The sequence below is a fragment of the Ipomoea nil genome, unplaced genomic scaffold (genome assembly GCF_001879475.1).
Source record: "Ipomoea nil cultivar Tokyo-kokei standard unplaced genomic scaffold, Asagao_1.1 scaffold3147, whole genome shotgun sequence".
NCBI lineage: Eukaryota > Viridiplantae > Streptophyta > Magnoliopsida > Solanales > Convolvulaceae > Ipomoea > Ipomoea nil.
The window spans coordinates 931,949-1,000,324 of NW_017619575.1; the positions used below are offsets into that span (position 1 = coordinate 931,949).

General features: G+C 35.0%; 14 protein-coding genes across 18 annotated transcripts in view; 10 read left to right on the forward strand and 4 right to left on the reverse strand.

The window, feature by feature from the left end:
• Nucleotides 1-7,663: 7,663 nt before the first annotated feature.
• Nucleotides 7,664-13,946, forward strand: LOC109167244 (E3 ubiquitin-protein ligase UPL5-like). Its single transcript, XM_019316241.1, has 3 exons — nucleotides 7,664-9,678; nucleotides 11,200-11,789; nucleotides 13,329-13,946. The coding sequence occupies exons 1-3, from the start codon at nucleotides 7,848-7,850 to the stop codon at nucleotides 13,590-13,592; spliced, it is 2,685 nt and encodes an 894-aa protein (XP_019171786.1). The 5' UTR covers nucleotides 7,664-7,847; the 3' UTR covers nucleotides 13,593-13,946.
• A 1,718-nt stretch (nucleotides 13,947-15,664) lies between these two features.
• Nucleotides 15,665-18,388, reverse strand: LOC109167238 (ER membrane protein complex subunit 3-like). Its single transcript, XM_019316233.1, has 8 exons — nucleotides 18,153-18,388; nucleotides 17,977-18,070; nucleotides 17,384-17,503; nucleotides 17,254-17,302; nucleotides 17,039-17,138; nucleotides 16,882-16,943; nucleotides 16,670-16,728; nucleotides 15,665-16,070 (listed from the first exon to the last, which is right to left on the reverse strand). Exons 1-8 carry the CDS (start codon nucleotides 18,302-18,304, stop codon nucleotides 15,966-15,968), a joined length of 741 nt encoding a protein of 246 aa, XP_019171778.1. The 5' UTR covers nucleotides 18,305-18,388; the 3' UTR covers nucleotides 15,665-15,965.
• An 8-nt stretch (nucleotides 18,389-18,396) lies between these two features.
• LOC109167236 lies at nucleotides 18,397-40,051 on the forward strand. The gene is made up of 3 exons (XM_019316231.1): nucleotides 18,397-18,414; nucleotides 38,783-39,250; nucleotides 39,459-40,051. The coding sequence occupies exons 2-3, from the start codon at nucleotides 38,824-38,826 to the stop codon at nucleotides 39,965-39,967; spliced, it is 936 nt and encodes a 311-aa protein (XP_019171776.1). The 5' UTR covers nucleotides 18,397-18,414; nucleotides 38,783-38,823; the 3' UTR covers nucleotides 39,968-40,051.
• LOC109167237 (rho GDP-dissociation inhibitor 1-like) lies at nucleotides 22,593-25,392 on the forward strand. The gene is made up of 5 exons (XM_019316232.1): nucleotides 22,593-23,323; nucleotides 23,427-23,493; nucleotides 24,286-24,504; nucleotides 24,623-24,747; nucleotides 25,053-25,392. Exons 1-5 carry the CDS (start codon nucleotides 23,063-23,065, stop codon nucleotides 25,128-25,130), a joined length of 750 nt encoding a protein of 249 aa, XP_019171777.1. The 5' UTR covers nucleotides 22,593-23,062; the 3' UTR covers nucleotides 25,131-25,392.
• Nucleotides 26,090-27,306, forward strand: LOC109167234 (acyl-CoA--sterol O-acyltransferase 1-like). Its single transcript, XM_019316228.1, has one exon. The coding sequence runs from the start codon at nucleotides 26,249-26,251 to the stop codon at nucleotides 27,302-27,304; it is 1,056 nt and encodes a 351-aa protein (XP_019171773.1). The 5' UTR covers nucleotides 26,090-26,248; the 3' UTR covers nucleotides 27,305-27,306.
• Nucleotides 27,876-29,399, reverse strand: LOC109167235 (early nodulin-like protein 2). 2 transcript variants are annotated; one of them, XM_019316230.1, is made up of 3 exons: nucleotides 29,182-29,399; nucleotides 28,492-28,839; nucleotides 27,876-28,458 (listed from the first exon to the last, which is right to left on the reverse strand). In XM_019316230.1, exons 1-3 carry the CDS (start codon nucleotides 29,378-29,380, stop codon nucleotides 28,079-28,081), a joined length of 927 nt encoding a protein of 308 aa, XP_019171775.1. In that variant the 5' UTR covers nucleotides 29,381-29,399; the 3' UTR covers nucleotides 27,876-28,078. The 2 variants fall into 2 exon arrangements, with proteins under 2 accessions (XP_019171775.1, XP_019171774.1); XM_019316229.1 differs by having other exon boundaries at nucleotides 27,876-28,839; nucleotides 29,182-29,398.
• Nucleotides 30,894-33,606, forward strand: LOC109167239. The gene is made up of 2 exons (XM_019316234.1): nucleotides 30,894-31,640; nucleotides 33,427-33,606. Exon 1 carries the CDS (start codon nucleotides 31,109-31,111, stop codon nucleotides 31,616-31,618), a length of 510 nt encoding a protein of 169 aa, XP_019171779.1. The 5' UTR covers nucleotides 30,894-31,108; the 3' UTR covers nucleotides 31,619-31,640; nucleotides 33,427-33,606.
• Nucleotides 40,052-41,823: 1,772 nt separating the features above from the next.
• LOC109167248 (60S ribosomal protein L6-like) lies at nucleotides 41,824-43,096 on the reverse strand. Its single transcript, XM_019316252.1, has 2 exons — nucleotides 42,485-43,096; nucleotides 41,824-42,401 (listed from the first exon to the last, which is right to left on the reverse strand). The coding sequence occupies exons 1-2, from the start codon at nucleotides 43,010-43,012 to the stop codon at nucleotides 42,246-42,248; spliced, it is 684 nt and encodes a 227-aa protein (XP_019171797.1). The 5' UTR covers nucleotides 43,013-43,096; the 3' UTR covers nucleotides 41,824-42,245.
• A 149-nt stretch (nucleotides 43,097-43,245) lies between these two features.
• LOC109167249 lies at nucleotides 43,246-46,813 on the forward strand. The gene is made up of 3 exons (XM_019316254.1): nucleotides 43,246-43,736; nucleotides 45,655-45,804; nucleotides 46,350-46,813. The coding sequence occupies exons 1-3, from the start codon at nucleotides 43,377-43,379 to the stop codon at nucleotides 46,416-46,418; spliced, it is 579 nt and encodes a 192-aa protein (XP_019171799.1). The 5' UTR covers nucleotides 43,246-43,376; the 3' UTR covers nucleotides 46,419-46,813.
• A 948-nt stretch (nucleotides 46,814-47,761) lies between these two features.
• On the forward strand, nucleotides 47,762-52,212 carry LOC109167250 (mediator of RNA polymerase II transcription subunit 11-like). Its single transcript, XM_019316255.1, has 5 exons — nucleotides 47,762-48,014; nucleotides 48,300-48,359; nucleotides 48,451-48,567; nucleotides 49,040-49,240; nucleotides 51,794-52,212. Exons 2-4 carry the CDS (start codon nucleotides 48,303-48,305, stop codon nucleotides 49,214-49,216), a joined length of 351 nt encoding a protein of 116 aa, XP_019171800.1. The 5' UTR covers nucleotides 47,762-48,014; nucleotides 48,300-48,302; the 3' UTR covers nucleotides 49,217-49,240; nucleotides 51,794-52,212.
• On the forward strand, nucleotides 49,914-50,903 carry LOC109167247. The gene is made up of 2 exons (XM_019316251.1): nucleotides 49,914-49,998; nucleotides 50,080-50,903. Exons 1-2 carry the CDS (start codon nucleotides 49,959-49,961, stop codon nucleotides 50,778-50,780), a joined length of 741 nt encoding a protein of 246 aa, XP_019171796.1. The 5' UTR covers nucleotides 49,914-49,958; the 3' UTR covers nucleotides 50,781-50,903.
• A 1,311-nt stretch (nucleotides 52,213-53,523) lies between the features above and the next one.
• LOC109167056 lies at nucleotides 53,524-54,144 on the forward strand. Its single transcript, XM_019315960.1, has one exon. The coding sequence runs from the start codon at nucleotides 53,524-53,526 to the stop codon at nucleotides 54,142-54,144; it is 621 nt and encodes a 206-aa protein (XP_019171505.1).
• Nucleotides 54,145-64,840: 10,696 nt separating this feature from the next.
• On the forward strand, nucleotides 64,841-67,569 carry LOC109167028 (uncharacterized membrane protein At1g16860). Of its 3 annotated transcripts, none has more exons than XM_019315927.1 (5): nucleotides 64,841-65,228; nucleotides 65,259-65,720; nucleotides 66,573-66,728; nucleotides 67,019-67,230; nucleotides 67,315-67,569. In XM_019315927.1, exons 1-5 carry the CDS (start codon nucleotides 64,959-64,961, stop codon nucleotides 67,505-67,507), a joined length of 1,293 nt encoding a protein of 430 aa, XP_019171472.1. In that variant the 5' UTR covers nucleotides 64,841-64,958; the 3' UTR covers nucleotides 67,508-67,569. The 3 variants fall into 3 exon arrangements, with proteins under 3 accessions (XP_019171472.1, XP_019171473.1, XP_019171471.1); XM_019315928.1 differs by having other exon boundaries at nucleotides 64,841-65,224; nucleotides 65,255-65,720; XM_019315926.1 differs by having other exon boundaries at nucleotides 64,841-65,720.
• A 607-nt stretch (nucleotides 67,570-68,176) lies between these two features.
• LOC109167133 (RPM1-interacting protein 4-like) overlaps nucleotides 68,177-68,376 on the reverse strand; it is a 1,812-nt gene continuing 1,612 nt past the window's right edge. For both annotated transcript variants that reach the window (XM_019316067.1, XM_019316068.1), the window contains exon 4: nucleotides 68,177-68,348. In XM_019316067.1, coding sequence (XP_019171612.1) covers nucleotides 68,328-68,348 — 21 coding nt within the window. In that variant the 3' untranslated portion in view covers nucleotides 68,177-68,327. The remainder of the gene's footprint in view (nucleotides 68,349-68,376) is intronic.

Below are 68,376 nucleotides of genomic sequence, written 5' to 3' on the forward strand. Positions count from 1 at the left end.
ATTATTTTGATATAATGTCAAAATATAGAGCGAAGGTTTTCATCCGGAAGTTGCGCGCTGTTAGCCGGTGGGCTGCCCGTGCTATCCCTGCAAAGTGGTGCCCAGAGATGAGAGTGTTGGCGCGGCGTTGCAGAAACTTCGTCCCTTTCTGCTCAGCCTATTATTATCATTTCCTTTGCAGTTTCCAAGAATGGTTGTGGGGAATGGGGATATGATATCCCTTGAAGACTGGTTTTTGGATTACGGAATTTGGGTCAATCGGATATCGCGTGATGGCTATATGTTTTAGTCACAAGTCAAAGGGGAGTCGTTATGCTGTGGACTCGTGCCCAGCGTGCATCATGGGCACCGGTATCGGTGCCGTCAGACACCGTTATCTTTCCTTTTTTTTTTTAAAAAAAAAAAAAAAATTTCAAACCGCTTCGTTATAGGAGCATATATTTATAGTTTTGTGTTCATAATTTCATAACTGTACATTCATAATTCCGTAACTGTACATTCATAATTCAATAACTGTAAATTCATAATTTTCGAAACTCTATGCTCATAATTGTAAGTTCATAATGTTAGAGTTCTATGTTCATAATTTCATAACTGTACATTCATAATTCCATAACTGTACATTCATAATTCCATACCGAACATTCATAATTTTCGAAGCTCTATGTTCATAATTGTAAGTTCATAATTCCATAACTGTACATTCATAATTCTATAACTATACATTCATAATGTCATAACTGTATATTCATAATTTCATAACGAATATGCCGTTAACGGCGTTAACGGCCTTTCGAACAAAATTTTTTTTTTTTTAGTTAAAACAGCGTCGTTTTCAGTGAAAACGACGCCGTTTTAGCGCCGTGCGCACCTTGCAAGGTGCGCATGTGCGCATAGCATAATTTGCCGTCAAAGGGTGTATACTTTAATTTGTAGGTTAAACTCAAGCATGAATAACCAACTTGGTGGACCAAATTTATTAAAATTGTATAGTTAAGATACTTAAATTGTTTATTTTTAAACAAGATTTCAATAGTCATTGGATTAAAAGTATAATTTTTTCTTATTAATTGTATTAAGAATATTCAGTAATGAATTGAAATATAATATGCTAACCATTTCGTGCGAAGAAGATAAAGAAAATCAATCTATTGAGACATTAATTGATTGAAATTTGGATTTACTAACTATGTAGCCATGCGCAAATTATTTTGTGGACCTGGGTCCAGTCTAAATATTCACAATTTACCTTTTAAAAGTTCATAATTTGTATACTACGAATACACAATGTTAACGTATATGTAATTGATTAATTTATTTTGTATTCACGAGTTCTTTTCAAATACTACAGTCACACGATATTAACAAATTATGATTTGATGACTATGTATTGTATTCACAAATTCACTTTATACAACTGTTATGTGTTTTGACTTAGAAACACAATTTATATTCTAGCAGTTCAGGTTGTTATACTGTGGACCATGGTCCATAATGCTATGTAGACCATGATTGTCAAATGAAACTGTAGTATAATTAAAATGATATTTTAGTGTTGCTAAAATAAAACTAGTGTGTGTGATAAATGAAACTAAAAACAGAGCTCTTTCAACTACGTATTTGTCAAATGAAATTGTAGTATAATTAAAGTGATACTTTAATGTCGTTAAAATGAAACTAGTGTTTGTGGAAAATGAAACTAAAATTCAGAACCATACAATAACATATATTATCAAATGAACGTGAAATGTAATTAAAATAATACTTTAGCATTATTATAATTAAACTCGTGTGTGTGGAAAATAAAACTACAAAATAGAGCTCATATAATAATATATATTGTCAAATGAAACTATAGTCGAATTAAAATGAATGATACTTTGGTATTACTATAATAAAACTAGTGTGCGTGGAAATTTTTTTGAATGCTACTAGCTCTATTACATTGTAGTAGATGTTCATATACTTTCTCAACCTATTGAAACACAAAAAGCCAATAACGCCTCCACTGAGGCTCAAACTCATAACGCCTCCACTGAGGCTCGAACTCATAATCTTCCAAATGGAAATCCAACCCAGGTACCATTAGACCACATAATCCTAATAGTATATGTAAAAAATGAAATTGAAAAACATAACAATATTATCAAATGAAACTAAAGTGTAATTAGAATGATACTTACTTCATGGACCATACTACTACATAGACCATGGTCCACACAAAAATGATTGCATGACTACTACCATGACGGCAGGCTAAGAAGAATAACCAATCACCTTCTTTTATACATCGGGTGGTAAATTATTATATGGACCCAGGTTCAAATTTACACAATTTACATACTAAATGTTCATAATTACCTTTAAAAAATTCACAATTTGTGATAACCCTGTATTGTATTTACAAATTCTCAAAACTTAGAAACACAATTTATATTCTAGATGTTCACAATTTCAATACTAAAAATACACTCCGTACAATTTAGAATAAGGGTCCACTGTGCAAGGTAGACCCTGGTCCATACTATAACAACTGACATTGGATTATTTGGGCCATCATGCTAACTGTTTGGGCCTTATGCCTTATTCATATGGGCCTTCGTTGGGCCTTTCTACCCATCATTTAACCTGTAAATCGTTCTTTAATTTTTCTTTTTCGTTACTTTGCATTATAACTAGAGTAAATACCCAAAATGGTCCCTCGACTGTAGTTAAATTCACAAATTGGTCATCAACTTTTAATTTCAACCAATTAAGTCCTTAACTTTGTAATTTTGACACGATTTGATCCTCCATCTATTTGACCGTTTGTTGACCGTGATCGACAATCTCCAGAAGAATCTTCAGCTCTCGTCGGAGCACGTGGTGGCCTCCCGGATAATGTTGCACTGGTTCGGAAACACGTCTTCTTCTTCGCTCTGGTACGAACTCAACTATATTGAATCCTAAGGGAGGATGAAGAAAGGCGACCGGATTTGGTAGATTGCTTTCTGCAGTGGATTCAAATGTAACAGTGCGGTCTGAAAATGCAACCAGAACCTTAAAAAATCGACGATGAACCATGAAATTACGTATATATCCTCAAAAATCACAGTCAACAAACGGTCAAATAGACAGAGGACCAAATTGTGTTAAAATTACAAAGTTAAGGACTTAATTGGTTGAAATTGAAAGTCAAAGACCAATTTGTGAATTTAGATATAGTTGAGGGACCATTTTGGGTATTTACTCTTATAACTAAATAAAAGTTATATTGCCTTGCTTTCAAAAAAAAAAAGAAGACAATTTACAAAAAATTATGTAAGTTATGTGTCCTAATAATAATAAATTACAAATAAAATTTATCTTTATAGTGATTTACGTAAATTATATATATATATATATATATATATATATATATATATATATATATATATATATATATTATAACATTTACAAAAAATTATATAAGTTATGTGTCCAAAACTCAAAACTCATTTATATTGTGAAATCACTTACAAAAATGAAACGTTAACATAAAAATTGTCTGAGTATTAAGATAATTAGATATGTTCCGAAAGGAATGGTAGAATGAATGAAAAATGATTATCGTAACAATTATACATATTAAAGCAATCTAGTTAAATAACATATATTTTTATTATTACACATATTGAAGTTATGTAGTTAACAAATGTAAAAATTTGTGTGAGGCACTTTCAGGTGAATATGAAAATGTAATAATTATACTGAAAAATGTAATATTTATATTTACATTATTCTTTACTAGTATTTTTATTTGTGCGATGTACATAATGGATTTGTTATAATATATTAAGAATATTTGGATCGATATACAATTATTTAAATTATAATATAAAATATATAGTGTAATTGAAGATATGGTTTGTGTCGTTTATGTTTGTTGATGTTATCATTGCTTGAATTCAAGCAAATAATTGCTCAATTAATAGCTAATGTCTAGATGTACGCATGCAGTGCTATAACTTTAGAGATTTTTATAAATTGGACAAATGTGCTCGTTCTCTAGCAACTTAGTTATAGTAATCAATTGCTATCATAATTCATTTGTATATAGGATATATTTTTTGTCTAGATATATAACAATTATATCATTTTGGGTAAAAAAAAAATACATAATATCATCGATTGTATTTACACATTATTGAAAACCTCTTTGTAAACAACATTGGTAGTCGCAACACAATCTTGTCCATGATCGTCTAGAGCTAACACCTTCAGACCATCAGAATGGGTGACTCGGGAGAAAGCCACGTACAATTGTCTGTGATTAAATACCAATTTTTTTAGCAATAACCCAACGTGAGTTAGTGTTTGACCTTAGCTTTTGTTGATAGTCATGGCATATGCAAGCATCAACATGAATTGTTTACACTGGAACTTGAAGGACAATCTCATATCATAAGGAGTGAGAGGCATTCTGGGGATAAGAACTTTGGTTCCTTGATGTGTCCCATTAACTATTCTTGTTTCGACAATGTGATCTGTCAATCTTGTGATGATGAGCCGCGTCTCTTACAAAGACCAAGAGAGTAGTCTATGTTCCGCAATAACATAACAGGTGCACCGACCTTTAATGTAAATGAATGATTATTAACACCCTACAATCTCAAACTATTTAAGAATTCAGGAGTGTGTACTTCTGATAAATTTTCACCGCCTAATTTGGCCTTACACAAAGAGTCACAACTTAAATATGTTCGACCTTCTGCAGTATTCATATCGCACATGTACTGATTAATTTGATCAATGACATCTAAAGTCGGTGAGAGGATCGCTCGGCCTTCTAAGTGCGACTCATTAAGCATGTCATATCTCACGCTTGGGAATGTGCTTTCCACTATAGTTGCTACGAGATCGGGTCCACACTTCAACATAAATCGTGCTGGAATATCGATCTTAGACAAATCGTCTTTTACAACCCTTGTAATCCCATATCTGATGTCTGCAATCCATTTTGAAAACCAATCAACTGTAGGTTTATCAGTGACCTTCCTTTGAAAATTGTAGTCAATATATACTATTAATTTTGTAATACAAATGGGATTCTAATATATTACTTACCATACATTAATCTATACTAATATGAATGGAGTAAATACCAATTTTGGTCCCACGAGTATTAGTTAAATGACGATTTTGGTCGACATGTTTAATTCTTACTAATTTCATCCACGACTATTGTTTTAGTACCAATTTTCATCCACAACTAAAATCTATAAATTTTAAGGGCACTTTCGTCCTTTTCAACTAATTAATATTTCAATTTGAGCATAAATAAATGGATTTAAGTCCTAAAATCGATCACAATTCGCAGATCTCATCCTACCTTAATTTGAGGAGGAGAATTGCGAATTTGGATATATATGATACAGAGTATTTGACAATGAACGCGATGACGGAAACGCTCTCTGGCCAACGGTCGAATGAAGATCTCGATTATAGACCCCTAAACATTTTGTGAAAAGTCAATTAGCCCCACAAACTTTTAAAAATGTCAATTGAACACATGAACACACGATTTTTAATCAATTGACCCCATTAGCCGGTAACTTCTCTGGTAAAAACCGGTAATTGCCCTCGTAGCGCGCCACATAAGTGTTGGAGTGGGTACTTGGCTGTCACATAAGTCTAAATAAAAAAAAAAATTAAATTAAAGAAATTAAAATTAAAATTACCATTCAGCCCAGCGTCTTCTTCCTCTGTGTCTTCTTCATCCTGGTTTCTTCTTCTTCTTCTTCTTCTTCTTTGTACTCCATATGGGTCATCATAATCATATGAAATTCTAGACCACCATCCCACCTATGTTCAGATAAATACTTTTCAACTTTAGAAACTTTTTCAACTTTCTTACAATTTTTTGGTTCTATTTAAGGTTGCTGGATTTGGTTAATGATGGTATGCAACTTGAAACCTTGTACTTAAGGTTGACTTGAATGTACTTAATTAATAAACTATGAGCATTATATATATTATTGTTCTGGGTTTCGATGGTACGCCTGCTACGCTCGCTGCTACTGTACTGTTGTGTTTCGAAAATAACTAACAATGTCAAAATAATCAAATTTTCCTATCTATTTTCAAGAAGGGAGCTTCTGATTTTTAGTTTGTGTTTTTGTATATTTCTGAGTGTTAAGTAGTATTTAGGGTTCTTAAAAGGGTTGATGGGAGAGTGGAAACCAAAGAATAATATGCGTGTGTGAATTCCTTTCTACGGATAGGTTATTATTATCATATGGAGTACAAAGAAGAAGACGCATAATCATAATTTTAATTTTTATTTCTTTAATTTTTTTTTTAATTTATGCTTATGTGGCAGCCAAGTACCCACTCCAACGCTTATGTGGCACGCCATGAAGGCAATTATCGACTTTTACCGGAAAAGTTATCGGTTAATGGGGTCAATTGACTAAAAAATAGTGTGTTCATGTGTTCAATTGACATTTTTAAAAGTTCGTGGGGCTAATTGACTTTTCGCGAAATGTTTAGGGGTCTATTTGACCATTTTCTCTATATTATATTAGGAAATATATTACACTATTTTACAATATTAGGCAAATATTAATAGTATAGGACTGTTATATTGTTGTATTGTATTACAATACGAATTTTAATGTAGAATTGTAGTACAAATAGGAAAGTAGGAAACAATATATTATATTAAGGCCCTGTTTGGTAAAAAATTGGCCTATAGGCCCCAATTTTGGCTTATTTGACCACTATTAATTATTTGATTTAGTTAAAACATCAATATAAATGTTTGGTTAATTAGTTTTTTGCAACTCCAAAAGGCTAAAATTCAAAATGATACTCCAAGCAACTTTTTCAATTAGCTTTTTGAAAAAAGAAATTATACTAAACAGATATCAGCTAACAGCTAATTTACCAAACACTTTTCTACAATCAGCTAATGTTATCAACTATTTATACCCTCTAATTAACACAATCAGCTAACAACTAACAGCTATCAGCTAACAACCATTTTACCAAATAGGGCCTAAGACTATTTTACAATATTATAATAGGAATTTGAATGTAGAATTATAGTACGAATAGGAAAATAGAAAATAATATATTATATTAAAAAAATGTATTACACTATTTTTTATAATATTAGACAAATATTAACCGTATAGGACTGTTATATTGTTGTATTGTATTACGAATACTAATTTTAATGTAGAATTGTAGTACAAATAGGAAAGTAGGAAACAATATATTGCTATTTTACAATATTAGAATAGGAATTTGGATGTAGAATTATAGGAAAATAAGAAACAATATATTCTATTATGAATTGTATTACACTATTTTAAGCTTAAAAATTTATTTAAAAAAAAAATTATTTTGGACGAAAAGTTAAGAGTGGAGATTTTGTTTTTATATATAGTATAGATATAGATGTAGATAGATTAGTATTATATTTTTTTAATATAAAGATTACATTTTCATGATTTGACCCGAATAAGAGTTAGTAAGCCGATTCACAGGAGAATCACTTGTTAACAAAATAATTTTTTTTTAAAAAATATATTTTTAAGCCTAAAAATCATGGAAGTAGTTATCAACATCGGCGGGAACCATAAGGCTAATGTTGTCCTTTCACCTAGTAGCGTAAGATAGCTGCTTGAACCCACTTCCTATGACCTTTTCAGACCATCCCCTCGTTTCACATTTTTCTGCTCTCACCTCTCACTGATACTCTATAAAGAAGACGAAGAAGGTAGAAGATAGAGCTAGGGTTTTGGCAATTTGACCGTCTGCGCGGTGAGAGCTTCAACTCCATGGACTCTGGTGTACCTTAAACCTCCTCTCTTACGCCTCCAATGACGTCTTACCTCGACGCCGTCAACCATCGCAACGCAACCGCCGTCTCCGCCCCCAACACCAAGCGTAAGCTCGACGATTATGCGGACGACCTTTCATCTGAGTATCTAGTCTCTTGCCCCGTCAGGATGCGAAAAGACCAGCCTCTCCCTTCCTCCCCCACCGATTTCCACCTCCGCTCCACATCCGGAGCCTCCGACTGCCGATCATCGTCGTCCTCTGATGCTGCTTGCTCGACATCGTCGTCCCCCGGGTCCGCTCCGTATGCGGAGTCAACTAGGGTTTTCGGTCGGCTTCAGTTCTTTGTCCGTTTGCTGTCTGGCGGAAATACTTTGGTTATACACGCCGACTTTGACGACACAGTGAAATCCATCCACGAGAAAATCCAAGACAGCACCGGAATTCCGGTGACCGAGCAGCGGCTAATCTACCGAGGGAAGCAGCTCCAGTGGGAGCAGACTTTGGCCGAGTGCGACATTCAGAATGACGCAGGGTTGCAACTTGTCGCCCGGATGAGGAGCACGGGGTACCCTCAAGCTTGGCAGTTGATCAACGACATGGTTTCAGAGATTTTTGTGCTTTGCAAGACCGAGTATCCTCAGCCGACGCAGAGAATCAGAAAGATACTCAAGGAATTTCTTGGAAATACTCCACAAACAGATGTTTTTAAAGCCTCTGAATACCTGCAAATCTTCCTCTTATCCCGTGCTCCGACGGCTCTTGTTATGCTTTATGCCTCTCCTGTGAAGGCTAATAGAGATTGTGCTTCTGATTCTATTCGACTGTTTATTGTTTCGAGTAAGACTATCTTGTCTAAGCCCATATACTTACAATTTGCACCTATAATTATAGAGTTCTGTATGTTGTTGAATAGGGCTGCTGGGACTAAAGATCCTGTGTATTGCCTTTGCCGGAGTAGCTTAGGGTCTATAGTGGAGTCTGTTGGAATTGGATGTGGGGTGGGTAGTGATAAGTTGTTGGTACGAATGCAAGACATTTTTCCATTTGTTAGAGAGTTGGCTACTAAAATATCAGAAGATTTAGGGACAAGTATGGATAGATTGATGGGCCCATCAGAAACTGATGTGCGGGACTTTATTGCATTTATGCTCCCAGTGAAGAAGGTAATAGTAGATGGAGTTGCATCTGATGGCAAGATCACTCTGCCATTGCGGGAGGAACGCAACAGTGGTAGGGGGAAGTATAGCCTATGCTACAGGGATGAGATTAAATTGCTGCATTCGATATTCCTTGATTTGCTTGAGAAAATGGAGCAATGTTTAAAGAAAATGGAGGTGCGATTGGAATCCAGAGAGAAAGGAGAGACAACACCTGTTGTGCCTGGGTGCTGCCAGTATCTTGCTATTTTGAAAGAGTTGAATAGCATTGCTGAACGTTTCAAAGGTGCACAGAAGATATTTTGGGAGATGATGAGGCTGAGAAAGGCTTCTTTCAGCTATCTCGTTGTTAGATTTGCAAAAAGGAATGATGATCATCACTGGATTATGAAGCACAAGGAAGTGACTACTTTTGAGGCAAGGAGGCATTTGGCTATGCTGATACTTCCAGAGGTGAAAGATGAGTATGAAGATCTGCATGAGATGCTTATTGATAGGTCCCAGTTGTTATCAGAATCATTTGAGTACATTGCACATGCGGAACCTGAAACTTTGCGTGGTGGTTTATTTATGGAATTTAAGAATGAAGAAGCTACAGGGCCAGGTGTTTTGAGGGAGTGGTTTTTCTTTGTATGCCAAGCAATCTTCAACCCTCAAAATGCACTTTATATGTGTTGCACCAATGATCGCAGGAGATTCTTTCCAAATCCAGGTATGCTACATGTGTAATGTGTCCCTTTAACCTTTTGTATGAGTAATTATCTTTTTTTTTTTTTTTGCGATTATTTTACGGTTTTCAACATTGAAATTGTGTGACAGTCTTGCTGATGTCTAAGGTTAAAACACTTGGGAATGCATGTGACTGGTCTCACTAAGCCCTATTCATGAAAATTCATTTAGTTTTAGATTCATAAACTGGGATTTTGAGGATTGTTAGGTCCTTGTTTAGATTTCTAGTTTTCTCTAAGTTCCATACTTATACCCTCTTCTTTTCCTGATGGATAGCAGTTCTTATAAAAGAGGAAGAGTTGCCCCTGAGTGGTTAATTTCCCATAGAACAATACAACCAAACATAGTTCTTCTGTTTCAAACTTTAAATCTGATGCACTTAGAGAACCCTCCTCAGCCCTTGTGGGTATGTGATAAACAGACTTCATTAGAAGAGTTCACTAATTCAGAACTCAAATGTGCCATACTTTGCAACAATTACTGCCCCTCGGTTGTCTAGACTTCTCTCTACTGAATCCCCCTAACCATTTCCCTAGAAGGTTAGTACTTAGTATTTATTTTTGCAACTCTTCATTCCAAACTCAACTTGTTTTAATGGTCTGAAACATTTTTCCTGTTGAGAAGATGAAATTAAAATCCTCACCTTTGTTTCAGAAAATCATTACTTAACATTTTCCAACCCTTTTCTTAACTAATCCAAGGCAATGCAAATGAGGAGAGAAGATAGGCTGAAATGGGGCTAAGCCCACTGTTGGTCAAAATTATGTACCTATTTGATTGGCATTGTAGTTTTAATACTCTCTCTATCTCATTTTGTTTATCTTTTTTTTTTTTTCTTCGTAAGGTCAAAACAATTTTTCTCTTACTTTTTTTAGGACACATTTCTTTAAAATTTTGATATTTTGATTACGGACTCCAGTTGTACTTTTGATATAGTTTATTACGGAGTAATATGTGACTTATTTTCAAATACTGAATTTTATCAATATAAAAACTTCAGCTGAATATTGGTAAATTAACCCAACAGCATACATGACACATTAAATTGATGGGAGGAAGTACTCCCCCCCACACCCCCTTCTTTTTAGCTGGTTACTGTGCAATGTGTATTCCTCACAAGTCACAACGGTAGGTTCATTCATCTATATAAATCTTTGACTTTAGTTATTGAAAAGATTCCTCCCTGAGACCATATCCTTGATGGATTGAGGCAAAGCCCTTTGGATACTTGCCAAGGCCAGTACAATATCCTCATAGTTTAGTCCAATGACATTAAATAGAAGATTATTAGCTGTTTCCTTAGCCTGGGACAAAAGGTAGCATTTCATACTAATCACATGCCTCTTCCTCACCTTCCTCTTTTCTTTTAATAAAGTGGGATAAAACTGTTAGAATTTGCAGCTAGATATGTACTCTATGTTGGTGTGTATTTTTATCCCATTAGTAATGACTCTTAGATCAGTGACCTTGTGAATAATACTTCCTTACATCTCATTGTATGCAGCATCCAAGGTCAACCAACTGCACCTAGAGTACTTTAATTTTTCTGGCAGGGTGATTGCCTTAGCCTTGATGCATAAGATACAAATTGGCATTGTCTTTGACCGTGTGTTCTTTTTACAATTGGCTGGAAAAGAAATTTCCTTGGAAGATATTCGAGATGCAGACCCTTTCTTATACAATAGCTGCAAACAAATTCTCGAGATGGACCCAGAGATAGTTGATCAAGATGTGCTAGGTCTTACATTTATCCGAGAAGCTGAAGAGTTGGAGTCCAGGGAGATTATTGAGCTTTGTCCTAATGGTAGAAGTACCATTGTAACTAGCAAGAATAGAAAGCAGTATGTCGATCTTCTTATTCGGCATTGTTTTGTCACATCTATTGCTGAACAGGTTACCCATTTTGCACAAGGTTTTACTGATATCATAGGTAGCTCAGAGCTTCAAAAGTCATTTTTCCAGGGCTTAGATCTTGAAGATCTTGACTGGATTCTTCATGGGAGTGAAACCCCAATATCTGTTGAAGACTGGAAAGCAAATACTGATTATAATGGCTTCAAAGAAAGTGATCCTCAGATCTCCTGGTTTTGGAAGGTATGTGGTTGCTGGAGTCCTGCTCTTGTCTCTAATTGTTAATGAATTTCAAAGAAAGCAAGAATAGAAAATTAAATAATAATGCTTCCAACTTGAATTGGGTTTTAGGTGCACTTCAAATTTACAATTTTACACTATCACCCAATTTCTTGATTTTGGTTTAGTTGGGTCAAAATTCTTTAGTCACCACTTGGCCACTGCATAATGTACGCATGCAACACACACACACACAGATGCACACACTCACAATTTTAAATAAGATTAGAAAGTGAAATATGATTTATTTCTCTATCAGAATTAAGGTAGAAGTCTTTACAAATTGTTAGCAATGTTTTTTTATATTTTAAAAATCTTTGCAGAATAGCTTCATTCTTTTGTTTTCAAAGGCTTCATTTTCAATATATAAGTTATAAGACAACCATTCAACCATTGACCCTCTTTTTTTTCTTTTTTCTTTTTTCTTTTTCTGTGCAATTTAACATTTTGACCACACTGAATATGAATTTTTCATTATTTCAGTAGAGGGACGTTTTAGTAATTTTAATTCTACATGTATGTGTGTGTGTGTAGAGAGAGAGAGAGAAAGAGAGATGGAGAAATTTTCAATAAGGTCAAATGACCACACTGTGCCTTCCCCCTGCTGAGAAAGATTGTGGTAGTAGGAAAATGCATGTGATTATGAAGTTATAATATCTGGTCTTTCAGATTGGTTAGCTTACAATATTTGAATTTGATAGATGACATCCATTATGTGCTTATTAGGATGAGACTATACACTGAAAAGTTATCCTATTTAAGTAGTTGATACCATTAGTGTGTGCATATGAAGAGCAAGAAGCTTCAGAAGTGCGAAGGAAGTCTTCTCATCTTTTCATTTTTTTCACTTGCATGGATTGATGAGTGAAGCTGGTGGATTAAATTTGTTTAATTTAAAAATTTCAAGTGACCAAAAGTAGTCAGAAGACAAAAGTGAAAATGCCTATAGTTGAGGACCAAAGGTGAAGTTAATTCTTTAGAAAAATGTTCAAGTAAGCTAGTTAATATTTCTATAGCCTGTAGTCCTGTACTCCTGGTCTATTCCTGCCCATACTTGGATTCTCATGTCAGATAAGTAATGCATCTGACATGGTTATGCAAATATTCCTCTTAGATAATTGGGGCTAGCATGTATCAAAATTGACATACTTGTAAAAGGTGCTTTACTAGTTAGTTTTCATGAGCCTAGAAGTCCTTGCATTTTATACTACTCAGAAGTCATGAATAAATTGAAGGACTTGCTATTTATCTTGATAATGTGCACCTGGATAGGTATTGCATCACTATACTGGTCAGTGGACAGTGAATAAGTGGGGTTGGGTGTGTGTATTCAAGAGAATGAAAGGTTGTGTTAAGTATATACCTGTTCATATGGCAAATAGCTGCACTCCTTTTCAGGTGTCATCTTGTTACTTGCTATAAAAGTGAGACAGGAGAGAGAGATTTAAAAACTTATTTACATCTTTCTCCTATTCAAAGTGCAATTGGTGTTCATCCTTGCAGATTGTCGGGAGAATGACAGCTGAGCAGAGAAAGGTTCTTCTGTTTTTCTGGACTTCAATAAAGTATCTGCCAGTAGAGGGGTTTGGTGGTTTAGCTTCTAGGCTTTGCATCTACAAAAGCACTGAATCTTTTGATCGCTTGCCTTCCTCACATACGTGCTTTTACCGCCTATGCTTTCCCCCTTACCCATCCAAGGATATCATGAAAGACCGTCTTAACTTTATCACCCAGGAGCACGTTGGGAGCAGCTTCGGTACTTGGTGACATTTGCAGGTTCTGTATGAACTTATTTTTATTTGTACATAAGATATGTTACTCAGCTTGTACAGTAGTAGTAGTACTTAGGATACTCTTTTCTGTTTGGCACATGATTGTTGCAAGAGGTTGCTACTTAATTGTGCTTACATTGACAAATCTTTAGTGTATGTTTTCTTCAACTGTTTATTCAAATTTAGCAATAGCATTTATAAGAAAGTCAAAAGTACAGTTTTTAACCATCTATTTCTTCTTTAAGTTGATGTGTGGGGGGTTGTATACTTGTGTAGTGGTGAAAGATCTGTGGATACAACTGTAATCTTTAGTAACTGCGCATAAATAAAAATTTTGTGGGTTTGTACCTGTTGTGTTGCATTTGTAAAACCAACTTCAGTTGGGATGATTCTTGTTCAAAACTCAAAAGTATGAAATTTTCTAGATCCACCTGGCAAATTTTACTGTTTATACAAGTTTATTTTTGGTATATTGCATGTTTATTTTTTGTGTACTACATATTCATTTTTAGGTAGTATATTAAAAATAAACATATATCAGAATATAATGAACCTATTAAAAATGAACTTATAAGCCAAGTTGGTCAGTCTTGACTTGATAATTACAAGGTTATAAGTTTGATTTAAGTTGTAGTGGTTTATTAGTCTTTCTTGATTTGAGTTGTGATCTATTAATCTTCTTGATTTGAGCTGCACATTCCGGATAGTGATTGCAGTTTGTAGGTTTCTCTCATCTAAATTTTTTTACGACATACTAAAAATGGATAGTGATTGCAGTTTGTAGGTTTCTCTCATTATCTAAAAAATTTTACAATATACTAAAAATAAATTTGTATGTTGCCATGTTGGTATTTGGTAGTTCACCTCACCCACCAATGTAGATTGTGGCCTATGGTATATAACAATTGAGACCCACCTTTGTTGAGCCATTTTTGCACTTGATTGGTATTCTTGATTGTGTATTGATTTATATAAAAGTAGGAGACACTGGCCTTGTTTGGTAAACAACGGTTAGCGTTAGCGTATTGTGTTAGCGGTTAACAAATAGCGGATTGTGTTAGTAGGTTTGACCAGCGGATTATATCTGCGATCTGTAAAAAGATGTTTGATAAAATTAGCTGTTTAGATTAACGGTTAACATGTAAAATGACCAAAAGGGTATACATATAATAATTATAATAATAATAATAATAATAATAATAATTATTATTATTATTATTATTATTATTAATCAACATTTAAAAATTTAAAAAAAAAAAAAAAAGAAAAGAGAAATGTGATGTGGGATCTAATTTGATCCCACATCGACAATAAATAAATAAAAAAGGGCGTTGAGCTCCCTCATTAAAAGGGGAGCTCAACCCCCCAATTTGCATCCCAGGGCAAGGAATTAGAAGCCTCTTTTTTTAATATATAAGGGCGTTTTGGGCTTTTGCCTAAAATGTCAAAGAGAAACGCTGCTATATGCAGCGTTTCTAAAATCAGCGGTTTGGAGCAATCCGCTGCTCCAAACCGCGGTTAACCAAACAATGGCTTTGGCGTTTTGACCGTGGTCAAAACGCCAAACTCGGCGGATCCGCCAAAATTTTGGAAGATCTGCTAATAACTAAACATGCCCACTATCCATTTTGTTTGAATAATGTGATATGTCTTGCTGGCGAATTATATCGTGCATTGTGCGCCCTGGCCAAAACGACTCGTTTTGGTCATGTTCTTTTTTTTTTTCTTTTTTTTTTTTATAGAAATTCCGTTCCCGTTCTTGCCGTTAACTTGAAAAAAATTTTTAAAAAATTCATGTTTCGAATGTAATAAACGCATAACAGAATACACATAAACTCTTAACATAATACACATAAACTCATAACATAATGCACAAACTTTGAACATAATAAACATAAAAGCTGAACATAAAAAACGTCATTTTGGACAAGGCACACAATGCATTGTGCGCCCTGGTGCATGATATAACGATTGATATCTTGCTTGCATTATTATTTTGCATCCTAAATGCCGTTTATTCTAATTTCGTTTTTGGATATAATGTGGGTATAGATATATTGTTGGTAGTGACAGACATGAGAATATCAGATTCCCAAAACAAACGTTCACACTAGTACACAACTATCAATTATGAATATTTGTTGTTATTCAGCACTCTCTGAAGGGAAAATATAGTCATTGTGATGACAAAAGCCTATAAAACAGATGAGTGACATCAGTTGAGTTTTAGTGCTCCATACATCATATAGAAAGGAAGTGATTTGCTCTGATTAACTTTGGTGACAGGCAACCATATCAAACAAAGACGAGAAGCACTGTCCAACGTGGCTCCGCTAAATAGAGTAGGCAACTACATTAGTCATTATCCTCAGGCGACGAGTTTCCTCAAGACAGCTTCAGCTCGCTGCTCAAATTTAGGCAATGCCCATTCATGCTGTATTATGTCTAAACTGTCCTTTTCTGCACCCAAACTCTGATAAAAGCAACACAAAGACGAGAAATTACAATATAATTATCGGGGAAGAGTACAGGCACTATTGCAGAAAACCACCAATTTTGATCCCCAAGGTGAAAGGTCAATAGATAAACATATGATTGAACAACCATAACAAAAATGTAACCATACATGAGGCTACCTAAACCTCGAGAGTAATTGGTTAAAGGTAAGCTTAATAGCATGACCCGAACAACTCCAAATACATCCTCTTTTTCTAGTTATTTAGAGTGAACGTTAAAATGAGCATTAAGTACTGCAAGTATTATCCATGGTATAGCCAATACAACCCCCATCCCTCGTTCTCTCATCTTTTTACAAACTGCTAGTCCTTTGTTTTTTTTTTTTTTTTTTTAATTACAAAGGAAGGCGGCACCCACATATACACAATATTCGCCTATACTGAGGCTCGAACACTAAACCTCCCACATAAGGGACCAAACCAGATACCAGTGGACCACAAGCCACTTGGTAAACTGCTAGTCCTTAAGGAGGAAATAAATATAATCGCTGAATTGTTACACAATATACTGGTTAAAAAGAGTTCTAGAATAAGTAATCAAGGTAAGAGAACCCACCTTTGAGGGGTCAAAACCAAATCCACCCATTTGCATCATACGTTGGGTATCATCCATAGCTGAAAGAAGTAGTAATGTCGATGACCATAACATTAAATAGATAACAAAACTTTAGATACATAATCTCCCATTCACTAATAGAAAAACTTTCTTTCATGACAATTTCTTAAACCCAAGACGACAAAACCAATCAATAGATGGGATAAACTAACCATTTTCCTCTCCAAGAATGAGACTAAACAAACCCCTCAAACCAAAGAGATTGAGGAAGTACCTGAGAGTGATAGAAAGTCATAAATATTGAGCAAATGAGGTACTAAATGAAACATGAAGAGCTACAAAAGAAGCAAAGAGAGGAGAGAGCAGTACCATGAGCGACTACTAACATAGCTCACATCAACAGTACTCAAATCAATTCCGTTTTGTAACATTGACCTGAACCTTTGAGTTAACGGAAAAGGTATCTTTGCTGGAAAAGTTGCATCCACATATTTATATGTACAAGAACAAATGTTAAAATAAGCTCAAATTATAGCAAAAGCCCAAAGATAATATACAACAACAAATTTGAGAGAAACACAGACCTGCTACGAACCCAGAGAAGAAGAAGTTAACCCATGCAAAAGTAAGAGTCTGATTGAGAAAATTCGAGCATGTTAGAATCTGTCAGCAGCAATGCTATCAGGCAAGATCAATGAAAAAAAAAAAAAAAACCTGAGGTATGATCATTGAGAGATTTTTCTTCATCATATCCATAGCCATGTTAGGATCAGAAAACATTTGTGCCTGTGCATTCTGAGCTTGGTCTTTAGGAACAAAAAGCAACCCATTTTCCTGCATTTAATTTCTTTTAGTCCTTTCACCAACAGATGCCAATAAAATAATTCTCTTCACAATTATAGTCATTACACTGTGAATTAAGTACTTAATATCCATCTTTCAAGATCAATCAAATATTTATCAAACAACGGGCTGACATACTCATATTCAAGTCATATTACAACCAATCATCTTCCTACTCCTACTTGGATATATAAAGTGGTGTTTGCTTAAAGCAGATATCAAGTAGAAACTTGCAAAATCTCTCAAGTGAATCCCAGCCCTCCATCTACTTAAATTCAAAGATTAACCAAAACAAGCAACTAACTTGTAGTATAATTCCAAACTATAACTGTGAGCAAGAGAATTCCAAATCTGCGAACTAAAGTTTCCAACTTTGTATGAAATCAACCATAAATAAACTCAAAAAAAAAAAAAAAAAAAAAAAAAAAAACAATCAATAAATTAGAGTGAAGGAGCAAAATTACCTCGTTGCTATAATAAAGCCGTCGTGTTCGAAACGACTTTGCAGGAATAAAATTAGCGCCGGCTCTCAAATTCCTTGCCCTAATTATCACCTGCCTAAAATCAACCACAAAGATTAACCAATTGTCATAGAAATCTATTAAATTCAGTATATAACATAGATTGAAGAGGGAGAGACCCTTCTTTGACGATTTTAGCATCTGGTAACTGAGATGAGCGCATGAGCTTGGAGACAAAGTATCGCAGGATTCCTATGAGCACCATAACCACCGATAACGGTATCAACACCCAATCTCTGATCGCTGTGCCCAACACCAAATCTTCCGCCATCTCTCTACCTCTGTCCAGACGTGCAGTCTCCCCAGCTCAGCTGTTCTTAGTGTTCTCTCTCTCTCTCTCTCTCTCTCTCTCTCTCTCTCTCTCTCTCTCTCTCTCTCTATGTTTTATGAATTGCAAAAGAAACGACGTCGTTACCAGAATGGGCTTTCTTGGGTAATATGCGGGGTGTATTGGGCTTTCAGTTAGTGAATATATTGAGCCTTTTACACATCACGCAGTATTAATTTATCAAACCCAAAAAGTGGAGAAAATGAAATTAGATTTTTTAAAGAGTGTACCTAAAGTTTTTACTCTTGGATATAGTGACTAATTTTTACTTTTTTTAAGTGAGAAAAAGTCAATGATCGAACCCTTGACACTTAATTATGGATGGATGAGTCCCTTCCACTCAACCGCACCCTCCATGTATGACTTAATTTTGCATACAATATTCGATATCTAAATTTGGTCTTGATCTTACTCGTTAAATTTGAATCTTATTCAAGAGAAAGTCCCCCGCTCATAACAAACCTCCTACCGTAGCTCTTCGCACCTTTTGCTAGAGTCGAACTTCTAATTTTACAATTATATTAATAATTCACTTATTAATCATCCCAAGTTATTAAATGTATACATGTGTTAATTTCACTTTTTTAGTTTTTTTTTTTATATATAATGTGTATGCTATAGGCAATTTCTCATAAAAAATTTTCAAAATAGAAGGGTTTGAAATGGAAACAACTTTAATTGAATTAGTATCATAATTAGTTTGATAACTAAATGTTTTAAGTTGGACTTGTGGTCGAGTGGTATAAAGTGACTCTCCCAAATGAGAGATTATGAGTTGAAGCTTAATTATGTGAGTAAAAACAAAAAGAAGTTGGATTGTTTGTGAATTGGGTTAATTGCATAGTTATATTCTTTTCAATAAATTCAAAATGTTACCCATGCCATGTGGTTAAAGTCAAAGTGCAACACTTCTCTTGACGACTCGACGTGGACTAATTACCTACCCTTGCATTTCTATTGTGGCAACGGACAATTACTTACATGAGTTACGTATATTATTTATTGATCAAATTAATACTTTTTAAATTTTATCTTTTACTTATTTTAAATTTAATATTTTTCTGTGTAATTTATAAATATATAAATTTTGTATATTAAAATTAAATTTGATATTATAAAAATTTGAATTAAAAATAATTTTAGTCAAATCTCGTTAAACGAATTCTATACAAAAAATGTGATGAAGATAATAGTTAATATGAAGTTTAGTGGTTAATTTTGTAATTTTTGAAAAAAATGTAACTTTCACTATTGAACCTCATCTACTCATGCACTTTTCGTACAATTTTTGTTGGCAAATTTTAACCTAACACATGATTGAATTTATCCCAATAGTGTCCATTTTAAATATAAGTCACAACTTTAAATTCACAGAAAATTCAACAATATATTTAGTCTCAATATTCATAAAGTGTGAATGGGATAATATAAATTGTCCAACTTAAATTCATGAGATAGTATATTGTCATTATTGAGATTCTACTCAATACGAACCAAATTAGTTTGTACGTGTAATTTTAATTGACTAGTTGAGAAAATCTATGGTCTGACACACACACACATATATATAGTGAAAGGTTTCCGTGCGGTTGAATGCTTCCCGTGTGGATGTGCAGTGGATTAATGTGCGTAAGATTTGTACTCAATGTACGTGAGTGTTGTGTTTAATGTACCTGAGATTTGTACTTAATGTGCGTGAATGTGTAAAATGCAGCAGAAAATATTGATGTCAGCTTCTTCCCCATCCCCAGTAGCCATTTGCCCCCTCCCTGATGATGATGATGCGGAGGCGAGCTATGGAGGTTAAGAATTATGGGAATAATACAACATAAATCCACACTTTGCTATTTTACAAATTTTACTGTGCGTGCGTTATTTATATAAACATTCAACTGCATTGAAGGTAGCTGATAACCCAGAATCCATGGTCAAATTGAAGGAAGAAGTAACAAGAAGCTTGGGTTGGGCGTTAATGTGCGTGAGTTTCTGTTCTGCTTCCTTCTGAGCCCGTAATTCTGAAATACGCACGCACATTAAGCACAAATCTCACGCACATTAAACACAATAATGAGGAACATTAAGTACAAAACTCACGCATATTAACATGACGCACATTAAGTACAAATCTCACGCACATTAAGTATAAACCTCACGCACATTAATCCACCGCACATCCGCACGAGAAGCAACAAATGCACTTGATCCCTTCCCTATATATATATAAAATCAGGAAAGAATCAATCTTAAACTACGAACTTGTGAAAGATTGCGCTGTAACAGCTACGTCTCCTAGACATGCGTGGAGGACCTTGCGTCGTAATTGTATCTAGGTAAGATGCAATCGTGTAATAAGTTGGGTGTAAGCTTTCACAAGTTCATAATTCGCAGATTAAAGTTGATTCTCACATGATGAACCTCAATATATGGGTTTGGATGATATATAAGACTTAATATTTGGATAGAACATCGAGAGTTGTGAACAAGATTTCCAAAATGAGCATATTTGATCAATTATATTGCATTCAATAATTTTATTTTTTTTGAATGAAGAAGGAAACTCACAGTTATTATTTAATGATGTGTATTTGATAAATTATGGCACTTAAACAACACAAAAGTAATATCACGCTATAAAAATCATGTGTCATGATCTGGATCGAAAATATATTAACAATAATTAAATTAATATGATAATTATGTTCCATCAACTCGATCATCTAATCTAATGCATTCAATATTCCATCCTTTTGGAATAATTGCATTCAATATTTCAATGCTAGTCTGCGAGGCAAGGACCACTTGCATTAAACTAGAGAAATGCATTGCTCGTGATTGCATTTTCATCAACCATACATGCATGCAGCTACTGGAATAACTTAACGTCGAAGGATTTTAAATTTTGAAAAATACAACATATTGTAAATGTCTTTAATTTGCTTTTCTCTGCAGACAATATTTAAGAAAGGCACCGGCGTAATTATAAGGGGTTATTTTATGGGCAAGTTATATATATATTTTTTTTATCCCAAGAGGCCACTGTGACTCAATAATTCCGGTGCGCATAAGAAATCTGTCCACTTTAAATATAATTCCTACACTGCTGCCGTCGAGGTTCGAATCTTGATCTCTTCTCTCATATACTACTCACTGAACCATTGAACTAAACCTGTGCAGGCAAGTAATATACTTTTCTTGCTCAAGTATATGGGGGTGAGTTCACTTTAGAACATGCTCATACGATTGTTGGAAAAGTTAAATTTTTTTGTGCGGGCAAGTTATATATTTAAAAGTTAGATTATTTTGTTTTTGTTTTTTTGGAGAAGAGGAAATGGAGAGACCTTGCCAGCTAATCATCTAGCTATTGCAAAGCTGCCACTCATAATAGTCATGCGTTGCTCATTATCAAAGTACCTCTGAATGCTTGTCAGGAGATCCCTAAGGGGGCGTTTGGTTCAAGGTATCTTAGATTACCATGTTTGATTTAGGTAATCTGAGAGGGTAAGTAATGCAAGATTACTGCCACGTAGGAAATGAGAGTATATTTGAGGTAATGTGATTACCAAATTTTGGTTAGGTAATGTAAGATTACTTTTCAATATTTCAAAATTGCCCTCATTTATTTCTCTTTTATTCATTACATAGACCTCATTATTCAATTATTATTATTATTATTATTATTATTATTATTATTATTGTTATTATTATTATTATTATTAGAAGCATCTTGTTAAATTTGGAATTGTAAAAAAAAAAAAAAACACTTGCAGTTTACACCTTTCCATTTCTATGAGGGCATTTAAGTAATTGATGTAATATAACCTAAAATATAACCTTCAACCAAACAAGTTAATGTTACATTCCTACAACTTTAACCAAACACATCAGGTAATCTTACATTCCTAAAATCTCACATTACTTACTCACAGAGTCACAGACTCACAGGTAATCCTAAGATTACTTGGGGTAATCAAAGATTCCGTGAACTAAACGCCCCCTAAGTTTAATCCAATCACAATGCCATCGGACCGCCATTTTTGCCATAAAATCTATTGTCTCATTGTCTAAAAGTTAGATTGACTCGATTTATTACATTGTACGTAAATCTATATCTATATTATTAAAAAAATAAAAAAAAAAGGTGTGGGGAGCCTTATCCAATCATGGAATAGTGAAGACAAAGAGGTATATATATGAGTATATATGTAAGTGGGCTACCAATTTCTCCATCTAATAATCTTCTTCACTTGTCTTTATGCCCATAGATGCCAATTTGCCATTGCCCTTACGCACCCCACACTCAGTGACATTCACGATCTAAGCGCTCCTTCTGTCTCTCTCTCTCTCCAATTTTCATTCAATTCTTCACAATCTCCGGATCACCACATGACCCTTTCCATTTGCGTTTCTGCTTCCCAAAACTCGAAACAATCTACCCCCTCAATCCCCTCTCTTTCCACCCGTTTCTGATTGCCTTATTTGTTTTCTGGGTATTTCGCCTTGGGATTCTTTTTTTCTTTTTTTCCCTACAAATTTTCTCACCGGGCTAGTTTTCTCATCGCCCAATTTTCTTTTTTTAATACTAAAGTTGGAGTCTTTCTATGTGGGTGTGCGATTCTTGATTTGCTTTTGTGCTTGTCTGTTTTTCCCAGTTCCGTTATTCCCTAATCTCTATGCGCGTGAAATCCTTGATTTGACTTGTGAATGTCACTGGCTGCTGGAGGGGCTTCGAGCTCAGAAACTATGGGGGATGAGAAGAAGGACAAGGAGGGGGCGACGAGTAAAGCCGCCATTGTTGCTGATTCGGACGCTGAGACTGACAATGAAGCAGTTGAGCATAAGCCTAGTGGGCACATGAGTGAGGGCTCCTTATGCACTACCGAGGACGAGGAAGACGAGGACGTTGCAAACAAGATTCAGTTGGGCCCTCAAGTTACTCTCAAAGAGCAGATTGAGAAAGATAAGGTCTGTTTCTGTTTTCTTATTTCTTTGTTTTGTTTTGTTTTTTTGTTTTTTTTTTTTTTTCCCTAAACGCCTTTGGTTTACTTTTTATTCTTCTGGAGATTAGGATGATGAGAGTTTGAGGAGGTGGAAGGAGCAGCTTCTTGGGAGTGTGGATATCAATGCTGTCGGAGGTACAATTGTTGTCTTTTTTTGCTGCTTGAATGTTTTGATTTGCCGTTTTAGGATTTTGTCCACCTATGAATCTCTGGATATACTTCTTTGTTAGTGTTTTTGTCTGTTTTTTTTTTTTCAACAGACACACAATCATACTTATGTATATACAACCATGCATCTTTTGATTTTAAGGAATTCCATTTGACCAATCATTTGTAGGAGTGTAGGTATTATGATTCAAAGATTAAAGGTAGTTTAGTTTTGTTCTTGGTTTATGTTGTGGCCCTTTTATTATATAAATCAGCCTTTGATTTAAGAAGTTTGGAACCATATCTTTGATTTACGGGAAAGTCTGCAATGGCTACTCGGAGGTGCGCTTGAAGCCCACCTTCTTACCCTAGCCAGCCTTGGTTGCCTATAGCTGACCTTCTCAAATCGAGAAGGCCAATAGGCCGCTCCCACTAAGAATTGAGGGTTCCAAGGCAACAATCTGACTAACTCGACTGGGGTTACCCTTGGAATCCATATCTTGACTAATGATTATGTTGTTTTGGAAGAAAAAACCAAGAATCTGGTCTCTTTGGCTCAAAACTGAAGATTCTTGACCTCTGTAAAATCCTTATTTGTGATGTGCATTTACAAACATTATGTACCGTGGGTACAATATATGGAATTGATGTGAGAAATATTGAAACGAGCTGGGCACAATTTGTTAAGATTTCCTAATTCCTCTACCAAATCTCGGTTTTATGAAGTGCACTTAATTGAGATGGTCATTTCGCTATACAATTTCGAGCTTTAATTTGCAGAATCTCTGCATCCGGAAGTTAAAATCTTGAGCCTTTGCATTAAATCGACTGGTAGACCTGATATTGTTCTCCCTATCCCTGCGGATGGGAAACCTGAAAGCCCATGGTTTGCGTTGAAAGAAGGGTCTCGTTACAGCCTAGAATTCACATTCGAGGTCAACAATAACATTGTCTCCGGCCTCAAATACACAAATGCAGTTTGGAAAACCGGCATGAAAGGTACTCCTCGCCTCCTCCATGAATCTCTCTGTGCACATATACATTTTCGAGCCAATCTCCTGAATACATGTTTTTACCTTCTAACTAAAGCTTGCCCCATTTCTGACTCTTGTTTCAGTGGATAGCACGAAAGAAATGCTCGGGACCTTCAGTCCTCAAGCAGAGCCCTACAAACATGAAATGCCAGAAGAGTCAACCCCTTCTGGCATGTTTGCTAGGGGATCATACACTGCAAAGACAAAGGCAAGCAACCATTTCTTCTCACACTTTTATATCCTTCATCAAACCATTTTTGTTTATCATCGTAACCTATGAAAGATCTGTTAGCTTATTATATACTCCGTATTAACTGTACATAAACCCATTTTGGTGTATAAAACGAAACTCTTAATGGTTCTATGCACACGGCCAAAGAAGATTATTGAGTTCATTAATTGAAGTTACGGACCTTTTCATGCTTTATAAAGGACTCTCTATATCTATATTTGGTCCTCTTTTTAGTACTGACTTTTATTATTATTATTATTTTTTCTTGTATCTGTATGCAGTTTAAGGATGATGACAATAAGTGCTATCTGGAGATCAACTATACATTTGAAATCAAGAAAGATTGGTCAGCAACATAAACACAGTTCTTGCTGAAACTGTTACCTAGATTGTTCTTGTTTTTTTTTTTTTTTTTTTTTTTTTTATAATGTTGGTTGGTTGGTTGTTTATTTCATTCCTCTCTGTAAAATTCTCCGAAAAGGAAATTAAAAACAGGGATAGAGGGAGAAAATCCTTGTGCACTTGCTTTGAACATTGAATTGGATGGTAAAAGTTTTAGCAGTTAGACTCCTTTTTTTTTACTGATTTTTCATTCAATAAAGTTGAGTTTTGGCCCTGCAACTTCTTGATGATGCTCTGTATCTTTCTGTCTGCATATATATATATTTGATCTTTTGTTTTTTGTTTTTTTTTTTTTTTGGGGTGGGGGGTGGGGGTGGGGGGATGGATTTGAAATGCATTTAGCCTCCATGTCTATCTTATTCAATAATCAGCAGTTGATGTGGTAAATATGATGGTTTTTGCGAATATGGACGGGTAATGAGGTTGGACCGTTGACGGATCCTTCTCTAGTCTGTTTGCTTGTTTAAGGTTTAGCCTCGGATGATGACATGAGTTCTGAGCTAAGTAAGACTAAAATAAAGATATCCAAGAGTCCTTCCTTCACGCATTTAATGTGGTATTTATTGGATGTGTGAGGGAACACATACTAATTTCTCAACCGAGCGAACTTTTACTCGGTCCAAGGAACGGCGGGATTACAGTTAAATCTGTTCATATACCTATTGAAACACAAAGAACCAATAACGCCTCCACTAAGGCTCGAACTCATAATCTTCCAAATGGAAATCCAACCCGGGTACCATTAGACCACATAGTCCTAGTTATTATTACATTAAAAACTAATAGTTTTTTATATTTGTATAGGAGTCAGTATAATGTTATTTTGTTTTTATATTTGTGTAATATCGGTGTAACATTTCGATGGCAGTTTGTTGGACTCGGCTTTTTGAGGACCCGCCCAACACTAACAACTTTTCTTACACTATTTTATGTTAGTTTAGTTGCAGCAGTTTAAGGAGCATGAAAGTTGTGTGTTGGCCGGTTGGTTGTTTCCCTATATCTAAAACAAGGTTTCTTATCTTAGCCTCTCATATGGCTGAAGGGGAATCAAAGCATTAATTTGAAGAAGAAAACCATGGAAGGTGAAATCAACAACTTCATTATGGTATGGACAACTGTGTTGTGTTGTCTATGTTACTGTCACACCATTAACGGGCTCTTTCCCAAACCTAGTTTCACAAGATTTTTCGCTATTTTCCCGGTTGCCTGTCTTTTTCTTGTTCTGCCACTCAATCTCACCTCCATTCATCTTGCTGGCACTTCCGCTTTCTTCATTGGGTGGCTGGGAAGCTTTAAGCTCACCCTTTTTGCCCTTTGCAGAGGCCCTCTGTCCTCCACCCCTCCCCTCCCCCTCTCCACTTTTATCCCGTTTGCCTGTTTGCCGATAAAGGTTCAACGGCGCAAGAAAGTGGCCGGAAATTTTAAGTTTTCCGGCAGCCTGAGGAAGCTGGTTTTGCTGGGCGTGGTGTTTCTTGTGTATTACTATAAAGAATTTCTTCACCCTAAAGTGTTTCTGCTGTTCTTCGTTATCCATCTCTACATTGTGCTTGAGTTTATGTTGTTTATGGTTAGCGGTTTGGTCCGGGCGGTTTTCCGGGTCGAGCTGGAGGCGCCGTTCGACGAGCCGCACTTGTCGACTTCGTTGCAGGATTTCTGGGGGAGGAGATGGAACGTGATGGTCACCAACATCCTGCGACCCACCGTGTACGACCCGGTCCGGTCGGTGTCGGCCCGGTTTTTGCCGGAGAGTTTGGCCTCGCTCCCGGCGGTGATGGCGTCGTTCGTGGTCTCCGGGATCATGCACGAGCTGGTGTTCTATAACATCGGGAGGGCGACGCCCACCGGGGAAGTCATGTCGTTCTTCCTCGTCAACGGCGCGTGTGTGGCTCTGGAGATCGGCGTCAAGAGAGCCGTCGACGGGAAGTTTAGGCTGCCCGGAATAGTCTCCGGCCCGCTGGCGCTCACGCTCGTGATTCTGACCAGTTTTTGGCTCTTCTTTCCGCCGTATTTTAGGAACAAGGGAGACACCAAAGCATGCGCAGAATCCTTAGCTTTCATTGAGTTTGTCATCAATCATAGACTTGTCAGTCCAGAAAGTATGACTTGCCAATTTTTTTCAATCTCTATTTAATAATTAAAAAATTACCTACTAATCCATTTTGTTTTTGTTTTTTTTTTTATTACTGTTATCAAGAGTTCAAGACACAACTTACTTGATTGATCAGCTCAAAATAAGTTTTTTTTTTTTTTTTTTTTTTGAAAATAATCAGTGATAATTTCATTAGAAATAAGCCGCTATAATTTCAGGTGGAGAGAGATCCCAATACATAACAGTAGGCTACTGAAATGCAGGGGATGCTAAAGCATGGACTAAATAATTATCTGTTCTAAGAATAAAATTGAATGAACAAAAATCAAACGAAGATGTAATTGTTCTGCAGCTATCAATAGCATAACCAATATACGAACAAACAGTGGATGGTGGTGAGGTGAGATACTAGTGTAATGTTAGCTCAAAATAAGTTAATAATTTAACTTTATTGATAATCACAATGAGATATATATCACAATTAATCTCTTCCACCAAATTTTCAGTACTAGAACCTTCCGAGGAGGCGAGACAATTAACCTGCATAAAATTTTCAGGACGAACGAATAGTGGGAGTCATCGGAATTAAGATTCAATCCCTAACTCAATTATATATTAATTTAAACATTTTATTCACATAAAACAGGTATATATTACAAACATAAAGTACTTAGTTATGAAATTCTTAAAACATAGTGCTAAATGCATACATTATTATTAATTTGGAGGAATGATCTCATCTCTCTTCCATTTTAATGGTCTTATTGATTACTATTTGTTTAATAAGTGATCCTGCAACTTCTTAATATTCTTCACCTAATAATAGTTGATAACATGAAGCAGAAGTCCAACGGCCCAAAGTCCGAAAGGCCCATTTAAACTGATTGGAGCAGAGAGTGATTTTGGCCCATCTGTGGCCTTCTCTGAAAGCCCTTTAGCCCATTTCTTCTGACCAATGATCCGAAGCCCATTATGAGAGTTCATAGCAGAAGATGATGTGGGCCCATCCGCTCCATCCATCAAAGAGTTTTTGATCTGTTTGGTTTTCCAGAATTGATGGAAAGTAAAAGGTAAAGATGGTGTGGGCCCTTCAGATCCAGAGATTAATGGGCTTTCTGCTGAAGTAAGAGAGGATGTGGGTCCATATTCACGGCCCATTGAAGGACTTTGGGCCTGATCGGTTTCCATAGAGGGCCCATCTACTATTGGGCTTGCTGCATCCTTGGGCCAATATCCGACTGGGCTTTCTGCTGAAGAAAGATAGGATGTGTGCCCATATCCATGGCCCATTGCTGGACTTTGGGCCTGATCGGTTTCCATAGAGGGCCCATATACTATTGGGCTTTCTGCCGATGTGGGCCCATAAACCTGAGGTTGAACATTGACTGGAAGTTTTAGTCCTTTTCTACAGTTGTCTATGTTCCCACTGGCAAAGTATCTGATTCCCTCCCCGTCAAGAGAGATCTTATCCAGACCGTCCGTGAACATTCTGATTGGGTTTGATAGATCGCACGATTCATATTCCTCCAAGCTTCCCAGCTCCACGATACTATCCTGTCCTATCGAGTATGCAAAACCTTATAAAAGATAAAAGAAAATGATAAGTTTATCCTTATAAATAAAACTCATCATACCTATAATAATATTTTGATATCAAGTAATCGAAAAAATATATACTATGACAATATTTATTGACAAATAAATATTGTGTAAGACCTTGTCACTACTTTTTAATTAAAATGTTTTATTTTATCAGTATATAAAATAAGTATTATATTTTAACTAAAAAAGTATTACGTATTTCAGGTGCAACGATTTCACACAAGATATACTAATCATTGACGAAATTTGATGGTATGTATACATACTTACAAAAATTGACATTTGATAGAATGTATATATATATACTCCGTACTTACAAACAGTGTCACCAACTCTGAAAACTCTGCCAGAACACCAATCATGAATGATATTTGAAGGCTCCCATCCTCTATCTCCTCCCACCACGTGGAGCACTTGTGCCGTAACCCCACCACCACCTCCTCCTACAGCCACCACCAGAACAACCACCGCCACCGCCACTGCCACCACTCCCCTCATATTATGTGCCATTTCCATTCCTGCTTGCTGCTACTGCATGTAGTGAACCGGCTTTGCAACTAAGCAGGGTTTTATAGTACTCTGAACTGAACTACTGTACTCTCACTGCCTGCTTCTTCACCTAATGGCTAACAACTATAATTTTGCATGGAGGACAGAAAATGCCATTTACCCAACACACTGTACCTTTCCCGGTCCAATTACTTGTTCCATTGTACTATCAGTCTAACATGTGTTTGGAAATATTTGATTTACGTGAAAGCCCATAGCCGCTATTGATGTTGCGCTCTAGGCTCAATAAAATTTATCTTATATTTCATTCTAGTCTGCAAAAAATAACTAGTTAATTGTGTCGGTACAGACTTAGCTCACTAGTTCAATAGACCGTATTTGAAAAAAGAGACAAATTCAATGTTCGAACCTCAGTAGTGACTGTGAGAGTTTAAAGTTACATTTTTCTATTTGCTTTTACGCTTTCAATATTAAACTAGTTTATAAGCTAGGTATACTAAATATAGCCTTAATTTTTTTTTAATACAAAAATCAGTTTTAGTAAAAGTTGTGCTTTAACATTCTAACCAATTCACATAAAATATTGATGAATTTTGCTTGAAATATATATAACTAATCTGTAATCATATTTGTCAGACGGTCACCATCAATGGTAAATAAGAAGACAATTTCAATAATTAGTTGAGTTATTATATTGTCAAGTGTCGTATCTTAAACAAACAAACAAAAACAAAAAGTAAAATCATCAATTATTATTATTTTGGAAAAAAAAAATCCAAATTGAAAATCTCAATGCAATATGTGATGGCACAAGAACTAGCTAGATAGAGATGCAGCTTGATGCTTCATAATTCCTGCAAGCACTAATTAAAGATTCTGAATCGAAGTCTAATATTCACAAGGAGCGCAGCATATGTTTAATTTTAATTAATTAATTAATTGATTAGATACTTATTATGGGATAAATATATAGGTGTCCCATATCTTTTGAATAAAAAGCTGAACTAATTAGCTTTGCTTTCATCACCAGTTTTGTGTTTTTACAAATGTACGTTGTCCTTTACGATGAAATGAAAAAGGAGCCGTGCATGAAAGGATATGGTTATTTAAGTTATGTAAGGTAGATGATATATACTTGATTAAGGTATCTCTGGTAAATCTTATTTTAGAGTTTATAACTTATTTTAAGTTATAAATTATAGTTATATTTGGTAAAAATAATACCAGTTTAAAATAATAATTTGTAGTTATTATATGAATGTGTGCATGGCCTTGGTTGTAATAATGTATAGGAGAGGTAAATAGTATTATAAAAATAAAATTATATGTATGATAAACTCGATAGAAAGAACGTATGTCAAATAATAATTAAATTTGTGATATTTTATACAAAAATGGGGATTCACCCATTGTCCAACCTCTTTTAATTGGGGGCTTCAAGTAATTATTTTAATTTGCTGCGCTAGCTGCAGTATATTGGAAGAAAACTAAAAATGGTTGGATGGGTCACAGAAAAGTGGAAAGTAGTGATTGATAATTACAAAGACATGTTAAAATGTAAAACGACAAGTTGCGTCTAGGTTTCTCCGTAGTAAAATTATGTATGTATTCCATATATTATAACCTCATCTATATCCATTTTGATCCGATCCCCTCCTTGAATATTCAGCCATGATACCCTCCATACATATATAACTTCTGCTGTTTTTTTCCCATCAAGCTTGGGATCCATTAATGGGGGCAAATCTCTGCTGTTTCAGCCGCTCACGGCGCTCAGAACCCGCCGCCGGCGAGGTTAAGAGCACGCGCTGTTACCGAATCATCCCTCACCGCGACACCGAGGCTTGTGATGATAAGGTGGCCGTGGAGTATAAAACTCTGAACGAGTACTTCTTGGCGTCGCCGGCCGTGAACCACGCGCCGCCGTCCGGGAAGGTTTTCGCCTACAAGTCCTCGCCGGAGGCGAGTGCCTTTCACACGCCGAGGGTCAGCCTATCGTCACCTGATCAACACGCCGGCGCCGCCGGGTTTTTCAGTCCGAGGCTTAGTTTTTCAACCGCCGAGAGGCTCGGGAAGATCGAGGAGACTAACGAGAAGAAGGAGTTGTCGCCTTCCAGGAGTGCGATGATGAGCAGAAGCCGGAGCAGCAGCGGGAAGTTTAAGAAGAAGGTGACATTTAAGCTGCCGGAAAACGCTGACGTCGTCGTGTTCTGCACCCCTCATGAGTCGTTTGAAGATCCATGAGTCTATATGACAGACTCAAAAGGTATATATACATATATACCAATTAGTGTACATGTATATTATATTATTGGTTTGTCTTATCACATATATAATTAATAACTCACTATAATATGATAGGAATAAGGGTCAAATAGGCCATCGAACTGTACACAATAAAACAATTAGGCCACTGAACTTAAAAAACCAACAATTGGGTCCCTAAACTAATCAATTTCAAACAATTCTTTCAATTAGAAGGTTTCCAACAGGTCAACAGGTCATCCTTCCAAATTAATTATTTTTTAAAATTTAAATTTTAAAAATTAATTATTTAAATTATATATATAAAAAAAAAAAAAAAACTGGTTCCGTCTCCGGCTGGATTCCAGTTTTTTTTTTTAAAATTTAATTTAAAAATAATTAATTTTAAAAATTTATATTTTAAAAAAATAATTAATTTGGGAGATGACCTGTTGACCTGTTGGAAACCTTCAAATTGAAAGAATTGTTTGAAATTGATTAGTTTAGGGACTTAATTGTTGATTTTTTAAGTTCAATGGCCTAATTGTTTTATCGTATACAGTTCGATGGCCTATTTGACCCTTATTCCAATATGATATGATTACCACCGTAATCAAAAAAATTAAGTGTAACACTTATGTAAGATAGTCTCATGTATCTTAATTTGTGAGACGGGTTGAATTTATGATAGTTGTTTGTTACCTAGCTATAATATAAATAATAATATTATTATAGAAAATTTAATGTTAATTTAAAATAAATAATTCATTAGTTATAATAGATATTGTAATATTTATAAGTCAAATTCTGATACTATGTATGGTAAAATGATTGTTACTAATAATAATATTAGATAAAATGGTCAAATAAGTCCTAAACTTTACCCAAGTTGGTCGCCTTCTCCATAGCATGCGACCGGCGATCGCTGGTATTTGACCTAGCTTGCCAAAATTTGGTCAGATGTTTGCTGGAGGTTCGCAGGAGTTGTGACTAGAACCCTAATTGATCTGCAATTACAAGTCACAACAACTTAGTGGGTTTCAAATTACTCCAAAATAACATGTTTGTTGGTTTAATTGCAACTTCTAAAGTTGATGGGCCTGATTGACTTTTTGGATAAAATTTATAAGCTTATTTGATCATTTTTCCAAAATATTATAATATTTATAACTGAAATTGTGATAATTACAAAGTGTAATTTTAATATATATATATATATATATATATATATATATATATATATATATATATATATATATATTGTAATAGTTAGTTATATGTGAAATCATGATATTATTTAGAATAAAATTAATTGTTACTAATGATAAATAATATTTGATCTTGTTAATACGGTTGTCCACACGAATACATACAGCTACTAAGTCGGACCATAGAGGGGTCCTTGAATCATTGGCTTGTTGGCTATAGATATTGAGCTCGAGAAGATGTGATAGTGGGTCAGATGGTCCCGAGTAGATAATAGCTATGTGGAAGATGTCAAAAGTCTTTTCCTTCAACATTTAATGTTGTATTTATAGGAGAATGTAGGGAACACATGATAGAGGCTTGGCATGTGTGACAATGTTCCCATGCACAAGGAAGGTCGGAAGCCCCGCAAATTCTCCCACGTGTACTAAGGTTCCTGATGCCCACGTTCCTATCACAAATGGGTTTGACTAAGGAAATGAGGTTCCGTCTTCCAAGTGAAGAAGGTTAGGTGGCATGTCTTGACCTAAGATAGTCGGGGTGGTCACAAAGGTAGGAGAGTACTGTTGCTAACTAAGTCCTTGCTCAATCCTTTACAGCAGGTCTGGTCGGTGGCTAGCTCTAAGTCTAAAAATGTTCGAGAATGATTGATCTCGACGGCTCGCCTGGATACCGAGTAAGTATGCAATACATTTAGGTGTCGAGACCGAGGGTTATTCCCTATCAATATTGTAATATTTATAACTAAACTTGTGATACTTATACATTCAATGGTTAATCATCTGACGCGTCTTGCATACTCCATACATGTTTTTTGCCAATAAATAATACTAAATTAACTTTTTTATTTCTCATGCATTTTGTAAGTTTTATATATTATAATAAACTCTATTTATTACGAACATGGTTCACTCAATTGAACCTACCCTTCATAGGGAGACAGATACACATCAAAAATACCGTGAAAAAAGTGGTTAAGTGGATAATACAGTGATAAAACCGAGACAAAATTCGCTGTGTTATGAGGATTCAATGAACCTGGACAGTATATATGTTCATTGAACCTAGACAACGTAATCGTAAGAAGCTAAAATGTGGAAAATAGAGCAGTAAGATGACGGCTACTGGTCTCCGCATCGATTTCTCGTGTGCATTTCTAAAGCCGGATTATTCACAAAAAGCATGTTGCCTTTAATTATAGTAGGAGTATTATACTCTGTAGTTAATTAAACTAAACGCATTAGTTTTCAATTTAATTCCTAATAAGGAGGTTTTTTTGTACTCATTTGAAATGCAGTTCTTTTTGGTACTCATTATTACTACTCCTTATTATTTTATTTTTGCTATAAAAAGAGTGGTCGAATTAGTAAAACATAATTCTTATACTAAAAGATCATCATTTACTAATTCTTATATTAAAAGATCATCACTTTAATTATTATTAACACATTTTTGATAAAATTCGTAACACATGATTAACATTGAAAATTTGGGTTAACTTTTTTAGTTTTTTTTTTTTTTTTTTTTTGATTTGTTTTACCGGAAAACTCATATTCACTATCCAAAGATACACTCGGACGAATCTTGCATTGTACAAAGAACTACAATAAAGTAAATCAACATAGGTTACCCATATCAAATTGGACCAAAAAAAGACCTACGAAATGCTCCCATGGAAAGTCAAACTTAGAAGCTTGTGATTAACAAGCTAACTATCTGACTGATTTGGATGAGATTATAATTGTAGTCTTTTTTTATTTTATCAAAATGATGAGTATACAATATAACCAATTACAATTGTAATATGAATTGAAGTATGTGCTCCATCTCAACTAAAAGCCCTAAGCTAACAACTTAATGGATATATGCTCACACGCCCCCTCACGTGGACCAGTTTAAACCGTAGTCACTTTATGCTTACACGCCCCCTCACGTGTACGCGTGTACGGTGGATTCCAACCAACACCCAACACGTGGACCGGTTTAAACCGTAGTCACTTACGAGTGACGTTGAAATTCGAACCCATGACTTTTGGTCTGGCTCTGATACCAAATTGAAGTATGTGCTCCATCTCAACTAAAAGCCTAAGCTAATAGTTGGATACACATTAATGGATATATGCTCACAATATGAACTTATTAATGAATATCTCTAATACAACTAATGAATAAGTAATCAATGATTTTGCCCTCCGATGTATGTTTACGGCTAATTACACTAATAACCATTCAACATAGTCGACCCAAAGTAACATTTTTGTCCCATTGTATGAAACAAACAAAAATAAAAATAAAAAATAGCAGCCATGTTGTGCCTTTATATTTCAAAGAATAATAATCGCATCAAATTTGTGGTACCAAAAATAGTTCAATGAGTGTTGTGAACTTTTGCTTTATATTGAAGTGACACCCCTAGCCAATATCACTTTCTAATTCTAGAGCACATTATATTGGTATAAAAATATGCAGCTAATTTATTAATACTGAATGCAAACGAGTGATGCTACGTTATATTCTCTTTCTTATTTCACCTTCTAATATTTAATTCTTATGTGTATTAGTTCATTTTTGTATTTGATAACAACTGTATTTACTTTTTTTTTTTTTTTTGTGGGAAAATGTATTTACTTTTTTAATACGAGGTGAATTCAGCCAATTCGTCATAGTCAATAAGTAAAAAAAAAAAAGTTTTATTTTAAAAACTCATGGATGGTGCGTTATGGATGATTTGCATTGGCCCCTTCATGCCATGTGTTGAGGATCATTTGATTTGTTTCCTAGCATGTTTTGTCATATTTTTTGGCTTTCCGCTTCTCGTGAAAAAAAAAAAAAAAAAAAAAAAAAAAAAACAAACAATTTTATAACCACATTCATTAGTGAAACTAAAAGGGAAAATATAGTAATAGTTCAGCGAAGCGACCTAAAGTAAAAAAGGGAGGAAATGGTATTATTCAATGTAAATTAATTTGAAAAAACAATCAAATAGATCTTTGTATTAAACTTTATATGAAAAGAGCAATTAGCTCTTTAAACTTTAAAACGTTCTACAAAATATATTAACATGTTGATTTGATGCAATATAATTAAACTAAATAGTTGATTATCTTAATAAAAATGATGGTTTAAAAAAAAATATGATGATGTTGTAATATTTATTCAAATAAATTAATTTAAAAATTAAAATAATAAATTGATGACGAGTCATGACCCGATTCTCCATCCAACTGGGCGAAGGAGCACTTCAGAAGGCAAATATCGCCGGAGAATAACTAAACACCCATTAGAGAAGGTTTAGTGTTCCAACCATTATACCATTCTCATTCTTATGTGTATTAGTTTTAATTTTGATTTCAACTTGAATGCTTGTACTCAACTTTCTCATTTATTACTAATTATGTCCTATCTGTTTGAAATACGAATACCAATAATAAATCACAACCTCATAAAAAGAATATTGAAATTTAATATGCACCGATCATCCATTTTATTCTAAATTCTAATACATAGCAATTTCAAGAGAGATTTTTTGAGAGGATTTTTTTTTTTTGGTTGGAGGATAGAGGAGGTTAAGGGGAAGAAACATAAGAGATGAGAGGTATATATATATTGCAATAATGTGGTTTTTGTTGGGCCCATTAAAAAAAAAAAAAAAAAAAAAGGCCAACACGCATCATGTGCGCCCAGATGGGACGTGCGGTGCACGTGTCATCTGGGTGCGTTAATTAATATTTTTTTGACACTTTTATTTTTTCTATTATTCTCCCACGCTAAAATCATGACAAGAATCTTATGATGTTGGTGATGGTCTTAGAGTAAAAAATAACACTCAATACCTATATTCGAATTAAATTATCTAAATGCATTAAAGGGGTTTCAAATAAATAAGGAACTAATAATGTAAATAGTTTCCTAAAAGACAATAATTTTAATTTACACTTTAGCACTTAAATTTTACGGGAAATAAGCTAAAACTATAAATATAAAAGTTAAAGGGAAAATGGCACTTTTTCCCCCTGTGTTATATGCTTATAGCACTTTTTCCCCCTGAGTTATTCATGCATTCACATTTGCCCCCTCAATTATTATAAAAGTGGCGGTTTTTCCCCCTGATAATATTAAATGGACATTTCTACCCTTAAAATAAATATTTTATTTATTTCTCTTCTTCAACAAATTATTGCTTATACGTAGGGATGACCACGGTTCGGTTCGAACTGAACCAAACACTATAGCAATCAAATTAAAAAATTTCGGTTATGATTCATAACATAACCCAATATTTGGGTTTCCGTTTATTAAAATCGTGAACTGGAAAAAAATGGATCCTGAACCGTGAACCGGAGGTTCAAATCGGATTAACTACTAGCAATAGCTTAAATTAGAATCATAATATTTGCAAATAGTGTATGTTTTTTTTCGCATTTATATTGACTCTCACATATAAGTATATATAATCGCGGTTTGAGTTTTATTTTGAACCGTCGGTTCACAATTTTGGATCCAATTTGAACGGTTGGTTCAAAATTTCTTTTAAAATTTTATTTTTTTATTTTTAAAATATTCTAAATTCAACACTTAATGTATTTTATTTTTTCAAATCATGGTTATAATTTGTTGGAGAAGAAAAATAAATGAAATATTTATTTTAAGGGTAAATATGTCCATTTAATATATCAGGGGGAAAAACTGCCACTTAAATAATTTAGGGAGAAAAAGTGCTATAAGTATATAACAAAGGGGGAAAAAGTGCCATTTTCCCAAAGTTAAAATAGGCACGTCCGTTAAAGTTAAAAATAACATTAAATCAAATTATTCGTCGAGGCATTCAAAAAAAAAAAAAATTATTAGTCGAGGTTTATTTCAAAAAAAATCTTTTTAAAATCAAAATGTGACTTAGTTATTTTAAGAGTTAATTTCATGAATGGTTCATTGACTATTGTCATTTATTAATTTTTATCATTTGACTTTAAATTGGATCATAAATGATCTCTTGACTATTGATCTTTACCAATTTGCATCATCGATTTTCAATTTAACCATAAGTGGTTCCTTGACAATTGATTTTCTTCACAATGATGAACTGTATTAAATTTATGAATTCAATTTGTTCATCTCAATAACAAGCTAATTTTAACTTTATTATTCTTGAATTTAATGTTTATTAAATGGATATTTAACTGAAGGACAAAATTTGAAACAAAATCAATAGTCAATGAACCACCAGAATTGCTATCCATTCTAATTGCCAAGTTCTTGACTTATATGTTAGTTTTTTCTCATGGTGGCTCAATGGTTCAGCAAACAAGGCATCATCGAGGTTCGAACCTTGGTATCTTCTCCTAAATACTACAAACTAAACCATTGAGTTAAGTCCGTGCGGGTAGGGTTGCTTTCTATTCCTAATTGTATTGAACATCTTCTTTAATGAAATATTGATTTTTCCTTTCAAAAAAAGATTTTTAAATAGTCAAGGACCATTGTGGTCATATTGAAAGTCAGGACGAAAATTGGTAAAGATCAATAATCAATGGTCCAATTGAAAGTTAAAGGACAAAAATTGATAAATATTAATAGTTAAGGAACCATTTTTGGAATTAACTCATTTTTTTTTATTATTTATAATATTAAAAAACATAAATTTATTTCTTAAAAAATAAAAAACCAGTCGAATTACTTCAAGCCATGAACTTGACCAGAATCCCGGGAAGATACAATTCAAGAAAATCAGCAAAAAATAGTTTACTGAGACTGGGATTGCATACATGTATATATATAGTTGTAGTGAGCGTACATAATTACATATTCAATCGACAGAATGTCATCATCTTTTCCTCACAAACTCCATTAATGGTTAACAGTGACCAATTTTCAAGGACTTTCCGCGGTGAAACCATTCTGTCGCCATTGTAGCACCACCTTTTCTTACAAAAGGACAGCTCTGCTTCGTTTCACTTTCAGATCTCTCTCTCTCGTTCTGCTAAAGCAACGGGTTTGGAGAAATGGCGAACGTGGTTCCGGCGAGGTTCAAGAGGGTGGCGGACGCCTTCGACGAGGCGGCGGTGACGCTGAGGGCCCGTCCGCCGTGCGGCAGCAGCAGCGGGAGCGAGCACTCCGCGGCGGCGGCGGAGAGCTTCACGGATTTGTCCGGTCTGGTGAATTCCTTCATGGAGAAGAGTTTGTGGGAGGGAATTGAGGTGGGCGCCGGCGGCGATGACGTGGATCGGGACGAGGTTGAACCGGAAGACGACGTCGATGAAACTAAGGATGATTTGGAGAGGTTGTTGAGCTACGGCGGCGGCGATGACGACACCAAGAGAAACGTCTTCGAAAAAGTGGAAAAGTCCATCCGGGAATCCGGCGACCGCTCTGCGCCGGAGTTTAAACGCCGGTTGATGGCTCGATTGCGCTTTAACGGCTTTGACGCCGGTAAGTCATTAGATTCTAAAAATTAATCCTTTCCAAAAAAGGGGCAATCCCTTTCCCCTCACCCCAACCCGATAAGATTGTAAAGACTCGATTTTTTGCGTCTTTATCCATAATTTACCACCAGAACCAACTAATTAGTTACTCGTGCGGATTAAACTATGATGTTTTTAATGAATTTATGTCGATCTAATGAACAATTTACTTACAGGTGTTTGCAAGACAAGGTGGGAGAAAAACGGCGGTTGCCCTCGCGGGGACTACGAGTACATAGACGTTAACGTCAACGGCGGCCGTTACATCGTGGAGGTTTTCCTCCGGGGAGAATTCGAGATAGTGCGGCCAACTGCAAGTTACACTTGCCTGCTAGAAAGCTTTCCGGCGGTTTACGTGGGAACGGAGAAGGAGTTGAAGAAGATAGCGAGGATAATGAGCAGTGCCATGAGGAAATCCATGAAGAAAATGGGGATTCACGTTCCGCCATGGCGGAGACTTGCGTACATGCAAGCTAAGTGGTTCAGTTCCTACAAACGTACGACTAATGAAATCGCTTCAGTACAGGCGGCGGCGGTGGCGGCGCCGCCTTCTAGCTTGTATAAACACAGGAGATCGGTTGGATTCGGTCCTACCCCAGAAATGTCGTTCAAGTGCAGAGAAGATTTTGGGGTGAAGAATGGTTTCAGAATTGGGAATTTGGCTGCAGCCTTGAGTGGGAACTAGTTAGATATAGATAGAATTTGGTTGCATTGTTGCATTTTATTGATTGAATTGTGTATACATAAATATATTGTTTTTGTCCATGTAGAGGGGATTCTCTCTCTCTTTTTGGTTGCAACAAAGAAAGAACATTACTCATTTGAGTCAAACCTTAGACTGTCAAAAATGACAACACATTCATACAAATAACATTCACTTATCCAAAAGTAATACAAGGTTGAATCCCTAACCCTAAGGGGCCCCACACCCTGACCTGTTCCGACAGAGTATTTGGGAGGATGTAAATCACGGTGGTAGACATGGCCAAATGCCGGTGTGCATAAGGAATCTGCCGACTAAAGAAATACTTAACTTTAGGGAGGATTTTGAAGTTCCACATTTTCACCCAACTAGCTTGATTTCCTGTTAATTCATTTGTGCGTGATATATAGTAGCTATGAACTGAGTATTTGCCTTTCTCATCCCATTTCCAATAGAACTTATTCTTTTTGGGCGAGGAAGATAGAGGAATATGCTTAATCCACTTCTTATCCTCATTGAAAATATCATTTAATATGGTTCTCATCCCATTTAAGGTCACCATTAAAAAAAAAAAAGGATGCAATAGTGGCAAATTCTAAGTGAGGCAACATCAGAGTTCGAGGCTTGCCATCATAGTTATTCGGATTCCATGCATCTTTCCATATATTAATTTAAGACAAAGCAGACTTATCTCCCAGGTAAATCCTTCACCACATAAGCCTCCTCTGGAAATTGGAAAAAGACATAAACATAGTCGGCAAATTCTCTCTTGTTCTTTAATCACCGCACTTGTTCTTCACCAATTCTCTCTTGTTCTTTAATCACCGCACTTAGACCTTATGAGGCTATGATAAATAGGTATGGTGATAATGGTGACGCTATTATATATTTTTAAAAACTGAAGGAATTTGTTCATTCTTATAAATATAGCTAATGTTAAAAAAATCATTATGCGATCCTCGGACACCTTTTTTAAAAATTATTTTTTAAAGACTTAATAATTATAAAAAATCATATTCTAAGCCACCTACCAATTTTTGGAAAAGTGAATATAGCCAATATAAAAATGCATCTAAGTCACAAAAAACAATACGGATAAGCTCATGTCTTACACAATAATCTTTTAACAAATTAAGAATTTACATATAACGTTGCCAATATGTTACAAATTTTACACCAAACAAGACGTAGATTGTGGGCAATGACACCGGATAAGCTCAAGATTATTGAGTTATCGTGATTTACACTTCCATAATACTCTATGTGGGGGTCTGAGGGCAAGGGAACATCATTTCTGTGGGCAAGCCTCCAGCAACTTTGTTCTTCATGCATACATAAGAATGGAGAATAGAAATATGGCATTGCATCATGTATGCACCTATAGACGCCTACTGCAAGTACAAGCAGTAAGCCTGGATGGTGCAATACAAAATCAATTTTTGAGAAGGGAATCATGAAAAGGATAAAATCATTGCCTTTCCCCACTTGTCCCCTTCTCATTCACACTTTACCAGATTCTCTCCTTTGTGCAAATGAGTATGACTTGAACATAACAAAAGAATGTTGGATTCATGCAAAAAATAACACATTGCAGACATAAAAGTAGCAAAAAGTTGATCTAACATACAAAAGTTCGTGTTTCTAATTAAAGAATGAATAATTGGAGAAACGAAAACAGAAGACAGAAGGAAACACAGCATGTAGGCATGTAGCAACAAGTTAATTGAACTAGAGAACAACAAATAGTAAAGCAAGCTTCCCTTTGGTATTATAAGATCATAAGCAAATTTGCATTTTCTCATAGGTTACTTCGACATATGAAAGAAACAAGATCAAGACACAGCAACATATTTGTCACTCAATATGTGTGGAGTTCGGTAAGCAGATATGTTTACAGTAGGGATCCCGATCAAGGAACACCAAAAACAACCGGCCAGATAACTCCTAGAATAACTTGATATAGCTACAGCCACCATGGCAGTCAAGATCAAGGGTACACAAAATCTCACCCTAACCTTGGTACAATGTAGCATCAGGTCATGTTTCTCAAACACTACACATGAACAGGACAAAACACAGATTGCAGAACAAAATTCTATATTGCACTATCTAATTTAGGATGTCAATCACATACAAATCTCACATTGCATTTTCTGATTTATGATGCCAATCATAAAAAGAACAAATACAAACAAGTATAATGAAGTTCTATACGAGCAAAATCGGATTTTGTTAATAAAAACTTCAAATTTATATCCCTCTAAAAGACAAGCTCATGAGGTTTCATGCCTGCTTGCATAGAGAACCTTGCGCCCAAATAACCCTTCAAATCTGGAACAGAGTCGATAGCTTTGATTAATGGCGCATCTACAACTTTCTGGTCATCTTTCTTCTCTTGAGGTATGACATTCATCTCCTACATTTCCAACATGAAGGGAAAGATAGCAATTCAGCATTGAAATTAAAGTAAAAAGCACAGAAAAGGGAAACAGTGCAGACCTCTTTATCAGACTCAAAGAACTCTCCATCAGTCTTCTTCTTCTTCTTCTCGCCCTGCTTAACAAAGTACTTGTCATCTATCTTCTCAACATTGACCCCAGAAATGTCGACTTCTGTGGATGTTGCGATCACATATGCCTGATTCACGCGCCTCAGAGGAACTCCATTGATCTTGAAGGGTCCGGTAACAAGGAGCAACCCGGACGGGAGTTGCTTCAGGAACACAACTCTCTTGCCCTGGAACCTGCCGGCGAGGATAATCAGAACAGTGCCGGGAGTAATGCTGGGCCTGAGCTTAGTTTGTTTCGGCTTGTGCTTGTTTACAAGGAGCTTCTTAACATCGTCTGCGGGGTAAAACTTGGGTGGCTTCTCGGCGGCCGGCGACTCAACTGGCTTCTTGTCGTGGCGGGGGAATGCGCCGCCGTTTTTGGCCTTGATAGCCCATAAACCCCTCTTGCGGTACATCTTCGAGCGCGAGTACTTCCCGACGCCCCTGATGAGCTCCGGATTCCGCGCCTTGGCCGCCATTGTAGAGAATCAAAGGATCCTCCTTCTCAACGTGAAGTGTTCTGAATCCCAAACCCTAGCTCTTATGAATAGGCTCGCTGTCTCTCTTATAATGAAATGATGAGGTTTTGGGCTTTCTGTTAACGAATTGGGCCAAAGTGGTAGAACTGCAATTTATGACTAATTACAGGGGCCGAAGTGAAATTTAACCATAAATCAAAAATCGAAGTTCATCTACATTAGCTCGAACTTCGTATCATTACGGTATATGAACGAGAAACTATAAATACAAGGAAACGCGCACGCGAAAAACGGTAATATTCCTTGCGGATCGGAGAAGATATAACAATACCCCGCCGACTAACCACCAATCCCGCCGGCGTATATGGAGGGAGTAGGGGCCAGATTTGGCCGATCGTCGTCTCGATACGGACCGGCGACGGTTTTCACCGGTCCGGTTCGTAAGTGGAAGAGGAAATGGGTCCACGTATCGCCGCCTAGCTCAGGCAATAGCAATCACCAGAGCCATCAGGCAGCTACGAATGTTGGAGCTAACGGAAGTAACGGATCTTATCTCTTGCTTCTCAAGTGGACTCCGATTACTCCCAGCCAGAACGGCAATAACGCTAACAATAGCAACGGCGCCGCCGCCGCCGCCGATAAGAATGAAGACTCCAAGAGCTCCGCCAAAGACGACGCCGTTGCTGCAGAGGTGCCATTGAAGCGAAAATTTAAGTATATTCCGGTAATTTTCTGCCAAGCCAGTAGTCAATTTTTTTTTTTTTTTGGGTGTCAGTGTAGCAATCTGAATTTTACTATTTATGTAGTATGTATTGCTCCATCTCGTTACGTGTGTTTACGCTTGTGTGTGTATATTTATGCAATGCTGAGATATTCAGAATATTTTGTGTTTATATGTCTACGTCTTTTCACATGATGGAGTTGACTTGACGGGTGGACTGAACGTTGTTTAATTTTGTGGCGCCAGTTCTGTTAGGATCTTTCGTTTGTGGATCTAAAATTGGGATCTTGAGATGGAATAATAGGCATATGGTTGTAAAAGTAATGATTTTTTTGGAAGGAAGGTTACTTGACCTGAAGAAATTGAGTAACTTGAACAGATGATATAGTAGTTTCTCTCTCTCTCTCTCTCTCTCTCTCTCTCTCTTTTGATTATTAGATCTGTTTCTGACTTGTAGCAAAAGCATTGGCATGATAGATTGATAGGTTCTTTCCTCAAATAGATGTATTTAATACTCTCAATTATCAATCCAGAGTTTGTGAAACTTCCTCTTAAAAACATTTTAGGAAAGAGGATTACTTAATAGGTAGGTTTTAATTAGATCTCAGACTTAGGCTTATTCCACCATACTTAATAGTTGATCTGTTGGCAGAACTGGCAGTTGTATTAGAGCTATATATAACTTCATAGAGTATTATACTTGTTGAAAAGGGGATGCCTGACTGCTCTTATCCAGATAGCCCATCTAATCCTTCCCTTAATCCTTAAATAAGAGGGTGTTATGCATTGCTTACTCAGATGGTTCCTGTTCATTCAGTTCATAGTTCACCAAGTATCTTTATTAGCAGAGCTAGTTCAGTTGACACTTTCTCCATTACATTTTTCAAGACTAAGGGGTTTAGACGTTGAGTCAATGCTTTATTGCACTTCTATTGGTAGGGATCTTCCCCTTTGACTAGATGGCCTGAGAAAAATAGTCATCTCCTGCTGTGTTAGAAACTTTTAGCTGCCAGTCATACATGTTAGAATATGCCAAACTTGAATATAGGTTTGATCTGATTGGATATTATTATATGAACTTAATTACTGAACTAAAGTCAGATATATTTGTGCAAAGAGGAACACATTTACATATAGGTTTTTATTTGGTGAATTGGTCGTCCATCCAGTAAAATTGAATCTTATTTCCTCGAATTTGCTGCAATTCTTTCCTTTACCTCTTTAACAATTCAAAGATTTGAGGTCAATTCCCTCCATTTCCTTTTCTCCTTTCACTCTTGATCTTTCAAACATACATGAAACAAATTAGAAATAGTTTTAGTATGTGAGGGACAATTTAGATGGCTAGTAGTAGTTGTTGAGTATTTGTATGTGTGTGTTAGAAGTTACTGCTGGTGTTTGCACAAATTTTTGGAAACTCTTTATGGATGACAGATAATGATGGGATTTGGACTTTTGGAGCCTTTATTTGTTTGTTAACTACTTCTTTACAATGGAGTATTACAGGCATTGTGCTGATCTGACACTTGAGCCCCTTTCAGGTGACTGAAAATGTCTCCTAAATCATAATTGATTACTTTACTCTGTCCAAACTTCTATTATCATGGATATACACTTGCCAGTTGCCAGTGTGAAGGAGATCTTCTTATAATAGTTGAAATTTAAAAACCTTCCAGAGTATGCCATTGGAAGTAAAACTTTCTACTGCTCTCTGTAATGAGAGATTATTAAGTCTTATTTTTATTTTGCTTAGTGTTCTTTTCTGTATAGGAATAAATAGCAGTAACTGTTAAAATGCTTTGTATTTTTATTTTCTGAATCACTGCTTAAGTGTAGAGATCACTACATTTTATTGCCAATTTTTTTTTCATCTAAGATGTGTTTTCTTTTGCTCTTAATTTCATCTTGAATGGTTGAGTAGATTGCTGTGCTTGAAGAGCAAAAATCTTCAGAACTTGAGGATGAAGCCAATCAAATTGAAAGTGAAACAAATGGAGGAAAGCCTGCTTCTAAGACTGATGGTTTTCATGAAAAACCAGATATCAATGATGTGCCAATGGAGGATAATCAGGTACATCAGACATCCTTTCCCAATATGAAAATATTGGAATACGGGTAAAAAACAGTAAAAACTTCATTTTGTTTGGTACATAGAGGAGAACAGGAATTGAACTTGAGATCTCTTATCTAAAATCACATGCTTATAAAATCTACTTTTCACGTTTTATATTAGTTTAGCTTTAATGATTGTTTTGTATCCACACAACTGTTGTTCTTGTGCTTTTGAATTTTTTCGTTCTACTATTAGTCTATTACTATATCACTATATGGCAATGGAGAGAAATTGTGCTCTTGATCTAAAGAGCCGCAATATGTAAAATAGAGGAATAATTTTACACATTCAAAGGAGTGGTTGATTTTTATGCACAATATGCCCTCGGTGTGCTTCAAATTTCTTACATGTCCTAATTTGAAAACGCCCCATATCCTGACAAACAGTTCTATGATTTTGGAACTAGCTCTTCTTGGGCTCTAGATTTAAGCCTCTGCTTGTTAGTTTAAAGAAACTACCATCTAACCTTTATATTACTAATTTTAATGTCTCCTATGTATCAGGCTTCTGAGAATGACATTCCAGAACGACAGGATTTAAATGAAAGCACGTTGGATTTGAGTTTGGGATGAACGTTCACGATCACCACGAGAAAAATTGCTGACACGAAAGAACGAAAGCATACCTGATACCTGACTAAAGAATGTCAGTTAGACAGAGTTGTACTGGATTGAGTCTTTTTGCTGATATCTTCTCAGTAACATGAAAACACTGTCCTTTGAGAAATGTTATCCGCTTTGGTATTTGTACTTTGCTTCAAATTGTTTAAGCTCTGCATACTGAAACAGCTTATGAACTGGCATTGATATGATTTTTATCTTCTGGTGATTGTAGTTTGTATCAATACTGTACTGAGAAGTAGAATCACACTTGTTTTTCTTTTCCAAAAATTTTCCAGATTGTTGTGGGCGACCTTTATGTATTGGAATATTGTTTACATATTGGACTTGGTTTATATGTGTTGAGGTCTTGAGGATATACATTTGGTTTTTCATATTTATCCTCAATTTGACCCTATGTTTGAATATTACAAATATTTTTTATGATGAATTATAAACTTTCAAGTTTAACATTCTATAAAGTTGTCTGTTGACCAATTTTTTTAGTTTGAGTAAGTTAATTATGGGATATTTAAACTGGTTACCTTCTTGTTGTTATTCGTTAGGTCGGTATTACTTATATCGCACCTGATGTAGTTAATACGGGGTGTATCGTCTACGATCTACATTCTTACATCGGGTTCGGGTTCGGATCTTATGTCATGTCTGCTTGTTGGTTTAAGTAATATACCTCGGTCAATGTAATAGTGGGTCAAATGTTCCCAAGATAATAGTTATAGCGTAAAAAACAGCCAAAAATACCTTCTGACATCAATTAATGCGGTATTTATAGCTAGGAGAAGGGGACATGTCCCAGTCTGCCGGCATGCCCGTCGTGTGGAGGTCATGCACGGGTGAGAACGGTTGTCCAAGGGGTTAGGGCCACGTGTTCTAAGATTCTTGACTACGCAAGGTCATACTTCGAGGTCCTAGAGAGGGCGGTCCGACCTAACCGGGCTAGAGGACCCTTTTTCGGGATTAGCCTTCGATCAAGGTCGAGAACACAAAGATGGTTGGGAAAAGAGAGCATTTAGGTCGGTTATGATTGGGGCGGGTTCGACCCGTCCCATAATGCACTTACCGACCAACGTATTAGGCACGAAATTCGGAAAATAATTCTCATCAACACCTTTAGGTAACAATTGCGAGCATTTTAATAAATAAAAAAAAAAAAAACTTACATTAGTATTGATATAGTCAATAAAATATTACGAAAATGTAAATCAACTTAGGTAACCTCCTTAGTAAAATTTGCTTTGTAATTTTAATTGATAAAGACAATTCAATCAATTTATATAGGGATACCTTAAACACAAATTCAAAGTCTTTCTCACTTTCTCAAGGAGGGAAAAAACAGTGTTGAAGTTGAATTTTTCGTTTTAAACCGATTAACGATCGCAACCGGGATTTCCAGTCTCCGGTCACCTTCCCAAATACCGGCATATTGCAGTCATTTTCTGGGTTTCTCTTAATTTTTCGCTACTTACATCCATCAGCCCTAAAGGCTAAAAGGAGCAAAGGCGAGTGCATTAGCTCTCTTCTCCTGAGCTATCAGTGGCTTTTTAAGCGGTGAGAGTATAGTATTTCTGTTTATTTATTTATTTATTTTTATTTTTTTTTTTTTTTCATTCTCGTTGCTGTTTTTTGGGGGCGGGGAGGTTAATTTCACTGTTATTGCGCTTGCTGCTTTGAGAAATTTCATTATTGAATTGTTGCAAAGTTTGGAATACTTCATTTCTCTTGTTATAACGTGGTTCTAATTTGGGAATCTGAAAGCTTTTATGCTTTAATTTGTGAAATTTTGCTCCGAAAACAGCTTACGGTCTGTAACTTTCCTTTTGGTCTTCGTTACAGAGCATGATGGACTCACAAAGCCAGAATACTTCGTTACAGAGGCTTCAGAATGTTGAAAAGGTAAAGCATACGATTGAACTGACAGAGCTATAGGAGTATATATTGGGTTAATTTTCACTCTGAATGTGTGGATGGTTATAATTAATTGCAGAGGATAGTTAGGGTTTTGGAGCTGGCTGGAGGAGTAATGGATGAATTGGCAAACCCAAGTGGCCCTAGGAAGGAGCTGATTAACAATCAATGCAGCGAGTTCATGCAACTAATTAAGGTTTTAAATTTATTAATTTACCCTTTATGAACATGGATTTGAAGAATTATCAGAGAAGTTGCGTTGAATATCACTATTCTTGCTTGGATTTTTTCTTTATGCTGCATAGAAATTGCTATTGTGTGTTGCAAGTTTGGCTATGAATTTATATTTTCCCCACTTGTGTCTTGTGACAATAGGCATTTGTTTAGACTTTAGACCATAGTGAATTCTATAACTGATAATTGATTGCAATTGAGCTAACTGATCATTATGTGCTTATTGGTGTTGACTGTGAATGACAGTATTGTTTGTATGATAGACTTCTAATAATCTGTCTTTCGGTATATGTGATCTTTCATGTTATGATTTACTTGATATTGAGCATTTAAGATAGAACTTTGAGTCTATAATTTAAGGTTGGATTCCATGGTTCCACCTAGTAAATTGAACAAATAGTTGACGTAGTGGCTTTAAAAAAAATTTGATGCAGGATATCCAGGTGACATTGCGCGAAGAAATCAAAAGTGCATGTGAATATCGTCCATTTGAGAAGTGTGACTATGTCCCAAGAATAGCCAGTGAGATCTGCTGTGAAAAACTGGAATATGTCATTTCACAACTGGATGATATGAAGCAGACAATTGATGAATATCACGGTTCAACTTGAAGCTATATCTTCTAATTCTAGTAGGTAAATTACTGTACATATTCCCCCCTCAGGTAGTCTATGCAAGTTTTGCTCTGATGAAATTAACTTACTTTGATTAGTTTTGGTAAAAAATAAAAAAAATTATTGCTTATGCATGTAGACTGTGCTGTGTTAGGACCAAAGCGAAGCTTGCATAATATAGCTCTTTCTATACCTTGCATGTTCTGCTGGTAATAGATTCAGGATGAATATGATACAATACAGATCCTGGGCTGCCAATCTGCCTAAAATCAATTTAGTTATCTTATTTCCTAGTTTATTAGTAGTTGCCTTTTTTACTTTAAGTAACCATATTTTAGAATATTGTTTCCTTATGTCTTAACCTTTTAACTCCTATATATAGGGAGAATATTAGATTGTCTTAGTAAGTTGGAAATTGAATAAAATCAAAAGGAAGTTTCTTCCTCCAACTTCTCCCCAACTCTCTCTTCTCTCATTCTGTTTTCCCTTCTTCACGATTGGGAAGAACAGAACCAATTGTTCAAACTCTGTCTCTCATAGGCCCATAACGAGGAGTATAACTCGTGAACATATCAATTTGGTTACCGTTGCCGGCGTTATGGGCAGTACCATCACAGATGATCCTGCTTTTAAAGCGCTGCAGAAATCTGTTCGTTCCATGGAGGCTCGTATCGACAAAATTGAGAACCTCTCTGCAACACAACACCAACAGGCAGCTTCCCTGGTTAATTTGGAGAGAATGATGAAACAACTTTTGATTGCTCAAGGCAAAACACCAGTCTCCGAAGCTGAATCAGAAACGGTGCACCAACTTGAAGGGGATTCCGCCATCCAGGAAACACCGGACGATCACCATTCCCTCATTCGATATGCTAAAATGGACTTTCCATTGTTCTCTGGAGATGAAGACCCCAGTTTATGGCTGCTACGTTGTGAATCCTATTTCCGGAATGCCAACATTCCGGATTCGGATCGGATAAATTTTGCCGCACACCATATGATTGGAGAAGCCCAATTATGGTACCATTCTGAAACAGAGTTGATGAAGTTTCCCTCATGGGCTGCCTTCAAAACAGATTGTTGTCTCAGCTTTGGGCCACCACGTAGCATTAATGCCTTAGGTGAACTTAAACAACTGTTTCAAGCAGGACGGAATATAGACGAGTATGTCAAAGAATTTCGCACGCTGTTAGTGAGAGCAGCGAGAGCAGGGACAGTACAACCCAACCAGCGAGTGGATCTTTTTACCGGCGGATTAGATGAAATAATCCGTATAGATGTGGAGCACACCAAACCAAAAACACTAAATGAAGCCATCAACACAGCCAGGGATTTTTCCGCAAGTGCCAATTGTTGGGACTTATTTTCAACCAAGCCTTCACCTCTACAAACCAGTAACAACATTGCCCAATCATCCGCCCATGTTCCATTACCCATACCTCCATCAACCAACCAGCAACAACCCAAATTCAAATTCCCCATACCCGAACAGAAGGCCGAATGCATAGCCAAAAACTTATGCTACAATTGTGATGAATTTTTTTTTTTTTCCGAGTCATAAATGTCGCCATCTTTTTATGTTGTGGACATTAGAAGATGGTGAAGAACCGCCTGGTGGGCTTGCATCCACGGAGGACTTCCCTGAATTCAACTTGAACGCACGCGATGGAATCGCCTAAATTCAAGCTTGGGCTGCCAATCTGCCTAAAATCAATTTAGTTATCTTATTTCCTAGTTTATTAGTAGTTGCCTTTTTACTTTAAGTAACCATATTTTAGAATATTGTTTCCTTATGTCTTAACCTTTTAACTCCTATATATAGGGAGAATATTAGATTGTCTTAGTAAGTTGGAAATTGAATAAAATCAAAAGGAAGTTTCTTCCTCCAACTCTCTCTTCTCTCATTCTGTTTTCCCTTCTTCATGATTGGGAACAACAGAAGAACCAATTGTTCAAACTCTGTCTCTCATAGGCCCATAACAAGGAGTATAACTCGTGAACATATCAGAATAGACTTTAATTTATTCTTGAAGTTGTTTGTGAAACTGTTCACTTTTAAAGAATCAACTAATTCCTACTGGCATTATGATGTGTTGCATGACTTCTGCTTGGCTGCTTGTCATGTGAAATTTTCTGACATATGTATCTTTTGGATGGAGCATTGTCAAGTTTAGGATGGTTTTGGTGAAGTAATAAATAAAGGGGGGAAAATTTTGATTTGATCTCTGATGATTTAACCTAGCAAAAATTGAAGTTATCCTCAAGTACCCACCCCACCCCTGTTCCCTCAGCCTTTTGCTTCTGACATTTCTACTCGTCGTCACTGTCTGTTGCTCTGCACTAAATTCCAAATAATATCAGTACAAGCAAGAAACCAAAAAGTGAAATGAATGATGAAAAGGGAATTTGAGTTTAGAGTAAATGTTGCTTAATTGCTGCAAGCCTGCAAAGTTTCATACCAAAATGAACAGCGCATTGTTTTATCATATGACTGTAGTTTGTGCTGTATAATGGTTGTTGCTATTCACTAGCATTCTGTCCATATTTCTGAATCTTGTTTGTGAACCTTTTCAGGCTTACCATGCTGCAGTTCCCACTTCCCAGATGTTTCAATATGCCATGAGGAATCGCAATGCTTGGAATCTGTATCATGATATTGACTTGGATCTTTATCCAAACCGAAAACACATTACAGAATCATATGGCATTGTTGCTATGATTTTGCCTGATTGTATTATTGTTATCACAGATATTGGACCCCCCTGTTCTTCATCCTCAGTGAAGAAAGCAACTTGCCAACCATTCAAAAAAAAAAAAGAAGCAAAAGTGGTGTTTACTGTGTCCAAGTGAAGAATGTCTTAACAAGTCCATGACAAAGCCTCATCTGATTTACATAAATTTTAGTCCACTGTCAGGTCATATCCTTTTACAATCAACTTTAGCATGCATAATTAGTAATTATATCCTATGATTATATTCCTTGTGATTTTGAATCATTACCACATATATCATCAAAACTCTACACTTTGGTTGTGGATTTATTAAGTTTTAACCATTTGGGTCCAGTAGCTGTATGTGACCTATCTATAGTTCAAAAAGCTCACCGAATGGCCCAGCAAACCACGGTAGGACCCATTAAGGCTTCAGACATCCAAACTGAAAATAAATAAATAAAATAAAATAAAAAAAATTGCACACCAATCCTAGAAGCTCTATTGCCTTAGTTTTAAGTTTTGGTAAATGAGGTAAATTATAAGATATGTTTTAAGGTTTATAAATTTATCAAAAGACGTTTCAAAAGTGTCTATTAGATCAATCTTGTTTATGTTTAAAAGTTCACAAATTTGATAGATACTAAAAAGATATTAACAAAAATTAGACTCGTAATCTCTAAATGGGCAAATATCATGCTTCACCAATCACCAATTTAAACTTTGTTGAAATTGAGGGATTGATAGGTCTGGCGGGTGGAGAATAACCACCCCCCGCCAGTTAGGCGGAAGCAAAATATGTGAGTACCAAAGAACAAGAGAATAAAGAGAATATGGTGAAAGATTACAATAGATTATATCTCTCTATGTGTCTACGTACCTCTATATATACTAAACTACATACTAAATTAACCTAATAGGATTAGGAAACTAAGCCCACCCTACTAAAAGTTTCCTAATATTCAACAAACTTGAAAGTAAAACCGAGCTTGATTGTTGTGAGTGACTATGCACTCTCACTCATCCTTTAAGAGAGGTCGAGAGTTCAAACTCTTAATTAAGTCGGTCTGATACGAATGAGGATTAGTCTAAATATAGTACGAGCTTAAAGGTGTGTTGTACATAATCTGACCAAAAAAATTAACAGTTGATCATCTTAGCTGGGTTGTCATATGTCCCGTGTAGGGGTGGAGAGTGACCAACTGACCATAGTTCTGGATAAGGCAATAGAGGATTTGAGCAATAGATACAGACATACAGTACAGTATGGCCAATGTCATATTACTGTACTTCTGTACTCTGGACCACTTCAATTTAATGAGACCAATCAAAGGTCCAAACCTTACTTCTTTGCTTTTATTCTGATGATGATTGATGACCCAAACTGTTCAACATGCACCGCGTCACAGCCGAAACTTCCCCAACCCCCAAACAATGCCACAGACATTTAGCCATTTACTACTCCCAAAAAATATGTCACCAACTCCATTGTCCATTCCTCATTTCCTCCTCCCCTACACCCTTTCTTTCTTCCCTTATCAACTCCTCAAACCTCCATAGCCAAACCCTCAAAGAACCTTCATTTCATCAGCCATGAAGAAGCTTTACAGAAAAGGCACAGTTTTCCCATCTCCACCGCTGGTTTCAGACCAGCTAGCTTTCTTGCCAGCCGCAATCTTCACCCTCACACTAGCCCTCTCCCAGGAAGATAGACAAGTCTTGGCTTATCTCCTATCTTGCCCTTCTGGAAACTTCTCCACCGCTACCCACCACCACCACAAAAACTCATCCTCCGGTAAGGGCGGCGGCGGCGCTCACCATCCGCCGTCCTTCAACTGTTTCTGCTTTAACTGCTACCGGAGTTACTGGGCGAGGTGGGACTCCTCCCCCAACCGTCAACTCATAGATGAGATTATAGAAGCCTATGAAGATGGGTTGCAGAGCAAGAAAGAGAAGAGCAGGAGAGAAAGAAGGAAGAGTAATAAAGGGTCTGTTAGTAGTAGTAGTAGTAGTAGTAGTTCAGGTGAAGTGATGAGAAAGTCTGAGGTGATGATGATGAGTTTGAATAAGGATGATTCCGGTGAGGCAGACGGCGCGGCGGCGGCGGCGCTACCCAGTCACTCCGGCGAGGGAGAGGAGGAGGGAGGTGAAAAAGGGTCAGTGAGGAGGCTTGTGAGTTTTCTTGGAGAGAAGATTTGGAGTGTTTGGAGCTGAAAATTTTGTTGGGAAAAAAAAAAAGGTTGTTAAGAAGGGAATGAAAAAGCTAAGGTTGGTTAACACCTTCACTACTTCTTCTATCTTCTCCTCTCTTTATCTTTTGTATTTCTCTGCTGCAAAATCTGTAAAGTACCCTCTCCCTTCCCAGTGTAAAATATGGCTGGTTTTGAATGAACACCTGAGATTGTTGTTCATACCTTCAACCCCTGTTTGATTGCAGAAGCAAAAGAAATTAATTTCCTGGAATTCTTCAAGTATCTTTGGTAAATCCCCTGTTAACATTGTCAACCAATGACTGATCTGATGATGTTTCTTGCTATGTTTTCTGCATTTCTTTTCAACATATGATCATGAAATCCTCTGTGATTTTCTCTTTCTCTGCTCCATTAAAACTCAAAAAAAAAAAAGACAAACTTATCAGAACATAATCATGGAGCAATGGTTTAGTTTTGTCTCTTAGACTCTACCTAGAAGTTGATGCTGTCCAAATTGTTATTCAATAATGGTGTAAAATGTGACAACATGTACAACTCAATTGGTCATATAATTGAAACTTGTCATAAGATATCACAGATGAATTGAGTTATCATGATTTATCCCTCCACAAATTATCAGGTCAGGCATGGGGCGTCTAGGCGGGCGGTTTTACCAATTGTCACAAGAATACAAGAAAAATTGCAGTTGCTATTTAGGTGAAACTCGTTTGTATTCTTACTAGAAGGTAAATAAATAATTTTGGAGTTAAACTTAAAACTTTATAGTTTTAGAAATGAATTGAATTGGGATGTGGGTGCTGTTCATTCTTGAAATGAACAGTTGTGTGCAGTAAAAAAGGAATTGCCTTTTGTGGGATTAACCCATGTCTTGTCTGTGGGTGAAAGCTGTGAATGAGCAGAAAAGGATTGGATATATTTGTGGATGGATGGGTCTGCCATTTTTGGAGTTTATTCCTGTGAACAGTGTTAGCTTAAAAAGTTAGAATTTGGGCAGTTAAAGTAGTTCAGGCAGAGATAGAGATAGGTAAATATGCCAACTACTGAGTTGAATTCGTTGATTCTGAAACGTGGTAGGCTGCTGGAATATGTCTCAGATAGAAAGATGCCAACTGGGATGATTATCTGAATCAAACGTTAAAATCGATAAAATTTCCATTTCACATTCACTACTGGGGTGACTAAAAGCGCAAAGCCTGCTCCATTAAATAAGACCAGGTGTCTGAACCGGTCTTAATTGTATGACGTATCTTTAAGCCTGTATAATATTTAGATTAATTTTTATTTATACTGAGTCGGTCCAATTAAGAGATAAAGTACTAGTCAAATTGATTTTTTCATACAAAAAAAATTCGAATTCTCAATTTCTCTTAAGAGACGAAAGTATACAGTCATTTACACTAACTAAGCTGATTATTTTCTTATAATTTAACGAGGAAATGTGTCCTTTTTTTTAATCTTCTAAAAGTAATTTAGTTAATTTAAAAGGGTAAAAATGGGTATGATTCGGCGGAAATGGGATACGATTAACGAGGTCGGCAAAAGTAGGGTTCGATTAAAGCGAAAAGACATAAAAACAATGGCCCACCTGCGGACCCGACACCCAAAAACCCTTTTCTTATTCCCTTATGTTTCAACAGAATCTTTACATTATTATTTAGTATACTATGCTCCATGCATTTCACTCATTAAAGTAAATTTGGGCATTGCTTCATGTCTATTTCTTCAATTATTGCTTCATTTTTCTTTGTGTGATGTCTAAAAATTTGGTAGTACAAATCTACTCTTATATCTAAATGTTACAAATTTTATTTTAGTTCAATTATTGTTAATGGTAACTTTTCTAGTAGTTTAAAAAATCTTGAGCCTATCTTCAAAGATTTATCCAACAACAGTTTGATAAATATCCTACATCTACAAACCCCGTTCATGTTGAACTGTTGAAGGGGGACATTAAAGACACATATTTTTAAAATGGAATTTAAAAAAAAAAAAAAAAAAAAAAAAAAGCTTTTTGAATAGAAACACATATATCAAACCGGCCCTCAATAGTTTATATAAATTCTAACGTAATACCAAATAATATTTTATGTAGTGGTTACAAATTTATATCTCTTATGTGATTTGCAAGTATTCTTCTATTGTGAGATGTAACAACGCCACATTGGTAAGAGGGTCAAGATCATATCAGAGACTCCACTCTTGTAAATGATATGAAATGTTAAAAAGTTTTTGATTACACATTTTCAATACCTGCTCTGTTATATACACACAAAATTACAAATATAGAAATCGTTAGTTGTGGATGATTTAATTTACTTTAATAATTCGATACAGACGTGACATGTAACAATTAAATTCTTACTAAATTATCTAACTGCATTTAAACTAATAGGTGGGTAGATGAAAGTGTCAAATTAAGTATACTCCATTAATGTTAATCAACATAATTTGTTGGCATGCAAATCACAATTAAGTCTGAAGTTGATGCAACTACTACTACTTGGCATTTTGCTGCCACCATAATCTAAAGATCTGAAAATGACTGATGACTTTTCAGTGCTTCTTGGCGAAGGAAACTGATATATGCAAACTTGTGTACTTGGGCGGGCAGAAATGTATTTTTTAAAATCAATTTTTTATTTTTGGGTGAGGCAACTAATTGATGGGGTATTGGGTAAATTCGGCTCGTGTGTAATATTTTGTAAACTACATAGGAAATATGAATTGCACTAAAAAGATTATAGGCCCTGTTTGGTAAATGACTGTTAATTGTTAACTGATTGAGTTAATTAGATGGTATAACTAGTTGATAACATTAGATGATTGTAAAAAGATGTTTGGTAAATTAGATGTTAGCGGATAGCTGTTTGGTATAATTTTTTTTTCTCAAAAAGCTAATTGAAAAAAGTTGTTTTGAATAATTTTTTGAATTTTAGCATTTTGGGGTATAAAAAGTTAATTAATCAAACACTTATATTGATTTTTAAACCAAGTCAAATAACTAATAGTGGTCAAATAAGTCAAAATTGACTTATAGGCTAACTATTTTACCAAACAGGGCCATATGCGATAATTTCAATCGAGAGAATATTAACAAACATCGGACACGTGACCTTTCTGGTATGAAAGTGATGTTTTACTCACTTAGAGACCTTTTGGGTGTAAGATTTTTAAATTATATTTGTTGATATGAGTGGGGGTCAATTTCTTCTAAAGTCCACATTAATGTATTTTTGAATATATTGAAAAGCATATGTCATATGTGAAAGCCCAACCTTGATTGATATGTACCAAAGTGTGTCATGTATATCAATATGACAATATCTCTCTAATCAAAAGGTGATATGTGGGAATGAGAAAAGGTCACATGAAAGTTGTTTCATATATCTTATTATGATGTTTATTTTGTAAGTGAAAATATTTTAGTCATTAAATTGCTGAAAACATTTTTAAAAAATAGTAAACTATTCAAAAATTCATCATTACTATTTTTTTTGTTTGACATGGTAGTGCCCAAGTAAAAGGTTTGAAATCTTTATTTTATATACATTTGTGTATAAAACCTCAAAGATGATTGTATTCTTTAATATTTTTTATTTATGTTTTTTTTTTTTTTTTTTGTGCATCTATCTCAAACAAATTTTATTTTCATACATTTGGATGGATAACCTTTTACAACACTCTCCTTAGAGTAAATATTTGATTTAAACATTAGGTTGTAAGTAATCCCTATGAACTTCAAACTAACTTAATATCTTTGTCTTTACATTACATCAAAAATTAAAAAAAAAAATACAAAAACAAAAACTCTCGAGCTACTTAAAATAAGTTCATAAGTTTTGATTTGTTATCAGTCGTAAAGTGCGTGCATGATTTGAATCATATCAAAGACAAATAAACAAGTATTTAAGAGTTTGTAAGTCACTTAAATCACATCTCACGAGTTGCGACTTACCCCATCTGCTAGCGTTGATGAGTCAAAGTTTAGGGTCCAAAAATAATTATTCATTATTATCATTTTTTTCCCAATTTTATTGTGGATAAATAAAGGTTAGATAATATAAGATGCATGTTTTACACAAATATTTGTATGCAAGAAAGTTCTCACTAGCGTTAAAAAAAGTACAATTCAATATTTTTTTTTTCATACAAATCTTTTTGTATATAATTGAACAAATTTAAAGTCATAAAACTTGGTTATAAAATTTTATTTTTTATTTTTTAAAAAGAGTTAACTGTACTCTAGTATAGGCACATGAATCTTTTCTTTAATTTATGGCTTAAAAGTAACGCAGTGAACTGAATGATTCTCTTCAACTGCATATGCCTCAACTTTATTATATACTAAGAATGTTGAAAAATTATTGCATACATTTTTTTGGCTCAAATAGTCAAGTAAGCATCATTATCACCACATTTAAAAATTATTTTTCATAAAAAACTTACAAAGAAAAATTTTAACAATTACGTACCACTTACGACTTATAAATGTGACTGAGCTAAAGTTTGGTGTTGGGTCTGCTTGGAATATATGTGACAGTCAACTAACTGTCCAACAGTACTAAAATTAAGTCTTTTTTTTTTTGTTTTTTCAAAATGTCTCCTGCTAAGTCACACTGTACTTTGACCTTGGGACACTTTTGGTGTGTAGATTTGAATTTGAACCGACTATGTAATATTTAAATTGTTTAATCTTATATGTGATAATGTGTATTAGGTAAATTTCAATTCTATGTAATAGTTTAAAATTACACAAGATAAATTTATCGCGGATTTAGACTAAAAAAATATTAAAAAGAATTAAATTTGTGACATTCAAGTATAAAAATCATATTCTGTCTATTTGTCCATCATTTTAGGAAGGGCTTCATCGTATTTGTTGAGGGAGTAAGAGCAACCTGAACAAGCCTATTAATATAAATTTTCACAACCTGAACAACCTTCATCGTATCATGTTCTGTCTAATGTGCATTTTTTTTTAAATTAAAAAATTAAATTAATAAACTGACGGCATAAATTATTTAAAAATTATGGAGTATGTTATAAAAATTAACTTAATTTTTTAATTTTACTAGGACTATGTGGTCTAATGGTATCTGGGTTGAACTTCCATTTGAAAAATTATGAGTTTGAGCCTTAGTGGAGGTGTTATTGATTTTTTGTATTTTAGTAGATTGAGAAAGTATACGAACAGGTACTACAATGTAATAGAGTCAGCTTTCAAAAAAAAAAAAACTTAATTTTTTCAAAAAATGCTGGTAGTTTTTTATTTTTTCAAAAAAATAAAAAAAATGAAAACATGGATTCAGAGTGGCCACTTTGGACCGCCCAATTAGAAGAGTTCGTTGGCTGAGCGGTGAATCGACAATCGTTATACCGTGCACCAGGGCACACATAGTAATGTGCGTCTTGCGGCTCTCAAAACGACGTTGTTTTGGTGCATTATCTAAAAAAAAAATTGTTTCGAATATACATAAATTCATAACTGAATACACATAATCTAAAATGATACATAATACACAGAAACTACTGAATACACAGAAACGCATAACACAGTACACATAAACTTTTAACTGAATATACATAATGAGATTTTGGTAGTTTGGACAGACGGAGTGATGTCAGCAATTAAAACGCGCGCGTTTTGTGTGCCTGGGCGCACATTGCTATGTGCGCCGTGGTACACGATATAAAATATAAATTGCCGTTAATCGACCTCTCTCTGTTTTTGTTTTGTTTTTTTTTTTTTTCCTCAGTTTTTTGGAGGGGAAAAAACTTTCCAAAATCATGTCTTCCATTTATTTAAAACAAAAGCTCATCAATTTTTATGTCTTCAAAACCCAAAAACATGTACAAATAGAATTGCTCTAAACAACGTACCAAAAATCTGGACGTTTTGGGGGAATCTGCCGGTCGGCAAGAATCGGTTAACAGATTTGTCCAGCAAATTCGGCGGTTTTGTAAAGCTTTCACTTTGTTACGGGCCTTTGGGCCATATCAAAGTCCAAGCCCGGGACAATGAGGCCTACTATAAGCCCCAATACAATTATTACTACAATCCGCTTGGGCCCCTTTGATTAATCATTATTGTGTGGACCATGGTCCATACAAGTTGTGTGGACCATATTTTGTATATTATAAAATAATGTACATTCAGTACAAAAATAATGTACATTCAGCACAAAAATAATGTACATTGTATTCAGGGGATGTACATTATTTTTGTACTGAGTGTACATTATTTTGTATAATGTACACTCAATACAAAAATAATGTACATTTAATATATTAAAAATGTACTTTTTATTATGGTCCACATAACATTGTGTGGACCATGGTCCACAGAATAATTTGCCCCCTTTGATACCTTTCGGGTTTGTTCAGAATTGTGATTTACGGATTTATTAGTAACAAATTATTAGAACTTCTTTAAAAAAAAAAAAAAAAAAAAACTTTTTCGTACTACATTGATATTTAATTATTTATCACACAAATACGACTAATCTATCTATTCAAATCTGCATTAAACCATATTCAAGGACAACTCTTCCAACATATGTAAATTATTCTGTAGAAAACCATCCAAAACGATGTCATTTTGATGTTAAAAAAGTTATTATTTCGCGCGTGTTAGAATAATGAATATTTTGGGGACTGGGGGTAAGATAATGTATTTTATAGATTAGAATAATGTGCTTTATGTGTTAGAATAATGAAATTTATTAGGTAAGATAATGTATTTTATGTTTAGAATAATATATTTTATGAGTTAAAATTATGTATAATATACTTTGTGTTAGAATATTGAAATTTATAGGGTAAGATAATGTATTTTATGAGTTAAAATAATATACTTTATGTGTTAAAATAATGTATTTTATAAGTTAAAATAATATACTTTATGTGGTTTTAAATCGCACACATGGATTTGAAATCTTTAATAACTATTCAAACTTTGATCTTTCCAAATTCCATTATAGTAAATTTTAATACATAAATTTTTTAACATTTCATTTTTAGTCTTAAATATTTAAAATGCTATTACATGTATTAAAGTTCAATGAAATTTTGACATAGCAAAAACATTTCGAACTAAAATTATATCATTTTTTTAAGTCAATAACTAAAAGTGGAAAAATTTTAAATCCACCTCTATAAATAAAACTGTCATCATAATTAACAAATCAAAACTGTTATGAAACTGGATGTATCATCGCATGAACTATTGTATATATCATCAGAATTGTATGAAGGTAATAGGAATATAATAAAGTAAAGAGAATATCAGATACACAAAAAATCATCAGTATTTTATTAATCATTTTTCTGTATAATATATACAAAATATATCAGAGTTCTAGTATAACTACAATCATACAAAGGATAAAAAGGTATTATCACAATATAATATCTTTAGTAATGTCCACGTATATTTATTCACAACAAAAACAATATTTGTTATACAATGCACCAATTTATCAAGAATAGAATTGGATATATATATATATATATATATATATATATATATATATATATATATATAAAGTATTGAATACTTTGAAATTGGACTAATAATTACTATTTCAAATCATATATATAAGAAAATATTAAAGTATCGATTGACACTAATACTTCTTACACCAAGTACAACTCAAAAGTGAATGTAAAAAATTTTAAAAAGTTTACCCCAAAAGTACTTAGTATAAAGATTTAATTTTCAAATAGAATGTCCCAGAATAGGTTCCTATTAAGCCTTGAATAATAATATAATATTTTCAAAAAAAAAAACAAAAATCAAGATTTTTAAGTATCATAAGAAAGAGATGCATGGACCTTGGATGGCGAATGAAAATTTTGGTATCATTAACTTGAGAAAGCAAAAGAGGGGGTACCATAAATACAGCCTTGTGGCTTGGTTACAAGATTTGAAAGTGATTGGTGGTATCTTATAAATTTAAAAGTTATAATTGAAGTACCTTCCACTCATTCATTCCCTAACTACACCTCTAATCAACTACTTAAAATTGCCTTTACATTATATTCTCCAACTACTATTACTTATTATAGTAATAATTCTTTATATATATATATATATATATATATATATATATATATATATATATATATATATATATATATATATATATATATATATATATATATATACACACACACACAACTTTGTAATATTTATGATAATGACCCGCTTGGACGAATGATGCAGATTAGCTGGTTGCCTCCCCAAACGCGATCAGCAACCGTCCTGTCGCTGGTCACCGATCGCCGGAATCCTTACCAATCAGTTTTTGGATTTTAATGCTTCCAAATAATATGTTTATGAGTTTAATTATAATTTTTTAAAAATTTAAAGACTTAATCAGTTTTTTGAGTAAAGTTCAGAGATCTATTTAACTATTTTTGTTTTTTAAAAAGTGGTATATTTTTCATAATTATTGGGTTGAATTGATTTGGGCAAAATGATGTAATCAACAGACAACAGAAACATGCCACATTAAAAGCAAAGAAGGTATTCAAGCTAGAATCTAAAGCGAAAATAGACAGAGCATGCATGATGTAATCCGTACGTTTAATTAAGATTATTTGTCACCCACACAATCCCTCTCCCTACTTTACTTTCTCACCTTTTCTCCTTTCTCGTTAAGAAAAGTGTTCCCTTTCTTATCTCAAACTTCATGACAAAAGAAGCCTCTCTTTTTCCTCTATAGTTTAAGGTTTCGTGTGTATTATATGATATTGGTAAAAAGTTTGCAGCATCATGTACATTGGCCTTTTTAATTTTGATTTACTGGAAATTTCGTTATCGTTGTTATTGTTAAGCATATAATCATTAATGTGCAATCCAATTATTAGTTTAGGTTTTTTTGTTGAGATGGAGCACATGCTTTAATTTGGTATCAGAGCTGATAAAGAAGAAAACGTGTTCATATAACCATTAATGTGCAATCTAACTACCAGTTTATGCTTCTTTTAGTTGAGATAAACTGGGTAAATTGTACCATTAATCGACAAAGGATTGTAAAAAAATTAATTAGTCTAGATTCCTTACAATGACCAACTCAAACTAAAAACATTAATAGATAACTTATACGAGTAGTCGAACTTAAAATATTGTGGTTACTAAACTAATTATCTGATCAACTTAAATGAGATTGTTTCATTTGTTTTATTTTGTTTTTGTTTTTTTTTTTTTTAATTTTTTAAACTCAATCTTAAACAAAACTTAGTACAAAACAAATAACTTTATAACAATTGAAATACAAAAAGGGACTGATGATATAATTATTGAGGGGTGAAAATTTTATTTATTTATAATTTAGTCGTTTTCGTTTGAATGAGATGCATCGTTTAAACGGGATAGAAAATATATTTTCATTAGATTTGGAGGCCACTAGAGTGGGGCCAAGTTAGGCAAGGAATTTTGCTGCCGACACATAACTACGTGAAAGAACAAATTTTATTTTTGGTTATTGATTATTGTATATATATCAAATTTGATTTTTAATTATTAATATTTACAAATTAGGTGTATGATTATTTAATTTGTATTATATTTAGTTCTTAAGTGTTAATATTTTTAAATTAAGTGTATAATTATATAACTTATATCACATTTGATTTTACTATTTAAATTTTTGACCAATTTTTTGATCATTATTGCCAGGTTTTCAATGAGAAAAATAATATTTTTGGTAATATTAGGCCAAAAATATTTTTTAATTAGAACATAGTATTTTTTGTTGTTGAAATTTTGATAATAATTGGCTGCAAAAACTTGATCAAAAAATTAAACAACAAGATCAAATATGATACCAATTACATAGTCATACACCTAATTTAAAAGTAATAATAATTAATAATCAAATACGATAAAAATTACATAATTATGTACTTAATTTAAAAATATTAATAGTTAAAGACCAAATTTAATACATATACAATAATCAATGGCTAAAAATAATTATTTTTCACCGTGAAATTCGAATTTCGGAGAAAAAGAAAATAATATTAGAAGGAAGGGCAAGTGTGTAAATTTAAGATTCCCCGCGAAATGATGAACTAATTTCAGCGCCATGTTCATAACGACAGCGCAGCATGAATAGGTGGTTGTACCCCCAACTTAAAGACAGGGACACACATGTCATTATCAGTATTCTCGCCTCCTTTCATGTCTTTTTCTTGATAACTCACCTTTGATTTTTACCAAACACCTTGCGCTTAAATGACATGGAGTGATTTTCTTATGAATGGTCATGAGATCAAGCTTAGCGGTATTGCCTCATTGTGCTATCAAATCCTATTGTTAGATAGAAGTTGATAAAGAGTAGGACCAAATTCAATATCAGTTAAAAATATAACAATATAAATAAATAAAAACATGTGTAAGACCGTCTTACATTTGTTATTATAAGTATTGCATTTGTATATTCACTCGACCCATGTGAGACCGTTTTACATTTATTATTATAAATATTACATTTACATATTGACCCGATCTGCATTTTAAATAAAAATTAATGAGATAATCTCACACAAATATCACCTATAAAGTTATATTTTTCAATTTTCACTACTAATTCAAATGTTTATATTTATAAATAATAATAAACCTTAATCTTAACCAATACAATCATAAAAATAATTAAGTGATACTTTTCATATGCTAAATTAATGTTGGGTTCCTTTCATTTCTTTCTCCTATATTTCCACCGTCGCACCGACTCACTCTCACTCACTGAACTCAGCTCAGTTTTCCTTTCTCTTTCTTAGTCTTGAACTCATATTTGATCTTTAGAAATGGGTTCTCGGAGCGGGTTGCACCAGCTGAGCAATGGGTTGTACGTGTCGGGGCGGCCGGAGCAACTAAAGGAGCGGCAGGCGACGGTGGCATTGCGCGCAGTGCCATACACCGGCGGCGACGTCAAGAATTCCGGGGAGCTAGGGAAAATGTACGGTATAGATTTCTCGAGCGGGGACCACTCGAGCCCGCCGGTGCCGAGGCTGTCTTCTAGAGCTTCCTCGTCTTCACAGCACACCAGCGGATCCGTCAGATCCGGCCCGAACTCCGGCCACCTTGCTCACAAAGCCAACGGCTCTGGCCCGTTCCCCAAGAAGTCCCCGTCCTCCTCCTTCTCCGGGCCAATCATGACGCCCATTCAGCCCACCGGGCTCCTCACCTCCGGCCCGTTGAGTTCCAGCAGCGTCGGCCGCCGCTCCGGCCCGCTCGAGCCAACCGCTTCTTTTAGCAAACCCGTCGTCTACGGCTCCGCGGTGACGAGCTTGAGTGAGGAGGTGAAGCTGCGGTTTAGAGTGTCAAGACTAGCAATGTGGGTGGTTTTGCTGCTGCTTCTGATGACTCTGGTGGTGGGGGCATTCTTGATGGTGGCGGTGAAGAAGGCGGTGATACTCCTGGCGGCGGCCGGAATTCTAGCTCCACTTTTCGTCTTCTTGCTTTGGAATTTTGCGTATAAGCAACGAGGATTTATGGGATTCTTGAAAAGATTCCCAGATTCTGAGCTTAGAGGCGCCATTGATGGACATTACGTCAAGGTCACTGGGGTAATTTCACACTCTGATCTTATACGCTCATATAGCTTCATTTTCAAGTTATATTACTCCTTAGGATTGTATTTTAGTTTACAATTGATGATTCCATTTTAATGGTAATTCTAGCTTGCACAGATCCTGGGTCATCTCCAAATTCTTGAAACTATGAATATAGTTTAGAAATTTTTACCAGAACAAAATAAATAAATTCATATTGATTGAAAGAAGTTTTCTCCAATGGAATCAATCATTCACATAAAGATGGGGTAGCTTGCTTACATGTGCCACACATTTCATAATTTGAGTGTTGTAATTTTGCACAAGATCATGCATATATCATAGAAGACATAAACAAATATTTTTTGTTAGTCTTATACAAACATTTTACATGATCTACTTAGTTTTTGAGTGACGAGAGAAACCCGCAGCCATTACTCGATCCTGCCTTTTTACCCTAACCGGCAAAAGACCACGAGGAGGTAGACCAGTTTAAATTGTTCATAGCTGACCGACTCAAATTAAGAAAGTCAATAGGTTGCTCTAGCTGGAGGTCGAACTTGTAACCTTGTGGTTGTGGAAATTGCAATATTATCTAGTTCATATGCATTATGCAACGTTTGGCACATGTAAGCTACTCCATCTATGTAGTACTTGAATGATTAATTCCATTGGAGAAATGCTTCCAAGAAAGTCCTTAATTCGAATGAGTCAATATGAATTTATATATTTTGTTCCGGTAAATGTTTCTTGTTATATTCATAGTTTCAATAATTCGGTGATTGATTGAAAGCTCAATTTTCTGTGCAGGCTTCAATTTTGATGGTAGCTGTGAGTAATTTTGTGGTCTTCCTTGTTTCGGTGTAGGTTGCCACTTGTGGCAGTATCCCTTTGGAAACATCTTTTCAGAAGATAGAGAGATGTATATATGTTTCGACTGAATTGTATGAATACAGAGGCTGGGGTGGGAAACCTGCAAATCCCCGACATTGTTTCTTTTCATGGGGACAAAGGCATTCTGAGGTTAGTCTCGAGCTGTAATGGCCTTAACAATTAAAGCATGTGCTCCATCTCAACTAAAGGTCTAAGCTTATATAGTTGGATCACGGCCCTCGACCTTTGCGCTGACTCTGATACCAAATTGAAGCATGTGCTCCATCTCAACTAAAAGCCTAAGCTTATAGTTGGATTGTACATTAATGGTTATATGCTCAACATTAACAAGTTTATGGGTTATGGATATTACTGATGGCTGTATTCTCCCCTTCCCAGTAAATAAATCTTTTTTTTTTTTGTTTTCTGTGTTCATATAGAAATATGTGGCGGACTTTTACATATCAGACTTCCAGTCTGGATTGAGAGCTCTGGTGAAGACAGGCTATGGCGCTAAAGTTGCTCCTTTCGTCACACCTTCAACAGTTGTTGACATAACGAAGAATAACAGAGAGCTATCTCCGAATTTCTTAAAATGGCTTGCTGACAGAAAACTCTCGAGTGATGACCGTATAATCCGCCTTAAAGAAGGGTAAGCTTTCAATTTACTTTTGGATAGTTCACTGGTTTTTGCATCGTGATCAATGATTGGCTTCGTGGCTTCATGTATTTGCAGTTACATACAAGAAGGTAGCACGGTAAGTGTAATGGGGGTCGTGAGGCGCCATGATAATGTGCTAATGATTGTTCCACCCGAAGAACCTGTCTCGACAGGTGTTCAATGGACTCGGTGTCTACTCCCAACTAACATCGAAGGTCTGGTCTTGACAAGCGACGACTGTCAGAATGCTGATGTGATTCCCGTATAGATTCTGTGGTAATGTTCTTCACTGTGATTCGGGCTATCTGGATGGCAACCAGGTATATATATATATATATATATATATATATATATATATATATATATATATATATATATATATATATATATATATATACACGCACTGAAAGCCAACAGACCTCTCTCGTTTTGCTTATGGGAGATTCAAGTGTGTGTAACATACGAGCATCGCCTCAACGATGAATGTGTAATGAGTGGGTTGATCTACGTTTTCGTAATTGTAAATCTATAGGGGATTGGAATGACAAAACACATTCCTCCCTTGAGGAGCAATGCAGTGTTACATTAGTTTGGTTACATTCCATGATGTTTTGTTTGTTTAAGCTGTGTATTTATGTTGTAAATAACTTATCTGAGATTGATTATAAATGCATATATATATGTTTTACCATTTTCTTCACATTCCTAGATGCAAGTGGAATGAATCTTTGTTGTTTAGTGAGAAAAATAGTGTTATATATAGGTTCTTGGAAAAATTTTAAGGTACTAGTTGGAGCCATGTTGTTTCGAACTGGGTAAACATATAGTGCTATCAAAATACCAATTGGTATGGTGGTGATTGACACCGTAAACATTTTTTTAGGTTTTAGTGGTAGATTTGGTAACACAAAAATCAATATCTTAGACGAAATGTACATTGAAATTTGAAAATATGCCAGTAATATATTGCCAAATGAATGTCCAAAATGAAGTGTAGTTCTCATATACATCAATGACCAATAAACTGAGCTTAATAAGAAAAAATATAGAGAAACACCATAATCAAATATATAGTATGGGTACACATTTCAGAATAGGCAGCAACACATCTGCAAAATAGTATGTATTCAATAATTA

Coding starts and splice junctions, on each gene's coding strand:
- LOC109167249 (XM_019316254.1), top strand. CDS start 43,377: ATGGAGGGAGTAGGGGCCAGATTTGGCCGATCGTCGTCTCGATACGGA. Junction 43,737..45,654: donor GAAAATTTAAGTATATTCCG/GTAATTTTCTGC, acceptor ATGGTTGAGTAG/ATTGCTGTGCTTGAAGAGCA. Junction 45,805..46,349: donor TGCCAATGGAGGATAATCAG/GTACATCAGACA, acceptor CCTATGTATCAG/GCTTCTGAGAATGACATTCC.
- LOC109167238 (XM_019316233.1), bottom strand. CDS start 18,304: ATGGCGGAAGATTTGGTGTTGGGCACAGCGATCAGAGATTGGGTGTTG. Junction 18,071..18,152: donor GCTAAAATCGTCAAAGAAGG/GTCTCTCCCTCT, acceptor GGTTGATTTTAG/GCAGGTGATAATTAGGGCAA. Junction 17,504..17,976: donor GGCTTTATTATAGCAACGAG/GTAATTTTGCTC, acceptor AATTAAATGCAG/GAAAATGGGTTGCTTTTTGT.
- LOC109167247 (XM_019316251.1), top strand. CDS start 49,959: ATGATGAAACAACTTTTGATTGCTCAAGGCAAAACACCAG. Junction 49,999..50,079: donor TGCTCAAGGCAAAACACCAG/TCTCCGAAGCTG, acceptor ATCACCATTCCC/TCATTCGATATGCTAAAATG.
- LOC109167248 (XM_019316252.1), bottom strand. CDS start 43,012: ATGGCGGCCAAGGCGCGGAATCCGGAGCTCATCAGGGGCGTCGGGAAG. Junction 42,402..42,484: donor TCTTTGAGTCTGATAAAGAG/GTCTGCACTGTT, acceptor TTGGAAATGTAG/GAGATGAATGTCATACCTCA.
- LOC109167234 (XM_019316228.1), top strand. CDS start 26,249: ATGGAAGGTGAAATCAACAACTTCATTATGGTATGGACAACTGTGTTG.
- LOC109167237 (XM_019316232.1), top strand. CDS start 23,063: ATGTCACTGGCTGCTGGAGGGGCTTCGAGCTCAGAAACTATGGGGGAT. Junction 23,324..23,426: donor AGCAGATTGAGAAAGATAAG/GTCTGTTTCTGT, acceptor TCTGGAGATTAG/GATGATGAGAGTTTGAGGAG. Junction 23,494..24,285: donor GGATATCAATGCTGTCGGAG/GTACAATTGTTG, acceptor TTTAATTTGCAG/AATCTCTGCATCCGGAAGTT.
- LOC109167236 (XM_019316231.1), top strand. CDS start 38,824: ATGGCGAACGTGGTTCCGGCGAGGTTCAAGAGGGTGGCGGACGCCTTC. Junction 39,251..39,458: donor CTTTAACGGCTTTGACGCCG/GTAAGTCATTAG, acceptor ATTTACTTACAG/GTGTTTGCAAGACAAGGTGG.
- LOC109167239 (XM_019316234.1), top strand. CDS start 31,109: ATGGGGGCAAATCTCTGCTGTTTCAGCCGCTCACGGCGCTCAGAACCC.
- LOC109167250 (XM_019316255.1), top strand. CDS start 48,303: ATGATGGACTCACAAAGCCAGAATACTTCGTTACAGAGGCTTCAGAAT. Junction 48,360..48,450: donor GGCTTCAGAATGTTGAAAAG/GTAAAGCATACG, acceptor AATTAATTGCAG/AGGATAGTTAGGGTTTTGGA. Junction 48,568..49,039: donor AGTTCATGCAACTAATTAAG/GTTTTAAATTTA, acceptor AATTTGATGCAG/GATATCCAGGTGACATTGCG.
- LOC109167235 (XM_019316229.1), bottom strand. CDS start 29,380: ATGGAAATGGCACATAATATGAGGGGAGTGGTGGCAGTGGCGGTGGCG. Junction 28,840..29,181: donor CAGAGTTGGTGACACTGTTT/GTAAGTACGGAG, acceptor ATCTTTTATAAG/GTTTTGCATACTCGATAGGA.
- LOC109167244 (XM_019316241.1), top strand. CDS start 7,848: ATGACGTCTTACCTCGACGCCGTCAACCATCGCAACGCAACCGCCGTC. Junction 9,679..11,199: donor GAGATTCTTTCCAAATCCAG/GTATGCTACATG, acceptor CATTGTATGCAG/CATCCAAGGTCAACCAACTG. Junction 11,790..13,328: donor AGATCTCCTGGTTTTGGAAG/GTATGTGGTTGC, acceptor TCATCCTTGCAG/ATTGTCGGGAGAATGACAGC.
- LOC109167028 (XM_019315926.1), top strand. CDS start 64,959: ATGGGTTCTCGGAGCGGGTTGCACCAGCTGAGCAATGGGTTGTACGTG. Junction 66,729..67,018: donor GGGGACAAAGGCATTCTGAG/GTTAGTCTCGAG, acceptor GTGTTCATATAG/AAATATGTGGCGGACTTTTA. Junction 67,231..67,314: donor ATAATCCGCCTTAAAGAAGG/GTAAGCTTTCAA, acceptor ATGTATTTGCAG/TTACATACAAGAAGGTAGCA.
- LOC109167056 (XM_019315960.1), top strand. CDS start 53,524: ATGAAGAAGCTTTACAGAAAAGGCACAGTTTTCCCATCTCCACCGCTG.